This window comes from Theropithecus gelada, chromosome 2 (assembly GCF_003255815.1).
Source record: "Theropithecus gelada isolate Dixy chromosome 2, Tgel_1.0, whole genome shotgun sequence".
Taxonomy (NCBI): domain Eukaryota; kingdom Metazoa; phylum Chordata; class Mammalia; order Primates; family Cercopithecidae; genus Theropithecus; species Theropithecus gelada.
The window spans coordinates 108,825,458-108,897,546 of NC_037669.1; the positions used below are offsets into that span (position 1 = coordinate 108,825,458).

The 72,089-nt window shown below is 40.9% G+C and overlaps 1 protein-coding gene and 1 long non-coding RNA gene across 2 annotated transcripts; both read right to left on the reverse strand.

The window, feature by feature from the left end:
* Positions 1 to 8,675: 8,675 nt before the first annotated feature.
* On the reverse strand, positions 8,676 to 49,502 carry LOC112618917. Its single transcript, XR_003118140.1, has 3 exons — positions 48,863 to 49,502; positions 33,442 to 33,549; positions 8,676 to 9,131 (listed from the first exon to the last, which is right to left on the reverse strand). It is a non-coding gene; the product is annotated as an uncharacterized LOC112618917 (long non-coding RNA).
* SOX2 (SRY-box 2) lies at positions 34,298 to 36,812 on the reverse strand. Its single transcript, XM_025376562.1, has 2 exons — positions 36,478 to 36,812; positions 34,298 to 36,408 (listed from the first exon to the last, which is right to left on the reverse strand). The coding sequence occupies exon 2, from the start codon at positions 36,376 to 36,378 to the stop codon at positions 35,419 to 35,421; it is 960 nt and encodes a 319-aa protein (XP_025232347.1). The 5' UTR covers positions 36,379 to 36,408; positions 36,478 to 36,812; the 3' UTR covers positions 34,298 to 35,418.
* Positions 49,503 to 72,089: the final 22,587 nt, after the last annotated feature.

Below are 72,089 nucleotides of genomic sequence, written 5' to 3' on the forward strand. Positions count from 1 at the left end.
AATTCATAATATTCATCTTTCTACCTGAAATCTAGAAGGATACACACTTCTGGGAAGGGCACTTTTACTTTTTATTCTATATATCATTTTCACTTCTGTTTGTATACACTTTTGTATTGTTTGAAGTGCTATAGTCAAGTTTAAAGTTATGGTACTGCAGCTATCTGATACACAGCTGTAGTCATTATAAAGAAAAAGCTTTAGAAACAAGTGGTCTTTAAGTGGGTACTGAAGGCAATGTCAATAACTTATTTTGGGTAGAGTTTTAAATATGCATATTGTTGTATCTTTGAAGGCAGGAGGTGTGACACCTTTGACACCTTTTTCTTTTAATTGCAACACCTAGTTCTTTCAATAGAACCCACCCCATATGAGCGCTCAAAAGTTTTGTTTACCAACTGAAAGAAGCCTATAAGTAAAAGACTTCTGTTAGGGCAGAGCTATAGTCTGAGGATACATAGCAGAGCAAAGTTAAATTGAAATTGAATATACGATTCCAAACAACTAGCCAGTGCTTTTCCCAACTTGATTAACCAGCCACAGATACAAACAAGTGTTTCTAGGTGGGCACAGTGGCTTACACCTGTAATCCCAGCATTTTGGGAGGCTGAGGTGGGAGGATTTCTTGAGCCTGGGAGTTCAAGACCAGCCTAGGTGACAGAGTGAGACTCCATCTCTATTAACAAAAAAAAAAAAAAAAAAAAGCAGCTATGCATGGTGGCACATGCCTGTGGTCTCAGCTACTCAGGAGGCTAATGTGGGAGGATCTTTTGAGCCCTGGAGTATGAGGCTGCAGTGAGCTGTGATTGCACCACTACACTTCAGCTTGGGTGACAGAGTGAGACCTCATCTCAGAAAAATAATATAAAATAAAAATGAGCATTTCTTTTACTCTCCCAAACCTTTGGGTTTATCCCCATTATTTGCCTCAAATTTTATTTTAATTTGATGTTCAATATATTTCAACCTATTTCCCCTATAAAATATTACTTGTGTTTGAATTTCCAAGCTTTAGGCCTAGGATTTAGTTTCCACTTGATTTAATATTTCACATTAAGAAGAGTGACATTTATAACAATTATCCTTTTTCTGGGCTCTTGTACTTTACATCACCAGAAACTTTTGTGTTAGTTTACTATTTTGGTTATTACAGGATGACTCTGATGTTGCTAGAATGTATTTAGTGTCTTTATTTCCTGCTTCTCTCCTTCTTTGCCTTTTACTATCATTTTATCAAAGATTCTGAGGTTCTTCGTATAATTGGCTGATACTTCCTGATTGCAAGATATCTCTGTGGGCTTTAAACATATTTAAATGTATTTCTAAACTTTTCATTCACTTGCATAAGTATTAATGTAGGGCTTCTGAAGGAATGGCAGAGTTAAAAATTGTTTTTTCTTCCCTTAGACTGAAAATTTATTTCCATATCCTTGGCCTGTAAGGGGGGAAGTGGCGAAGCACATGTTTAAGATGCAGTGCTTATTTGTAACTCTTTAAGGGGGCTCTGGCAGCATATGGCATATAAGAAGTGACTCATGCAATATCTTTGAAAAAGAGTGATTGCTTTTTCATAAGAGTCTTCATTTTAATATGTTTAAAATGTTAAACATATTGCAAATGTTATTTCACAAATAAGAGAATATACATCCAAAGGAAGAAATGGAGGCACACAGAGGCAGCCAGATCTAGGAACAAAATACTAGATTTCTAAAACTTGCTTCTCTTCACTGAATTTTAACTCTTTAAATGTTTTTATCACTAGTAAAATGTTTTCATGGCACTTATGATGATAGTATTTCCTTAGTGAATAAAGCTATAGGATAACCTATTAAAGTAGATAATATTCAGACTCATTTTATATTGCCCTAGAAACTTTATTTAAAATCCATTAAATAATTTTCTGGGAAATATTCTGCATAATCTCACCTTTCTGCCTTTCTCTTCCATCTGGAATCAGGTGCCATAACTGTCTATCGCAGCCCTGCCTATTCTTCAAACCCCACGTTCTCCAACTCTCTTTAGGCCTCTCCACATTTTTACAACTGCTTGTTCGCACCTTTAGCATAGCTCATTCTGAAGAGAAACTTGTATACATGCCAATTTATCTTTCTTGGAGAGCTGGGACCAAATCTGGAGATTTTTTTTTCTGTTTTGTTTTGATTTTAAAATTCCAATCCATACTTCCTCCCAGAACCTAGCATATCATTCCATGATGGCAGGGAGTTGGTTTTATTCATCTGTGAACAACTTAGAGAAATGCATCATGCCTATTATAGAGGGCTGTCAATTATGCTTATTCTATGAATGGCAGACACCTGACAATACTCACCAGAAACAGAACAGCTCTAGCTTTTGCTGGTAAATTAAGTCCCATAACCACAAATTGTATTTGTCAGCACTCAGACATACTATAGTCACAATACCAAAAGACAGAGGAAAATCTAGTATAATAAAAACCAATATCCAAGTAGTTGGCCAAATGTTTTACTATGCATTGTGATCTTTTTTTTGTTTTTTCTTCTTCTTATTTTATTTATTTTTTTTTTTGAGATGGAATTTCCCTCTTGTTGCCCAGGTTGGAGTGCAATGGTGTGATCTTAACTCACTGCAACCTCCGCCTCCCGGGTACAAGTATTCTCCTGCCTCAGCCTCCCGAGTAGCTGGGATTACAGGCATGTACCATCACACCTGGCTAATTTTGTATTTTTAGTAGAGACGGAGTTTCTCTGTGTTGGTCAGGCTGGTCTTGAACTCCTGACCTCAGGTGATCCGCCTGCCTCAGTCTCCCAAAGTGCTGGGATTACAGGTTGAGCCACCACGCCCAGCCCTGCATTATGATTTTCTAAATAGACATGCATACATACTTTTCCTTTTAGAAGAATACAGAACATTTTTATGCCTTATTGACTTGCTTAAAAACTTTATTAGGAAGAATTCTTACCATTCTAAACAAATCTTATTTTGCCAAAATTTATTCATCTGTCCAGATTGATAACAGCCTTGCGGGGGTTGCGGGGACAAAGAGAAAGAATGAACATACATTAAATATTTGATACCACAGTATATTGGACAGGGGTGGAAAAAAAGTGAGAAATCTCTGATTTTTATTCAAAATTTTCAATGCTAGCTAGTATTGGGCTTTTATGTACTTATATACAAATTACGTGTAGCAATTTGACAAAATTTCTTGTCAGACTTCTAAAAATGCTCTTTTTCTTTGCAACACGAGAAGCTAACATAACTAACCAATAGTTTAGATGACTTGGAAAGACTACAAAGATAGCAAGAGGGAAACTGCCAGAATCTGTAACATTTTAAAAGTTGATCACTCAGTATTGGATTTTCATTGTCACAAAAGTCTTGATACTATACTTGGGGGTTTTCTGACTTGATGCAAGTTTAAACTGAAGTGTTTCATTGTTCAGCACCTCAGTTTGGCAAAATATATTGTATCAGATAACCCCTTAACTCAAGCTGCCCTATATTTTAAAAGAAAAAACACCTAAAAACTGATGAGTAACACAGGAAAGAAGGGAAGAAAAGAGAGGAGAAAGAATAAAAAGGAAGGATAGGGAAGAGGGACAAGAAAGAAAGAAGGAAAAAGAGAAGGGGAAGAGAGAGAAGGAAGGGAAGGAAGGACAGAAGGAAGGAAGGAGGAAGGGAAGAAAACCTGTTTTGAACAGCTGTTAAAGACACACATGAACAAAATGAATGAGATTGGTAATATAAGAAATTATAAAATTTCAAAGAATATCTAAACAAACATAGCTATCAGTATAAGATACCTTATTTTTGCATTTCCTAATTTGCACATAAGTAGAGGAGACACTAGAAGTTTGTATTTGGTGACTTGAACATTAACCTGCACATTAAAATGAACAATCTTCAGTCTAATGTTATGTTTTTGTAGAAAAACTTCAGTACAAAAAAAGGTTATAATATGTCATTATTGATACCAGAACCGTTGCTTTTCTTTTTCTGTACAGTTTTTCATTTTGTCTAATGCTAACAAGTTTAACTAGATTTTTCTGGCTGCCAGAATAATTCAAGGGCAAAAGCATTAATTTAAGTATATATAAAATGACTAATTTTATTTTATATAATTTAAGAAATAAAAAATAAGAATTTCCATATTAACATCCACACTGCCCGCATTACATGTTTAAAGCGATATAATTAGAAACCTAAGAAGAATAAAATAATGTCATCTATTTGTAATTCTTGATTTCTGTAATGTTTAGATAGGTTACATTAATATCAAGTTAACTAATCCTTTTACTATTATTCCGAGAGTATTTTGCAAACCTTTTTTTTTAACACAAAAAGTAAAAGCCTAAGAGAACAAAAGTAGGTCTATATAACTTTGCTTATCCAGACTTGCTAAGATGTTAAAAGATTTAAAAAGTTTTTTAAAATTGAAGGGAAACCTAAAACTCAAGAGCTTTATCAATGGCATATTCTCAAATAATTTCTTAATATGCAGAACCTGCTTCTAAAGTCTTATGCTATATTTTATTTTGAAATATAGAATCATGTTTTTGTATACATGGTTTAAATTCCAGGTAGTTATTTAATTTATATAGAGCTTCCCATGTTTAACTTTTGGAAATTAAAACTGTCAGTGCTGAAAGAACATTTAAGCATATATATAGAAAGAAAAACAATAACTGGTAGAATTCACTTTTAAGTAAATAGAATTATTTTCAGTCATGTCTTTTAAGTTTTTAATTTGCAAGATATAAAATCTTTGCTCTCTAATACAAAATCTTGATCTTCAGGGATATAGAACACAAAAGCAATTCAAAAGCCTATTGCTACAGGTCAATCACTTGAAACAGAAGCTACAAAATCTGAGTTGGTATCTCAGTTCTTCCATTTATTAGCTCAATCACAGTGTGCAATCACAGGTAAAATGGGATTGATGAGTTTTGTTTATCTTATAACAGTATTCTAAGGATTAAACAAAATTATGATTTAAAAAGTGCTTTGTAAGCTACAGGGCATTAAGCAAATGAAAAATTTTTAAATAAGAATTTTATCTAAGTGAGAAGCTATGATTTATGCAAGATATTCTTATCATTGACTTTTGTATCTAAGCCTAGTACCACTTTGGAATCATCGATTTAACCAACAGTAAGTAGAGAGTCTTTCTGGTCACCTCTCTGACAGATTAACAACCTGGAAAAAAAATGATCTACAGTTTGAGCTGTATTAGGGGGACAGTGTAATCACTAGGACAATTCTTAATACAAAGAGAGTGGAAATGTGATTCTGAAGAGGGGAAATATCAAAGGTACTCTTTATCAAGAGTGAAACTTTGAAATCCATCTATTTAAGATTAATCACTATTCTTTTAGTTAAGCTGTTGTCATCTCTAACTTCCCCTGAGTAGAAAATAATCTACACTTCCAACTAAGTTATTCATGGTCCAATTTGTTCTCAGAATACTATAATAGGCTTTGTGAAGATAAGTTTTATAATAGGGATTTAACATAGTGAGAAGCTAAGACACAGAGGCCTTCAAACACAAAGAGTATATATATATATAAACTGCTCTGTCCTTTCCCCCTCTTCTTCTACTCTCCCCATTCCCTCTCCCAAAAGGATATTCACCCCTACTTAAAAATCTAATTTTTACAAAGGATTCAGATGAAATGGCATCTCAACAACTTCACAGTACAATTGGTTTAGCCACTGCAGTGTTGCTTTTGAAGCCATTTTCAACAGAGCTGGGAAAAGGGGAGAACTCTGAGTAAAGCACTGGAAGAAGAAACACTGTGAATGGTTTTAAGAAAGAAAAACATTCATAATCTTTCCTCTTGGCAGTTCTGTCTTCTTGATGGCCACATTTACATACTGAGTTCATAATAGGCTAGAACTCTCAAAGAGAACTCTACTTTCCTAGAGAAAATAAAACATTCAGGGTGGCATCCTGGGGGGGGGGGGGAAGGAAAAGGAAATAATCACTGATGATTTATACATATCATATTTATTTTCCAAGTTTCTGATATCTTAAACTGTTGAAAATACATAAAGTTATTCAGAGACACTATTTTTTTGTTTTATTCCTCTTTAGCTCTATGAGATGTAACTCTCTATATTTATAATTTTTCTCTCATTTTTATCCAAATGAGTGTATTGGCTTATTGCTTTACAAAGTAGAAATGTACCTTGAGTGCAACAAGTTTATCTTTATTCCACACTGTTGAGTTTTTTAAAGGTTCTTTATTTTTCCATTTTAAACACTTCAAAACACACATGCAAAATTTTAGTATTTAAAATATTAGAAACTCCTTACCTGTTAATGTGTTTTAATAACTAGTTTGCCTTTTCTGAACATATTACATTCCTGCTGTACCTATTTTGTAGCAAGTATGCCTATCTTATTTGCATATTTGTAACAAAGTATGCAAAGAGATAAAGATATGTGACCTATTTATATTCAAAACTGACTAGAAAACTCTACAAGTCACAGGAATTCTGTAACAGATATGTATTTAAAACTTTTTCTAACAAAGATTTTTAAAAATTGTTTTTTAATGTGCTTTTAATGATTCCTAGCACTCACACCTCCTTACTTGCTTTCCAAACTGTTTATACTGTCCCCAATAACACTCAGTGGAAAGCTGTCATTCCTGGCTAAATCCTTACTTAGGGTGGATGCTATGCCTCCGTGAGACAGGGTCAGGGGGTCAAAATCGATTTTGGAGGCCACCTGGAGAGTCCAGGCCATGAACTGACTCGAAAAATTTATATCAGAGCCAGAATGGTCCACCTCCCAGGGTCAGATCTGGCCTGACACTCCAACCGCAGGCTGGGGCATGCTAGACCGAGCTCAGAGAGAGGCCAGGGTTGTTGACCCTGCCAGCTGACCTCTTCAAACTTCAGGAGAATTTTTTTGGCAGTTACCACGGTGACTGGGTACTCTAAAAGCTTATCCTTCTTACTGAATGGAGGGAAAAAAATTAGGAAAAAAATATGTTAAAACCTACCTTGCAGAGATGCCTATCATGGTTAAAGTAAAAAAAAAAAAAAAAAAAAAAAAAAAAAAGATGGGGAGGGGGGAAGGGAAGGGAGGTTATGGCCCTAAATTGTCTATGCCTTTGGTATTAATCACTACTGCTTTCCAAAAAAGAAAAAAAAAATTAGAATTTACAAGTCTTTCAAACTGCAAAACTTGACATTTGGAGCAGATACTACTTTTTTTTGTTTCTTTTTTCTTCTCTTTTTTGGTCAATAGCTGGCAACAATGTGAACAATGCATTAAAGTACTCTTTAAAACAATGCAATTTACTTGGAAATTCGAATATCTCCACTTTTCTTTGAGAATAATCAACTTTGAAATAAGATTCATCATAAATGTTAGTCTATTAGAGAAAAGATGCTGTAAATAATCATTTTGCCTCAAATCATGCTCAATATTTTTTTTTTTCCTGAAAGAAAAGTGCCCAATTTTGCTTGACTTGAAATAATTAAATTAGGAGAAAAGCAAGAGTCTATTAGTATATATTTTATCTTTTACCAAATGACTTAATAAAAATAATGTATACATTAAAAACAACAAACGAAAATACTCTATGTATAATAAGAGAACACCAGGAAGAAAAAAATACCACGTGTACTTTATTTTAGAGTAATGAACAGTAAAGCTAAAAAAGCCATAGAATATTCTTCTATGTTAATACCAAATGTTGTCTTGTCCTAAAGTCTCACAACAATAGAAATACTTGCAGATAAAAATTTTAATTCCCCATGGGGTAAATTTATGCACATTATAAAACTATTAGTTGATTTTTGTTGATAGGTTGTAATACAAAATGCTTTCAAATGGCTCCTATATGTGGCTTGAAATTAGATGAGAATCATAATAATTTAGAAGTATGATATACTTGAGTCATAATAATACTTGCTTTTAAAAATATCTGAGTACTACACAATGACTTTTTGTAAAATGAAATCATTGACTTTTATTGTTATTGCTCTATACCTCTTACTTCATTTTCTCATCTACTACTTACATGATCCAGGTCCTAGAAGTCTTGAAAGGACCTCCTCTACCGTTTGGGTGCTGGCTCTGTGTGTGTCTCTGGGTGTGTGTATGTATAAATAATAAAGCATGGGTGAGGGGAGGGTGGATTTGCATTTTAGAAAGGAGTGGCTATATGAAAAAACAATGTCTTTGATTCAAATATCATTTTTCATATAATATAGTAATTGACACTTCAAAAGTGAATATTAAAATTTCAGAGGAATGTTTTAACCTAATCTTAAATGTTCATTTTGCTATGACCTATTTTGACTGTTTTGTAATAATCATTAAGTTCCTACAATGGAATGAACATAAAACTAAGTATTTATTAATTAATCTTAATTTGTTTTTTTTTTTTTTTTGAGATGGAGTCTTGCTCTGTCACCCAGGCTGGAGTGCAGTGGCCAGATCTCAGCTCACTGCAAGCTCCGCCTCCCGGGTTTACGCCATTCTCCTGCCTCAGCCTCCCGAGTAGCTGGGACTACAGGCGCCCGCCACCTCGCCCGGCTAGTTTTTTGTGTTTTTTAGTAGAGACGGGGTTTCACCGTGTTAGCCAGGATGGTCTCGATCTCCTGACCTCGTGATCCGCCCGTCTCGGCCTCCCAAAGTGCTGGGATTACAGGCTTGAGCCACCGCGCCCGGCCACTAATTAATCTTAATTTTTAAAAGCAATATGTAATTCAGGAATCATTTCCTTTCTCCTCTTGTGCTCCAAACAGCCACTGAAAGGCAAGGTCAGAGACATAGTTTGAGATGATCTTGCCATGCGATCCAATTACACTTTGCTAAAACACAGTTCTTTCAATTAGATAGTGTGGTTCTTGACATTTTGAAGTGGACAACCAGGTTGGTGAGTCACTTAAACTGTGGTGCCAGCTCACTGTCTATGATGAACTCGAACTGTCCTTCCCAGCTGGGAACTCTTGGCAAGCTTCCTTAAAGACCCAGTGGCTGGCAAAGCATGAAGAACTATCACACAGAGAATGAGGTCCTCCTTGGGTTTTGAAAACCGATGATAGAAGTCTTAGAATGATGCAAGCCAGGTCACAATCTCCTAAACCACGAGCCTTATCTTGAATGAAACATTATTTCTAAGTTGGATCTGAAAAGGAAAAAAAGTTAAAAGTATAAGGCAATGGTTCATTTGTACAAAAGAAAACAATGTCAAGTCTCTTAGCTTGGTTTCCTCCAGTCCAGTTCAGAATCTCTCCCAGAGAAGAACAAAAATCATTTTTTCAGTCTTTTGCATACATTTTTACTAAAAGGACTATGAAATAAGTAAGTATTTTATTCAGAAATTTATGGATCTGGCTCTTCTCTTAGGTTGAAAATTCACAAATATGTTACAAAAGTAGAGAATGTGGGGGCTGAAGAATCTAAGAGATTGTCTAGTCTTATGTTTTTACTTTACATATGCAAAATCTGAAGGCCAGAAGCATGAACTGCCTTACACACAAAATACTAGTTAGATGCCTGAACTAGAACCTAGATCCTGGCTGGCATTTCTAACCTAGTATCTTCTCTACTATAATATGTAGTCTTTTCACTAGGGTAGAGAATATTAAAAGCCCATACTAGTAGACATATTCAAAGCCTTTAAGACAGAGTCATTCTGGGGCAAGGATATAAAATGATTGCAAATGATTCAAATTTCACTTCCAGGAAACAACTTTAGGTACCACATAAGCAGAAATGTGCTATTGGAAACTTCAAATTTCTCAGGAACTTATGTCTTATGGTAACAAGGGCGTGTTGTTAATATTATTTCTCCAGCTAATTGTTTTTATTGATCCGTTGTGGTTAATAAGCACTGACTAGTTTCTGTAGGTATGGAGTCCCCATTCTACCAGGTTTGTAATTAAGTAACAAGAAGTGGGGCTTTGGTGTTGGTCTGTCTCTGCCACCAGTATTATGAAAAAGTCTATCCAAATAACCATGAACTACGTAAGATAGGAGGGCTGCCAGTCCAGGAAGGCTTGATCTAGTTTTTCTTTAACGTTACTCTAATTTACTTCAGGTTTAACTTATATCTATTAGGATCAATGGATCTTAAAAATGAAGTTAAAAAAAAAAGACGGTATAAAAATGTGCAATTAATTGCTGATACCCCAAACTGTGACTTGTCTACTGCATTCAGTTGTAATGGTACTTTTTTTTTTCTTTTTTTTTTTTTTTAGTCACTGTCTAGCTCTGTTGCCCAGGCTGGAGTGTAGTGGTGTGATTTTGGCTCGCTGCAGCCTCTGCTTCCTGGGTTCAAGCAGTTCTCCTCACTCAGCCTCCCAAGTAGCTAGGATTACAGGTGCATGCCACCATGCCCAACTAATTTTTGTATTTGTAGTAGAGACGAGGTTTCTCCATGTTGGTCAGGCTGGTCTTAAACTCTTGTCCTCAGGTGATCCACCTGCCTTGGCCTCCCAAAGTGTTGGGATTACAGGCGTGATCCACCACACCCGGCCTTGTAATAGTACTCTCTATTAGTGTATTTCTAGTGCTGTCTCAAAGTTCCCTTTCTAACTTCTCATGGCATTTCGAAAAAATCGTGATTTAATTCTGAAAATTTACTGGGGGACTCCAAAAGAGAAAAGGGTAAGGAATGAGAATTTGAGAAGAGAAGGAAAAGTACTAGGTATGCTGAGGGGCCAATCAGTGGCTCTCTAGGGAAGGAGGGGGGTGTTTAACAAGATAGTTATACGTGATTCAGAGGTGAAGGCAAGAGTAGTCAGGTAGTCCTTAACTCCCATCTAGAATTTCAAAGAAATGCCGTTTCCTTTCCATAGATTCAAGAGGGTATTTATTAGTTAAGGGAGGCATATTTTGGTACTAATCACATGTTAAATTTAGGGAGCAGGGAATAAGAAACTCCTCTGAGGGTGAGTCTGAATAGCATTTGCTGGGCAACCTTCACTCAAAATGTGCAGATGAGGCACAGCTACCTAGGCTGTACATTCACATGTATTTTTCCATTTCTCAAAATATTTTAGTTGTCTTGCCTTGGCCCAATAGAAGACTTCCCCACCCAAAGGAAAAAGAGGTGTTAAGGAAAGCTTCTTGGTAGAAGGGAACTTTCAGATATACAAATCTTTTTTTCTTTTTCTTTTTGTTTAGACCGAGTCTCACTCTGTAGCCCAGGCTAGAGTGCAGTGGTGCGATCTCGGCCCACTGCAACTCCGCCTCCCGGGTTCAAGCGATTCTCCTGCCTCAGCCTCCTGAGTAGCTCGGACTACAGGCATGCACCACCACACCCAGCTGATTTTTGTATTTTTAGTAGAGATGGGGTTTCACCATGTTGGCCAGGCTGGTCTCGAACTCCTGACCTCAAGTGATCCACCTGCCTTGGCCTCCCAGAGTGCTGGGATTACAGGCGTGAGCCACTGAGCCCGGCCTATTTTTCTTTTTAGAATCAAGGTTTGAGAAGTCGGTGAGCTGAGCAGAAAAGAAAATGAGGAATTATGAGATTAAAGTATGAGAACTTTCCCCTAGGTTTGTACTTGAGCTCCACCCCAGGACCAGGAAGGCTGTACTTCAGGAGCAATGCTAATTAAGGGAAGAGCTCTGGTCTTATCCACTTCTTGGCCCACCTTAAAACTTTCCCAGAGCTGTTCCTGCAGTGTTCCATTCTAGACACTCTCCACAGGACTATTGTGAGAAGGGCACAGCCTCCGGCAACCTGACCAGCATCTACTTGCTGCCAAAGCACTGCCACTGGAAAGGAGGCCCACCCTTTTGGCATCCTTCATAGGCCCCTTAGGAAATTGTTAAAGACAGAAACTTTGAAATTGAATTTTAATGATTGTCAGGAAATAAGGGTGAGGTACGGCAGCTGCTCCGGAGCAGCTGTCACAGCTGCCCTATCCAAGGGACAGGCCTGCTTTTTGGCCACCATCTTCCCCTACCCCCGATGAGAGGAAGGGAAGAGGTTGGACCAAAAGGTAAAGGTTTCAACTTTGAGGGCGCTGATTCAGGACCCATATCCACAAACAGAAAACTAAAAAGCAAACAAACAAAACAAAGCAAAAGACTTACAACTTCAGAGTCTCAGTTCCAGGCTGCCCAAGTGAACTGTAGGTCCAAGACATTAACTTTTGTAAAGGATAAGGGGGTGGCTGGGCAGAATATGGAGGACCCCCTACTTCTTATACATAATTGCTCACCAGGGAAAGCACAGCCACAAAGAGGGCTGTGAAGGGCCCCAGGGAGAACGGGAGAGCTTGTAGAAAGAACCAGTTTCTCTTCTGGATCCAAATGGTCTGTGCTTTGGGGTGACTGCAGTTGGATTAATGCTCTGTTTCCTTCTGTCTGCCTGGGCTGTGTCTAAATGAAAAGCAGACCATAGCATAATGCTGTCCCATCACCACTTTTCTAATCCCAAAACTCAAGTGCCTGAGAGTGAAACTTCACAAAAAAGTTATTACCAGCAACAAATTCAGGCTGACAAATTGTCAATAATCACACCTTCGACATGCTGGATGACTTTCAGGCAATAAATAAGCAGGTGCAAGAAGAGCTGCTGGCTGGGTGGGCAAGGTGCAGGCCACAGCCTAGGCTGCAGGTTTCCCAATGTGTCCCCCCACAACAAGGGAATGCCTTCAGGGTGAGGACTGCAGGGCGCCTGCTTGCTTGCTCTAGCTCTTGCTCCCTTTCTTCCTGTCACTCACATAAACTGCACAGAGGAGCTTCTCTCTTCCCTCTCCTCCCGTTAACTCTTCTGGGTTTGTGTTTCTATGGTCTCAAGCACCCTTGATTTACATTGATTTACATTACCCAGGTTTACATACCCTTGATTTACATTACCCAGGTTTGCTTTTGATTGAAATCCTGGGCTCCTGGAATGTATTAGACATCTAGTTACTTCCATATACCTGTACATTTTCTGTGACAGATAAATAATTAACAATATAAAAAATAACATTTTTACCTGTGAATGCATTTGAAAAATGAATGCATATTATATCAGTTAAGAACTTAAGACACATCTGAAAGACATCTTTCAAGGTGTTTGCAGGTTAGTGCTTCTATAATCACCCACATCTGTCTGTCCTCCAGCACACACACAGTCACAAGAGTGCTTTTTGATTTGTCTTTCCTGTTTTAGACTCACTCCGTGCTTTAAATTTAGGAGCAATTTTAAACACATACATGGATCCAAATATGCATTTATTATATAAGATATGATTTCTTGCCTAGTTTACAAATCCAGTTACCCGATCGTAACACTTCAAATTAAATTATTAGTCACAGCCCTCCTAGGAGGTTGATTTAACTACAGAAGTTTGGGTTCAAAATTTAATTCACACTTCCATTTTCTCTAACTTGAATTTTGATTTCGGCATTTAAATACAACACAGCACTTGAATTAAGGGTCTTCTTGTTACACTGGAGGCTTTTCAAATTTCTCTAAACTCTATAGATGAACTGCATTGTCACATAATCGATAGGAAAATCTCAGCTGTCACAGATCCTAAGCAACCCTCTGCTACAGAAATAACACGATCTGGCATTTCTGAGTTTGAAAATGTGCTGTTTGGATGACATGAGACCAGAACTACCCAGACGGCTTTAAATATTGTGGTCTCTAAGAACTGCTGAGGACTGACCTGCTGAGAATGACTGAAATATTTCCAATAGGCTTTTCTCCTGGTTAGAGACCAAGTGTTGCCTTTTTTTCCTTCCATAAATAAGTAATGCAAGAGCCAGCGTATTGGTATCTGAGATTCAAAGCTGTTTCTAGGCTCAACTAAGTTTGCTGCCATACAGTTTATATCAGAATTTCAAATTAAGTGTTTCCTTCCCCAAACCAATAAGCAATTCAGGCTTGGATTTTAGAGTCTAAATCTGAAACTAAACACCTGTCCTTTGAAGCCTTAGATCATTTCTATCAACATGAGCAGGGTTTCTGCAGTAGATAAATCCTTCAGCTCAAAAGAAACTGAATGGCATCTCATCATAAATAACATGAAACCATAAAACTATAGCAAACCATTTATCTGCCTCAATGCCACTGTTTCTTGCTGAACTCTCAGTATTGTCTCTACAATCTGCCACACACAAATGTCGCTATATCACATGAGAGCATGAGGAAGATGTATCCATATCTGTATCCTCTCCACTTTTATCTATAATACACTACTCTGCTACTCTTAAACTAATGACTTGTTTCACCGAGGGTATTTTTTAAGGTGTTACTGGGTGGCCCTACCCTAAAATCTACCCCACTTAGTGGATTAGATTATGTAATAAATACCTTAATTTATTTCAGAAGAACCCTGCTAAAAATGCTTATGACCTTGTCATACTATGAATCATGTACACACCAAATGTAAAAATATTCTCTGATTTATCAATTTGCTCTGTCAGAGAGTTTATGTGTTAAATATTACAGTTAGTTACACTTTGCCTGCATGGGCCCATTTATACAAAGAAATGCCTAGAGGGGAATCAGACGATAGCAACCTAAGTGACACAGATTCAGTTTATAACTTCAAAGTATGGATAGGTAAAACTTTTTTTTTTTTTTTTTTTTTTGAGACGGAGTTTCGCTTTTTCGCCCAGGCTACAGTACAGTGGTGTGATCTTGGCTCACCGCAACCTCTGCCTTCTGCTTTCAAGTGATTCTCCTGCCTCAGCCTTCCGAGTCGCTGGGATTACAGGCGCCCACCAACACACTCGGCTAATTTTTGTATTTTTCAGTAGAGACGGGGTTTCACCACATTGGCCAGGCTGGTCTTGAACTCCTGACCTCATGATCCACCCGCTTTGGCCTCCCAAAGTGCTGGGATTACAAGCTTGAGCCACTGCGCTCGGCCTGTGTAAAACTTTTCTAAAACTAAAGCTGTTGGAGGCTGCATCTCCTAAATCCACCATCAGTAGGATCTTTGGGCTGAATCAAGAAATACCACCTCTAGTTCAACCGTCATCAGGGAACCCCTGCATCAGGCCAGGTATTTTGCTTTTATTCAATTCTAGAAGAAAATGGGACAACTTGGACTAATATAAAAAGCCAACATTTCAAATTGGCTTCATTTCTCAAGATCTTAGAAGCTCCCAACACACTGAGGCTATTTTTTGGCAACCTTGTTCTAGCTCCAAACTCTCCTGTTTACACACGAGAGTTTATCCATTATCATAGTCCACAGGCTTCTCCATAACTGTAAGTTGACATTTGGAAATTATGTCATGCCAAAGAGCCCCAAACCTATCCAGGAACCAAGTTATTTATTTCTAAAGCAGCTGTCATTTGTGGAGGTGGAAGAGAGGAGGTAAGAACTAGGCACATAATATCCAGGCTGGGAGTGGCTGACCTCTGATTATCCATTAAGGAGAGATGACTGATGAAAACACGTTTACTTCTTGGATGCTTGATCAGTGTGTGAATTTGCCTCATTTACAATTAAGGGAAATGATTAAACCTCAGCCCAGTCTTACACACTGCAGAGTTGTATTTAATTTTTGTAAATGTGCTGTATTAAGCTAGCTTGTCCTCGATTTCCAAGATATAAATCACATAAGGTCAATACTGCAAGTTCGATGATTTGCCTGCGTTCTTAATCACGTAGCACAGAGACATGAAGCACTGAATATAAGGGATGTACTGATAACCCCAGCATATATGGCTCTAATATTTTAGGTTCAGGCTGGGCGTGGTGGCTCACGCCTGTAATCCCAGCACTTTGGGAGGCTAAGGTGGGCAGATCACGAGGTCAGCAGTTCGAGACCAGCCTAGCCACCATAGTGAAACCCCGTCTCTACTAAAAATACAAAAACATTGGGCCAAGGCGTGCTGGTTTACGCCTGTAATCTCAGCATTTTGGGAGGCCGTGGCAGGTGAATTACATGAGGTCAGGAGTTCAAGACCAGCCTGGCCAACATGGTAAAACCCCTGTCTCTACTAAAAATACAAAAATTAGCTGGGCGTGGTGGCACACACCTGTAATCCCAGCTACTCAGGAGGCTGAGGCAGCAGAATTGCTTGAGCCCCGGAAATGGAGGTTGCAATGAGCCGAGATCATGCCACTGTACTCTAGCCTGGCTGGCAGAATGAGACTCTGCCTCAAAAAAATAAAAATAAAAATACAAAATACAAAAAAAATTAGCTGAGCATGGTGGTAGGAGCCTGTAATCTCAGCTACTCAGGAGGCTAAGGCAGGCGAATCGCTTGAACTCGGGAGTTGGAGGTTGTGGTGAGCCAAGATCATGCCACTGTGCTCCAGCTTGGGCAACAGAGTGAGACTCCACCTCAAAAAAAAAAAAAAAAAAAAAGTTTATTTATTTACATACTTCATACTTGCACACACTTTCTCTGTCCTCTACCCCCAACAGGAAATATTGCTTTCTCTGACCCTCTGCAATCTAACCTTAACACTACAGAAACCATGAGCTGGAGATGACTGCTTTCTTGTGGTACTATTTATGAAACATTCTCTCTTTTTCTTTCCCTAGGAATCTATCCCAAAGGATTGAGCAATGTGCTATGCTGCTACTCCACTAGATCTCAGCGAAAAGGTGGGGGTTGCAAGACCATCTTAACCCTTGCAATGGTCTGGCCAGCAGCATCTGCTTTGTTATCTAGTTCCCTGAGCTCATTCTCAGCTTAATTTTAGAAACGTATCTAGGTCTACATTTATCTCTTTAAATGGCCTCCAGCATTTGTCAGTACTGTGCCACTGGCCAGGTGTGGTGGCTCACACCTGTAACCCCAGCATTTTGGGAGGCCGAGGCGGGCAAATCACCTGAGGTCAAGAGTTCAAGACCAGCCTGGCCAACATGGTAAAACCTTGTCCCTACTAAAAATACACAAAAATTAGCTGGGCATGCTGGCAGGTGCCTGTAATCCGAGCTACTTGGGAGGATGAGGCAGGAGAATCACTTGTACCCAGGAGGCAGAGGTTGCAGTGAGCCGAGACCATACCATTGTACTCCAGTCCAGGCAACAAGAGCAAAACTCCATCTCAAAAAAAAAAAAAAAAGTACTGTGCACCAATCCTGGCACATGTGTCTCTTCTGTGTAACGTCTGTCATTACACAAAGCATTATAAAAACGTAATTTCCAACCTTGCAATATACCCTTACTACAGAAATCATTACATTAGCATAACAAGCACAAAGTTCCAAGGTAGTAATTTGGTTATAGGTCTAAAATCCTTCCAGTTCCATCAGATCTCTATGGATGTATGGTGTTACCCTTCTGCAACTACAGTCTGTGTCAGTGGATCTCTTGCATGAAGGAAGTTCTGCTGGGTGAACAGTAACAGTTTGTACTCAGGGACTCAAAGTCTGAGTTGGAACATTTCTTAAAGAATCAAGATACTTCATCTTTTTTTTTTTCCTTCCTCTATCTCTTCTTGACCACCAAGGAAACATGTCTTGAAAGGTATTTTTCCACAGGAGTTTCATTAGACAAGTGCAGATATCAGGACTTATCTCATAGGCAATACAAGCACCTTTTGGTCTTTCGGCTGGGGGATGGATTTTGGGAAATTTGACTTCTATCTATGCTGCCGTTTGTGGAGGTGCAGATTAGCTGCAACTCTGCTGAGGAAGGATTGGTGGTGGTGGTAGGGGTCAGTAAGGTTGAGTTGTATTCAAATGTTAATTTACACCTGAAAAGACAAAATGTAGTCACCCACTTGGGGGTGACTTGAGTTTCTGTTGAATACCAGCCATGAGTGCTTCCTTGTGAAAGATGAAAGTTGAAATTGAGGGGGCAAGTAGTCTAAAAGTTATGGGAACAGGAAGAGAAGGAGCAGGGACAGTCCTGATGAGTAAAACAAAATGTATTTAGCCATCAGTTGTAAATCTATTTTCAACTTTTCCTTCTTAGTAAAGTTTTAAGATATAACGGAAGATGGTAATTTCCACTTTACTAAGTATTTGGAGATTGTCTATGGAATCCAAAAGTATTGGTGTGAAATAAGAATGAAGAATTAGCCTCACTTTTCTACCATTTGGATGGGTTTTCTTGTTTCACATAGTCTGTTTAACAACTGCTATCCACCTTGCTTAATGGAATCCCTAAGTACCCCGGGAGTAACTAAGGAAAAAAAAAAAAACCTTCTACATTCCAACACTGCCTTTAACCTCAAACGATAGTAAAGGGTTCATTCAGACCCCAGGACCACACTGAGGCATTAATTAGGCTGATGAAATCCATCGAAATGTATGGATTCAGCATAATCAAGTTTCTACCACAGACTATCGTTAAGGAATACGTGAGCAGCTGGGAGAATAGAAAGTACTGTTAGAGTTAAGTCATGCATGTAATTGAGTATATTTAACATAACCATTTTAATGATCAGTGATTAAAAGTGCATCTTACTTAAACGGTATATCCTCTGCAATTTGTTCATATCAACTCGATAATGTTCTCAAGAGGAAAATGTAGGGATACAAATTTCTAAACAAGATCTTGTTTGAGTTTGGGGGAAAAAAGCAGGAAAGTGAACTAGAAACAAAAATGTGGCTTTTGCATGCAGACAGCTACATGAGTGTGATATAAATTAATCACTGTTGTGGACACCTTCTGTGCTCAGTTCATACAAAGTATTAGGAATATATAATAAGTGATTTTGTTATTCCTCAAAAAGAATATATTTTTCCTTAAAGATGCTTTCTCTGTTTGACCTTTTTTTTTTTTTTTTTAAGGGGGCAGGGGTATGCTACTCAAATCCTGTTGATTTTAAGAGCTTCCCTTAAGATCCTGGGAAGTTCATATTTCCAATTCTTCTTCCAACCTGTTGGGTTGGCTTATCTTAGTGGAACTTGCCTCTGTGAAGATAACAGTAGGAAGAAGAGCAGGCACCACACGGAGAAAGATGCACCCACATATGATGGACCAAGAGCGTGAACAGTTCAGAAACCCGTAAAGGGGAAATTTGCTATTCAAATCAGCGAGGGGCCTGAACCAAAAGCCCACGCGTTTAGAGGCAGACTCTGCTCTCCTCTATTCACTCGGACCTGGACAGTTAAATGGAGTCATTGTGGAGCCATGCACAAGCCAACCCCACTCCTTTTGTTGCATTTTTTCAACTTTTGTGCTCAAAACACGCAAATCACCGATTACTTTGCCCAGGAAAGAATTGAAGGAGAGAGGTGGATCTAGATCTACAACTAGAAGTGTGTAAATCATACGACACCTACACATCTATGCAGGCACTACTAAAAGTGAGGGTTTAGAAGGGATGCCCAACTCCCAAAAGTTGCTTCACAGGGCTCTTTTTATCTCCCTTCACCCCTGCCCCCACTCCTATAGAAAAACAAATCTATTCTCCCGCTCAAAATAGGGTTGAAGAGTGGCACATCTTGAATGTCTGGGAGTTGCACCGAAACTTTTACAAACCTGCGAGAGAAAGGAAGCCACAAGCACATAAAAGTATGTTGGCACATACTATTCTGCTTGCTACAAACAAAACAAAAATGTTTTAAGGGAAAATTCATTTGATGCCTTTCTTTTCACCCAAAAGCATATCTTCTTTGGTTTGGAGGGACAGCTCTTGGGAAATCGGGTCTCTCAAGGAGCACTCCCACCCCCAACGTATAGTCTATAAATATAGTGGAAGAGCCATGCCAGGGGCAGTAAGTGCAAGAGAATCTGGAGTCTTGAAAGCATCTTTTTCTTCTGGCTATGGTGGCACTTAAATGATAATGCAGGCAATGGAGCTGGGAGATTTATATCTTTTGGAAAGTAGGGCGAGCCAGATGGTAATAGCGTCATTAACACACAAACTTGGGATGTGCAAGTGAAGCTTGAAATTGGGAAAGAGATCAGGAGAACAAAGGGGGCTGCTGTTGAAAGGCTACCCTCTTCTGCCGGCCAAAGCTAAGAGCCCCTTGGTACTGGGGTCTGCTCCTGCCCAGAACTGGATAATAAACGACAGCTTTCCCCCTTCCCTGTTGTGACTTAGAAAGCACCAAGAAAACTTTTGCAATAGGCAAATTCGGCACTTATTTATGGGTAACCCTTTGTAGTCTGAAGTGGCAGGAATGGGCCTTTAATCCAACTGCACTTCCACCCCCACCCCCTACCCCAGTTTGATAAGCCCTGGCAATTGTTGACATTTATTTTATAAAATCAAAGTGCCGCTTGTTGTATGTTTCAGACAAAAGTTCATTTCCCTCCCCTTACGTAAATACTCTAAGTAAATATTAAAGGCTGAACAGCACTACATTTTCATTTTGGTGACGGGGGTTGGTGTGAAGGTGTTGAAGGGGGTTAAACTCTAGTTTTACTTTGTAAAGCTTTAACCTTTAACTCCCACTGAATAGGTATAATTCAGAGAGAACAGAGAAGGCATTAAGACAAGATTAACAATGGCATTACTAATAATAATGCATGTTTTTAATAAACACCCATGCACACCTCTATAAACAGACGAGGTGTGAAACTAAAGAAAACGAAATTAATAACATTGTTCTCCTTTTAATAAACACAATGTATGTATGTAGGTACATACAAACACATCCATACATATATACACATATGTATATGGTTTCTAGGAAGACAGTAAAGGTAACTAACGGTCATTAAGTATTGACTGGCTTGAGTGATGCCTGTTAGCGACTAAAAGTTGACGAGGTCTAAACTAAAATCGAACGTTTTTCTTTTTATTCTTTAAAAAAAAAATACTAGAGCTCTTTAAAAGCCTGGAGGACTTACCCTCAGGGATTATTCAGAGAAAAACTGAGACTGGCCGTTCGTCACAGGCAATTGTAAAGGGTTTCAAAGAGCCGATCAAACGATCGCCAGAGTAATCTACATTCAAGTCCGGATGATGGTGTTACGGCACACACCTGCGGGGTGTTTGCTGTCCGTGCCCCTCGCCGAGCTACAAATCATCATTAAAGCGAGCTGCTTAAGCTTCTTCCCAGCTTCTAGACAAGAGTTACTTGGGACAGTTCACTTTGATATTGCTACAGCTCGCAATTGACAAGCAAGCTATTTTAGAGCCCAAGCCAGAGCCCACATCCTAATGCACTTCGCGAAGTAAGCAGGATGGTGGGGGCAGGGAGCGGTGAGCAATTGTAAAGGTCTGTCTCTTTCGCCAATTTCCAGAGCAGAATCACCGCAAAAATGTGTAGGAAACCAGGTTAAATCAGCTGAAACCCGCCTTGAGTTTCTAGTGAGGGCCCTCCCAAAACTTCTTTACTACAACTTTTAACCGACCCGTACTGTGGACATAATCTCACCACCTCAGTTTCCCTCCTTCCCTCTCTTAAGTACCCACTCGGGTCAGCACCTTCCCTCGAGTTCGAGATTACATATTTCTTCATCAGGTCTGGTATCTAGTTTGAAACTTTCACTTTTGGTTCGTTCGTTTGCGATTATTTTCTCCCTTTTTGTGCGGACTGTGCCCTCACTGCTCTCACTGCCCTCACCTTGAGGGGGAAAATAATCCGGAGTTGGGTAAAAAAGAAAGGGACTTGAGGGTCTCTGACAGCTGGAGGCGGGGAAAGGCGGGGGTCGATGTGGGTTTCTGTCTGCGTCTGCCTGAGTGCCCGCAAGTCCTCGGCAATCCGCGTGCGACCCACTGGCGGGGGCGGGGTGGGGGAATTAACCGGCTACCGGTGATGCCAAGATCAACACTCGGAGCGAATGTATCAATAGACCAATTTTCTGCTCTTACCGCGAGCTTTTTCGTTTCAATCCAGAGTGGAGGTGTCTGCGCTGCGCAAGACGCAACAGCACAGTGGCGTCAGGAAGAAAAAAAAAAAAAAGAGGGCGCTAGATGCGGGAGGCGCAAGTATGGAAATTAACTCATTAGGAAGGGGTGTGGTTACAGCGAAGCCCCCTCCTCCATCCCGTCCTTTCTCCCTTGCTGCCACCGTCCCGGCTTGCTAAATATGAGATTACAAACAAACAAATAAAGCAGAAGCTGACTACGCAGTCCCAGATCAAACACGCTCCAGATAATTCGCTTCACTCAGCGCTGCGGCCAGATTTGCAGCTCAGCGCTGGCCCCTGACGCCCGCCGGTGGTTTCAGCGCCCCCTCCAAGCCAGCCCCTGCTTCCGCAGCTCTGAAAGGCAGGGCCCGCGGCGGCTTTTCGAAGGCACAGCACGTGGCCCTGACGCCCCGTTTGGTACACGTTTTAAAACATCAGACAAACGCTTCCACCAATATGGCAACCGTCTGAGGGCTTCTGCCGATCTCAGAGGTCCTCTCTTAAATGCTGCCTGAAGAGGATGAGGGTGGTGGTGGTCTCTTTGGGAAAAAAACAACAAACAAAACAAACTAGAAAGTAATGTCCCAGAGGCCCTGGCCAAGAGCCTTTTCCTGGGGCGCCGCACGCCGTGAGAGGTATCAGTGGTGGAGGGCTCCGAGAATACGGAGGCTGGGGCCTGGAGAGGGTCTGAGCGTTAAAGCCCCGAGTTGTGATATTATTAACCAAAGACCAGGTTACCAAGATTGAGGGCAAGGAGGTTGGAGAACCTAGGGTGCATAATTATGTGCCAAAATAAAATGTTTCAGTTGGGAGAAAGGGGCTAAAAGAACACGCAAAACCTCTCAACGCCGCCCCCCAACCCCCGCCCCAACTGCCCTGCCCCTAGGTCCTCAAAGCCTGCCTCTGTGTAGGCTGAGGGAAAAAATGGCACTTTCATGGTTTTCCTTCCTGCGTGGCTCGTCTCCCTGTCTCTGCTCCCTGCCTGGCGCTCCCCCAGCTGCGGGCCCCTTGGAGGAAGGCTGCCCAGTCCCCTCGTCTCCCGCTGCCTGCAGGCCACCGAGTCTCAAAGCACGCATTGTCCAGCGGGGGCGGGGAGGCCAGCAGACCCATGGAGAAGAATAACACTGCGCCCAACTCCTGTTAGGGAAAGTTTCCCAAATCCACTCCTTGTGGCAACATACTACTTTAAAAGATGGGGGTGGGGGGGTGGGGGGATACGTTTTGAAAATCTGCTGCTTTCTCCAATTCTTCACTCTCTCCCCGTCACTTTTTAGGTCCTGGGAAAGAGAGAGAGTGGACTGGGAAGAAACTGGAAGGTGGCATGGAGGGCCGAAACTGTGAACCTGACTCTAGAGCAGTCAATGCGATGGTTTTTAAATGCAGGTGGGAAGAGAGAAGGGGGGATGTCTTCTCCCAGGTCTGGTTGGGAGACAGCTGCATGGCCCGGTGCGCTGGGGGTGGCAGGAAGACTGGGCCACGAGGGCGCGTGTGCAGGCAAAGCATTTTGCACCTCCTGTTTATCTTAGAAACGTGGCGGAGGGGGGTGGGTGGGGAGCGATTGTTCTGCTTCCCGACAGGCAGAAGAAGTTGAATAAAATGGAGAGGCGGGCACACGCAAAAACAAAAACTGCTGCAGGCTCAGAGTCTTTCTCCTTGACCCGAATTCCAAATGGTGGGGGCTCTTCATTTGCAAAGGACTCCGATGTCTGCAGACCCCAGAGACAGCGGTCCTCCAGTGACGGCAAAAGCCGCGATAGAGACCGTTAGAATTGGGGCTTTTGGGGCAAATGTAATTAATCTTTCATTCGAGCAGCGGGGACCCATTCCTTCTAAGCGTTGTCGTCTGCATTGTAGTTCTCTGAGTTTCGTGTGCTCTTCCAGGCGTTTGCAAAATAATGGCTCAGGTCCCTTGCAAAACTCTGCCTGAAACAAGTATATTCCAAGACAGTGCGATAGCGAATCCGTTTTAAAAATCAAATCAAAACAAAGTAAACGCCCCCCCCCCCCCAAAAAAAAGTCCCAGGCCCGTGCTCTTGGTGTCCAATCACCAAAATGAGGGAAGGGGAGAATAAGTGGTTGTGGTTATTTGGGAGTCGCGCTAATTTGGTGTGTGGACTTAATGCCTTAACGCTAAATCGGCAATATAAAGGGCTGAAGAGCAAGCCCGATAAAAGCTCTAATTACTACTGGAAACTTTAGGTGGTTGCTAGGATCTGCGGACCACCACCACCACCACCACCACAAAAAAAAAAAAAAAAAAAAAAAAAAAAAAAAAAAAAAAAAAAAAAAAGGCCCTCCAATGGAGTGTTTGGACTGCGTATATGGGGGTTGGGGGTAGAGCTTGTAGAGGCTAATAGTACCCACATCTGCTGGAACTTCCATATCTAAGCTGTTCATTTACGGGAGCCAACTTATGAAATCTCCACAATTAGATCTTCATTGTTCTTCCTCCACAACACTGTCTAGAAAGAAAAGGTCTTCTCGGTCGGGGCCAATCCAACGAAGCGTTTGACGTTATTAAATAATAAAGCGATTGTGATTTACATTGTTGTTCAGAAAAAAAGGCCAATTATCCACTGTTATGTTGCCATAAAGATCATATTAACTCGAATTAGTAATCAAACAATATGCGAGCGTTTAAAAAAGTACAGCCGAACTGGGTGACAGCTACCGCGACGTCTTCACTTTCACCAGCATACCCGCGCCGGCAGCGGGAGCGAAAAAGGCAGACGCCGCAGACCCGAAAGGAGGGAGAGAGAAGCAAAGTGGTGATTAACGGTCTCCAGTGTTAATTATTCTCAATTAATCCCAAACAGTGCAAACCTTCCCTAGTTCCCTGCAAGTTCCCTGGTTCCGATGCTCTTGAGAATCCTGCCTGTCTGGGAGGGGTTTATAAGAACTCCGGAAGAGGCAATTTCCACGCAAGTGTACCTGTGAGCAAAGGGGGTAGGGGTGCAAGTGTGTGTACTCATGTTGTGTGTAGTGTGTGAGTGTGAGGTTCACTACCTTTCTCAGAGCCTGGGGTGCAACCCGAAGTAGATGCCGTGGTGGGCAAGGCCCGCAGCATCTTCACGACCCTAGTGAATCTTGCGTCTTCTCTACTCAAATCACCCTCTCTCGTCCTCTGTTATTAGGTTTATAATTCGTTGCCCACTTAAATTTGTGCAGCCAACCAAGGAAATCTAAATAGGTTTGAGTCGTCCCATGGGTACAGAATGGAGGCTTTAATAAGAAAGATTAATTGTGGGTGTGTACCGGCCGGAAGACGCGTTAGCTATCAAGTGGCGGCTGGCTGTGGGTCGAGGGGCGGGGAGACGCCTCTCCTAGGCCTAGACGTTAGTAGGCGCCGTAGGCATACTCTAATGCGGGCCACCTGGCGACTCGTAGTCACAAGCAAGCAAAGGGCTCCACAGCACTCTTACCATCTTTTCCTGTGTTATTTGAGATTTTAAATAACTTGTCCTTTACTTACCCTGCACATCAAATCTTCTCGCCCTGCGCCCCGCACCGCCAGACCCCGCATTCCTGGTGTCCATGCGGAGGACAGGGGTATTGTTACCGCTGTCCTAGGAGGTCTACCTATTCCTGCCCCCATCTACTGAACAGTATTTAGGTGAATGATTGAAACGTTTTGCTCCTGGGACTAGAATGTTGATATTTTTTGTTGCCGTGATGAAACATGTGTAAGGCTACATGTGTTTTTAAATACACACATGTAAGCAAGTAGGGAGTAATTTTCCCCAGCGAGATGTTTCAGCAAGTCAAGGCACAGGGGAGAATCAGCCAGCGGCAGGGCCACGGGGATGTCTCCAGGGGCAGTCGTGGCACTGAGAGAACTGTCCTGGCCCTTTCCTCGCCCCTCCCTCTTTCAGCTAAAATGTTCAGATCCAGGACTAAGAAGTGGCCAAGTGGGCGGGGGCAGAGAGGAGTAGGGACTGAGTTGGGGATGAAGGAATTGAGTAGAATAGTTTGTCTAGTAGTGTGCCCTCCTTGAGTAATTCCATTTAAAACTTGAGGCATCAAGGCCTGGGCTTCAACAAAATAAAACAAACTCTTGGAAGGTCCAGTCCTTGCAGCAGCAGGACAGCCAAACGGCGGTCGCATCATTGTTCAGAGTTTTAAAACAGTTGCTGCCTTTCCTAACCCTCTTGTTTTTCTCCACACCCCTCTTCCCAGTAAAACCAATTCAAAAGGGGGCAGAACTCCACTCCACAAGCTTAATGTTCATTAATTTGTAGGATTAACCCTCTCATGAAGCATAATAAAATACTAGAGGTGCTCTTACATTTAAATAAATACATAAAATTTGTGCCTTCTCTCCTTTTCTGTTTGATCTCTCTCAGGACATGGGAAACAGTGTCTTGGAACCTAAGAAGTCTTAGAAGAACTTTTAACTCTGAGTTTTCAGATCATCTGGGGTTGCTGTGGGCATTGGCATTGGGAGAGAATGTAGAGACCAGCTTACTTTTAATATCTATAGCTATACATTCTGGTTTGGAACTCACGATTAAAAATCTATTTGTTCCTCCCAGGGCTCCGCGGATTTCGATGTTGGTCATAGGAGCCACAAAATGTTCATTAAAGGAACCTAACCAAGGCTACTGTATGGCCACTTTGTGAACTCAGAACTATGGATGGGGGGAAAAGTATGAAAGTGTGAGTTGATGTCACGCTGGCTGTCAGTGTGTGGTCTATTGTGGAGAATGGTGCTTTTTGACTGAACAGAGGGAGCCCCCCTCCCCCGTTCCCCAGCTCTACTGCACCTGCACTGGATGAGGGAGTCCCTGCCATTCAGCCCATCGCAGATTGTTCAAACAGAAGACATCTCTGACAGCACTCAATTCATTACATTTCTTCCTGCTTTTCAAACCAACACACACACACACACACACACACACACACACACACACAAAATGAGTATTGCCAGCCAGTGACAGCCAAAAAAAAAAAAAAAAAAAAAAATCTTAAAATACTTTATATGCAGCTAATTTGGAAGCTCATACAACTAACCACGAAATAGTTTGTATCCTTAACTTGTAAGGCTTCCTTGGGTGGTGGGTGGTGGAATTACCTGATTTTTCCAATTGAGAATATATCTCCATAGTTTATATGGGGATAGTAAGTTTGTAGAAAGACGCTGCTAGCATGGGGCAGAAAGACATTTTGATGAGAATAAAAGCAGAAATGCGCAAAAGAGAAAAGCCTCTGATTTATCACAGCAGATGAGCCTGTTGATATGCATTCATAATTTATGCTGGGGGAACCAGCTTGCTAATAGAGGTGGGGTACCCAAGAACCAGGAGTGGGCAGTGAGGGAAGTAAGAGTGGGTAGTAAGGGAAGCATTGAGGCTGAAGTGTAAGCTAAACATTTAAATCAATTTCTTAACAAGGCAGTCTTCCCCCCATATGCTCAAGTTTATTTTGCCATCTTGGATTCCAAGATGTTTTTGCACCATTTCACAAAGCTGATGAGACAGTGTTTAGAAAGCTGATGAGAGCGTGTTAGTCTAGTTTAACAGAAGTTGGGGTAAACAAACTCTCAAAGGGAAACTTGATTTTAAGATAGTTTCCTTGGAGGTGGGAGGAAGGAGAAATAGAGAAAGGGAGGAGGACCTTGAGAAGGAGAAGACAGGTTTGCCATTTAGTATTCCAGACTGATTAAACTCTAATGTTATGCAATAACCCAGATTTGAGCTGTTAAGTGTGATAAAATCGACCTGGATGTGAGTTGATACTAAACTGACTGCATGCAAAATATTGGCTAATCATTACTGTGTGAGATCCTAGACCAATATCAGAACATAAGGCCTATTTTCCAGGATCCTTTCCATTAGAAGGGCATTCAATAAATCAAATTGATTTGAGAATTGGAAAGAAAATTTGAGAAGTGCATCTCCCAGAAATCCAGAAATGCCCAGGTGCTTTTCCCTAACAAATAATTTTATTCCATTTACACACATTCCACTGTCCGGCTATCTTTCCTCTTATCTACAATTTAAATCACAGTTTTAAGAAATTCTCTCAGCAATACATGACTCTAAAAAGATTTTTAAAAGCTATACAGATTCTTAGGAATGGAGGGGAAAGAGAAAACAGAACTGGTGCAGCAATGATAAGCTGGAGCAACTGTCCTAACCATGGCTGAATATGAGAGCCAGAAAACTCTTTTAAGTCCGTTTCTTAAATCGCCGCTGAAACTTGTACCGGGTTAAATAAAGCCATGGTGTGCTTTGTAAAGGCATTTGTTGTAATTTGTCGACCGTCTAAAAACAAAAACATACAAACACAACAGAAACAACTCATTCAGATCCCACAACAAATTGTGGCTGACAAACTAAATAACTTATATATATTTGGAAGAAGGGCGCTCCTGTGACGAGAGTTGTGCGCATGACTATATACGTACTGAAGACTATGGCTACTTGTATATGTGGTTATGTTCTGGAGACAGGGCTTGGGGGGCGGCCAGGGGCCTCGGGAGCCTCCCAAACTGGGGCTTGGTAGTGGTGATGGAGCTGGGCTGCACTGGCCTCGCCCTGTAAGCGTTCGGATTGCCCTTTCTGGAACAGTCAAACGAATCATTTCATCCCCGGGGCCCTGAGGCCCTGACGTCACGAGGTGGGGGTGGGGGCGCAGTCCCGCTTCTGGCCTGGCCGCCAGCGATAAGAACCCTCAGGAAGAATTCAGCGCTCCTTATTTAATACAGTAATTATTTTTCTGCCTTCTGCGGGTGGGGGCGGGTCCTGCCCGGAATGCCGGGATCCCTCCCTTCAGGACGATGCACAGGGATGGCAAGTTTGCAAGATAACTTCCTAGGCAAACCTTAAGCCAGAGAGAGCACTGGAGAAGTAAGAAGTGTAGCATGAACAAGGCTAATTTCGCTGTCCAGAGCCAGGAAGGCCAGAAAGGACTGGGGTTTCTGTATTGTTCTCTGTAGTCTAACATGAGAACTGCTTCCCTTCCCTAAGTCTGCTGGGCAGTAAGGAAAGTCATACTAAACAATTAAGCCTATTTTGTCAGGCACTTTGTATTATCTTCTTCGAGGTAACTATATATTATCCCTATCTAACAAACGGGAAAGTGAAGGGTCTGTATCTTTCCATCCCTACCTGCTCTAATCCAGAGGGGCCCAATATTCCAGGGATCCGAGATTGCTCCGGGGGCTTCCCCAGCCCTGCCAGTCCTCGGCCTCTAATCGGGAAGAACCAAGTGAAATCACTAATACTGAAACTTGGCCACAAACAGGGACAAACATCCCCTTGGGTAGACAATCTCTGATGTGGGTGGAAATTGGGGCCTAGACACCATCTCCCGTGTCACGAGGTCAACATGGAGAGGGCTTGGGCTGGGGAGCAGGAGGCAGAGGACTCTGAAGTGGTGAGGGCCCCAGCGCCTCGGGAGACTTTCTATACTTGTCTGACGCGGGTCGGTGACTGAGGGAGAGGGAATGCGGCCGTTTGAGCAAAGCCCGGACAGAGAGAACTCGAGCCCCACACAGCACCTTCTTGGGGAGCCCCATGGGTGCTGTGGCCCGGGCCGCGGTGACGTCAGGTCCACCCGCCAGAGCTTGTCAGCTTGGCCTCAATTTGCCCGCGCGTCGGCTCTTACCACTGGGCACTGCGCGCTCCCCAGGACAGCCGGCGGGAGGCCGGCGCGCTCACAGCCCGGAGCCGTGCCCCGCGCGGAAGCTGGGAGAGCGAGGCAAATGATAGTTCAAAGCGCCGAACTCTATATAAAACAGTGCACCCTTCATTCTGTACGCGCAGGCAGACTAGGGTAATAAAACGAAGGACACCTCCAGCTTTCAAATCACCTGACACTTCTTTGCAAAGGAGAACAAGTATCAAGTTCAAACGCCTAGGTGAAGCAAATATCTTTGCATTCCGAAATGAGAGGACATTCTATTTGCTTTAGGAGAAAAACTGAGCAAAGTGCTCAAGGAATCAGAAATATCACCATTATACCAAAGTATAAAATAAAATCCATCTGAACTCGGAATAGAGAAAGAGAGCTCTCTGCCACAGACAAGAATCTTAGACCTATCTTAATACTCCACCCTTCCAAAGAGAAATCCCCTTAGTCAAAATAAGAAAATCAAGTCCATTATTTTCTAAAGGCCACAGAAGCAAGATAGACAAACTGAAAACAAGAATCATAAAACTGGACAGCACTGTTAGCAGGGAGAGAGGAGGTTACAAGTCTCCCTTGGTGGTAACAGATGTTAGGTTTCCAGAAAAGTTTTAATAGAAAATAACCATGAAAGACACTAAACTAATTATCAGGTTTGGGCAACTTTCCTGTCTTTGGGAAGCTCCTTCCACAGCTTTCCTTACTCTGGAACTCCAGAAGCTATGTCCCTTTGGACTGTATCCATATTTTCACAGTAAAGGTCAGAGTTTCTCCCCCTTCTTCCTTCTTTAAGGGATTCACCTCATAGGTGAAGTCCTTAGGAAATCCACACAGCCCTCTTCAAATTTAGGTCAAAAAAAGAAAGCAAAGCAAAAAAATAAATTAACCCCTATCTCCAACCCTACTTGCTGCCTGAAAAGCCGCCTTAGCTTGGAGAGCAAGAAAATGCAGCAGAAAAAAACAGAGAATGAGATGCAAATTATTTTAAGGCAATAATGTGGGTGTGTGGGGTGGGGGTTGTCCGTTGGGGAATGTGAACTGAAGTCTCTGCTAAAGCTCATAGCAAAGGAAACTCCTTCCACAAAGAAGAATATAAGGATCTATTTGACAAAATTCTCCAAGAGCAAGAAATAAAACCAGGGTGGGGGTGATGAAAAGTTCTCTTAATTATAACAGATAAATAAATAAATAAGCAGTGTCAATCATCAGGCGATCAAACCATAGTCAAACTTCAATCTCAGAGCAGTTAGCTATAAACTGTTAGCAGTTGAAAAGTAAACCTCTTGCACACAAAGGCACTGTTTAATTTTCGTCTTGTAATGGTTCTAAATGAAGACCCCATCACTATGTAGTAAAGCGGTATTTCTTGTCCCCCTGAGGCGCTGAGCAGTTCTTTTTAATGTGAGAAAACTGGCAGCTCAAAACCTGTCAATGGAGCTCCCACAACAAAAGTTCTGAAAAGCTGAATGAATTGGGTTTGTAATTACTGTTCCCACCGCCACCCCCCCCCCAACCCCGCAGCTTATCTCTTATTCATTCAACTTATATTATTGTCAAGGAATCTTACCCTCAAAATCATTCCCTTACCATTTTACCTAGGGCCACGGAGGAACCTATGACACGGCAGAAATGGAACACTGGTCCCCCTACCGCACCTTGCAGTGTTCAGACCAATAGGTGGGGAGAGAAGGAGGGACTACCTTGTACCCCAATTTACTCGAGACTATTAGAACTAATCGTACTCAGCTTATGGAACCTTCCACTTTCAAACTTGCATTTTATTGACAAACAGGAATGTGCATCCTGTCTAAATTCAGGGCCTCCCTGAGTCTCTGAAATCCTGTGACATCTCTACTTAGAAAAGGCAAAGGTTGTAAATGAGCACCCTCCCCTTTTGTCCCATATTGCAGATCCCTAAAAGACCTTGTCATACATGACGTGGATATTAAGATAAATTATTATGTTCTGTTTTTCTTTTCTTTTAAACCAAGAAACAGTCAGTGAAACAGAAAAAGAGACTGTAATTCTGTGCCCCCCACCCCCTACCAGCCCAGGGAAAGGTTTGATGAAGAAGTCAGCTTTAGAATGCCAGGGGTCCATGTGTATTTCAATCCAAGGTGTTGCTGATGGAGAAGATTCTCCTGAGATTTTCCTACTGTAAGAATGTGTCGATTTCTAGAAATAAGTACAGCTATTACCACCAAATCTACTAGCAGTCTAAATAATTAATTGAAGCGTTGCTCTTTGACCCTTGAAAAGTCCAGTAGGGACACATTTATAGTAATAATACCTCCGAATGAGCCCTTGTCAAATATTCATTTAGTGGTTAATGTGAGCCATTTTCCCCTGGGATGGTCTGTAATACCAGCTTCCCAGCATTGGCAAGAAACCTTGCTAATCTACTACAGCTCAGCAAAATATTTTAACGCTCTTTATTTAAAGTATGCGCGGAGGGGGAGCGGGTGGTTTGGGGAGAGAAAAAAATTGCAGAAAGAACAAACTATACTCTCATCCTTCTGCACATTTCTATTCTGTATATATGGTTAACAAAACATTTAAATTCACCCTATTTGACTGGAAATTGAGTGGTTTCGTTGAGCAGAATAATATCCTGAGGAAAAGAACTAAACAACAACTATCTTCAGCACCATGAGATAACCATCTCTGGGCAAGTTTATGGGTTTACTCTCCTTGAAAATCACACTATTATTAAAATATTATATGTTCAATATTAATCTAGCCATGAAATTACATATCTCAGGGAACCATTTAATTTAATCAAATGAATGATGGCACAAGATATGTACCATTTCCCTCAGATGTAGTTATCAAAAGCATTTATATTTGCAAACAAAATATTTTGACTTTCATTTTTCAACTATCTGGTTTGGAGGTAGGAAGGGATAGGAGGGGGAACGGGAGTTCTCTTGTTTTATGCAGACGGTGACAATTATTCAAAGCTAGTTCTATTTCCCAAAATATTGTGCTCTCTTTCCTTTTGCTAAATATTTGAACCTGACCATTTTGCCAGAAAGTTGCTGACCCTGTGGGCTCTTTTTTAAAAAAGAGAGGTGAGAGCAGTACAATTACTGTAAACCTCTATACATATTTCTAATATATTTCTATTTTCAAAATACATACAATCTATATAGTTGACTGCCTCAAATTCCGGGAATATCCTCCCCACTCCCCCAGCATGATCATTTGGATCTTTATTCAAAGTTTCTTTTATTCGTATGTGTGAGCAAGAACTGGCGAATGTGCTCATTACCACGTGAATAATCCGTATATGCATTACAATGGCTGGCCAGGCTGGGGGAAATTCTTTTAGAGTCTCTGCATTAATTAGGGGGGAAAATGCCTTGCTTAGAATTGGGAACTGGAATAATAATTGTCCCTTCCCAGTACAATGTTACCCTAAAAATGAGGATTAAAAAAGTAATAACTAAAAACCAGTACATATCTAAAACAAAGCAATCTAGAAAAAAATAGAAAGTACAGAAAACATGAGATATCCTCAGTTCATCCCAGAACTAACATTAGTAACACCATGAGAAAGAAATACTTTCTTGGAAATGAGAAGATGCAAACCAACGGGATGAGCTAACTTAGTGGCTGCAGCGGGTACTTTACTGAAGGGTGGAAGACGCTGCCGGATTCCAACTTCTCCAAAGTTGTATCAAGTTGACACGACAAGCTCTTGAATTTGTGGGAAGCAAACCCGTGCTCTTAAGAGGGCCCGACTGTTGGTTCCTGGTCCCCGCGGGTGGGGGAAGATGAGCGAATCAAGTAGTAAATAAAGCAGAAAAGTCCCTGACTAGGTAACAGATTATCCGGCTGCCCCAAAGCAAGGGTGGGTGGTGATGCAGAAGCATCGCTAATTCAAAGACCATGGCGATGTCTCAACTTTTCCACTCCCACTGAGGACAACTATAGCCTTTCTTTACCTTTCCTAGGGGGGAAAAAAAAAAAACCACACACACACACACACACACACAACAAATCCAATCTTGTTTCCCCACCCCTTTCCCCTCCCCCACTTCTCTACTACAGTAGTAAAACATTGTTAACAGATCAAAAGCATAATCATCTCCAAATGTGATTAGACCGGACAAAGTAAAATATCTACCTCAGAGTTGATTGTTTTCTTCTTTAATATGGCTGTTGCCTGGCTTCTCTTTTGCTTGTTATCAGCTGCAGAGATTATCCGATTTGGGGCTACAGGCTTGGACCCGCGCTGCCAGTTTAAGAAATGGAATTCAGGCAGAGGGAGAGAGAGGGGAAAAAAGAAAATAAATAATAAAAAAAACTATGTTTATGATAAGCCGGGGAGTTTTGCAAGATGTTCTTTTCTTTCCCTCGCCCCAAACAGGAAAATGTAGAGGAGAAAGTTTATGAAGTCAAGGAACAAAGAAAGCAAACCACTTGTTTCCTCTCAGACAATAGCAGGGCCAGAGTAATCCAAACACCCACCCAGCAGATGAACACTTTGCATGTCTAGTTTGCAATTATTCTGATACAAGAAGCATCATTTTTCTCTATAGCCAGGTTTCAAAGGGCCATTGTGCTGTGAAGAAAATGAAAACAAAACCAGCCAACCTGGTTCTGATTTGGCTCAACACCCTATCTACTAAACTACATGAAAAATTTCAGAATTGAATCCTTTCTGGCAACAAGTGGCATAAATCAGTTTTAAGTAAAAGTCCCCATCATGCTTATTCATGCTGCTTAGAAAAGGAGGGGGCGGATTTACAATATATGTCTCTAGTTTCTATTTTAGAAATGACAGAAATTTCAGTTTTTCCAGTACTTATTAATCATCCAGTCTTTTTTTTTTTTTGCAGTTAACATTAGCACATGATGCTGGACTAGTAATACCAAGGTTTTTGGTATTTTGCTTTCTTGGCTGAGCACAGTATTATAGTTCCCCGAGAAGTTATGTATAATCACAGTGTTATCCAAATAAATGAAAGACTCAAGAATAATTTCAGTGTCCATATTTCAAAAATTTATTTATCTCAAACTGTGCATAATGGAGTAAAAACTTAAGTTGAAAATGTACCTGTTATAAGGATGATATTAGTTCAAATATATACATGGATTCTCGGCAGACTGATTCAAATAATACAGAGCCGAATCTTTTAAAATACAACTACGGAAAATAAAGGGGGAAAAACCTTAAAATATCACAATAAATTTACAGAAATATTACAAACCATAAGAAAATATTTCAAACACAGTAATTTCATGTTCTTTTTTTTATCTGAACAAAATGGAAAGTTGGGATTGAACAAAAGCTATTATAAATTACCAACGATGTCAACCTGCATGGCCATTTTTGCTTTTAACAGTTGAGTTATAAAATTTAGTACAATCTAAAACTTTTGCCCTTTTAAACAAGACCACAGAGATGGTTCACCAGTACTTATTCTAATTTTTTCCTTTTGTACAATTTTTAAACAATTAAAATGTCCAAATCTGAATAATTTTCTTCTTTCCACGTTTGCAACTTTCCTAAATTTCAGCTGCAGAATCAAAATTCAGCAAGAAGCCTCTCCTTGAAAAATATTGGCAAATTCTCAGCTTATAAACAATGGACATTTTGATTGCCATGTTTATCTCGATAAATACTGTACAAAAGTTGCTTGCAAATATTAAAACATTTTTTTCGTCACTTGGAGACTAGCTCTAAATATTATTGGTAAAGACTTTTGCAAACTTCCTGCAAAGCTCCTACCGTACCACTAGAACTTTTAAAAAGTTTTTCGTAGCTTTCTTTCCTCCAGATCTATACAAGGTCCATTCCCCCGCCCTCCCCACCCTCCCCTGGTTTTCTCTGTACAAAAATAGTCCCCCAAAAAGAAGTCCAGGATCTCTCTCATAAAAGTTTTCTTGTCGGCATCGCGGTTTTTGCGTGAGTGTGGATGGGATTGGTGTTCTCTTTTGCAGCTGTCATTTGCTGTGGGTGATGGGATTTTTTTTCCATTTTCTTTTTGAGCGTACCGGGTTTTCTCCATGCTGTTTCTTACTCTCCTCTTTTACAGCCCTCCCATTTCCCTCGTTTTTCTTTGAAAATTTCTCCCCCCTCCAGTTCGCTGTCCTGCCCTCACATGTGCGAGAGGGGCAGTGTGCCGTTAATGGCCGTGCCGGGCACCGGGCCGCTCTGGTAGTGCTGGGACATGTGCAGTCTGCTGGGGGCGGCGGGTTCCGGCACCTCGGCGCCAGGGAGATACATGCTGATCATGTCCCGGAGGTCCCCGGCCTGGCAGGGCGCCCTGGAGTGGGAGGAAGAGGTAACCACAGGGGGGCTGGAGCTGGCCTCGGACTTGACCACCGAACCCATGGAACCAAGAGCCATGCCAGGGGTGCCCTGCTGCGAGTAGGACATGCTGTAGGTGGGCGAGCCGTTCATGTAGGTCTGCGAGCTGGTCATGGAGTTGTACTGCAGTGCGCTCACGTCGTAGCGGTGCATGGGCTGCATCTGCGCTGCGCCGTGCGCGTTGAGGCCCGGGTGCTGAGGGTAGCCCAGCTGGTCCTGCATCATGCTGTAGCTGCCGTTGCTCCAGCCGTTCATATGCGCGTAACTGTCCATGCGCTGGTTCACGCCCGCGCCCAGGCCGGCGCCCACCCCGACCCCGCTCGCCATGCTGTTGCCGCCGGGGGCCAGCAGCCCGCCGGGCAGCGTGTACTTATCCTTCTTCATGAGCGTCTTGGTTTTCCGCCGGGGCCGGTATTTATAATCCGGGTGCTCCTTCATGTGCAGCGCTCGCAGCCGCTTAGCCTCGTCGATGAAGGGCCGCTTCTCCGTCTCCGACAAAAGTTTCCACTCTGCTCCGAGGCGCTTGCTGATCTCCGAGTTGTGCATCTTGGGGTTCTCCTGGGCCATTTTGCGCCGCTGCCCGCGGGACCACACCATGAAGGCATTCATGGGCCGCTTAACGCGGTCCGGACTGTTCTTCTGGTTGCCGCCCGCCGCCGCCGCAGTAGAGTTGCCGCCGCCGCCGCCGCCCCCCGAAGTTTGCTGCGGGCCCGGCGGCTTCAGCTCCGTCTCCATCATGTTGTACATGCGGGCGCTGTGCGCGGGCCCGGCCCGCCGGCGACCGCCGACCCTCGGCCCGGCCGGGACTTTGGGGGGCCCGCGGGCGGGGGGAGAGGAGGAGGGGAGGCGGGCGGGGGTGTCGGGAGCGCAGGGCTCCGCGAGGAAAATAAGGCGAAGAATAATTTGGGGGAAAAAAAGAGAGAGGCAAACTGGAATCAGGATCAAAAAAGAGCTTCCCTCCTCCTCCGGCCGATCCTGCCGCCGCCGATGATTGTTATTATTATTTTTTGGAAAGGCTTAAGCCTGGGGTTCAAACTTCTCTCCCTTTCTTTCTCTCTCCTCTTCTTTCTCTCAGTCCTAGTCTTAAAGAGGCAGCAAACTACTTTCCCCCTTTTGCAAACACTCTCTTCTCTGCCTTGACAACTCCTGATACTTTTTTGAACAAGTTAATAGACAACCATCCATGTGACGGGGGCTGTCAGGGAATAAATGGGTTTCTAGCGACCAATCAGCGCGCGGCGGCTCCTCCACTCGAGCCCAGCCTCGCTGCCGGGTTTTGCATGAAAGGGGGCGGGGCCTCCCGCGCCGCCGGCCGCGCGGGGGAGGCCGGGGGAGGAAGGGGCAGGCGAGGAGGGGGAGGAGGCTCCCAGAGCCAGCCTGCCAGCCACTGAGAAACCTTTGTATCCCCTCTCGCAGCAACAGGTCACACCACACGCCTTTTCGAAGGAAGTGGGTAAACAGCACTAAGACTACGTGGGTTTTTTTTTTTTTTCTTTAAACTTAATATTGATTTACTTTTTGGTGCAGGGTACTGAAATGAGGATGGGACGCGGGAAGCAGCTAAGGTGCGGGGGTGGGGCAGGGCACAGTGGGTGGCTCAGGGCGGCTGTCCAACTCGTATTTCTGGAAACAGCCAGTGCAGGAGTTGGTGTGTCATTGTTCTCCTGCTCATCCACAGCACTCCCCCCAACCAACTCCAGCCCCTCTGGTGCCGCTCCCGTACCGCGCTCTTCCGCTCTCCCCTCTTACCTTACAGGTGCCAACACTCTCTCACTCCCTTCTCACAGTCCCGACTAGCAGTTAGGAGACCCAAACCTCTGTCCTCAAAACCTTCCTTGCTTCCACGTAACGTTGCTCTGTTCTTAAAAATAAATCCTGCTCGGACCATGAGGCCGACTCTAGAGCTGAGAACCGGCAGGCCTTGGTAAGCTGCCATCTCCCTGTCCAACTCAGCTCTTTGGCCCAGGAAACTGCAGCTCTTCCTCTTAGCCCCAGCCACATCTCCCGCTAGACTGTCTTCATTCAACCGTAGCAAAGGGGATGCTCCTACTGTCTCCCCCCACTCCCCATTCCCATCCCATGCCTCCCTGAAAGAAGGGTTTCGGTCGTGCGGGTTTCAAATGGGGGCTGGGGAAAGAGACAGACGGAAGGGCGCTCAAAAGTGCAGGCGATGGGGGAGGGTGATTTCAACTTCCTGGCATCCCACGGCACTGTACGGAGGTGGCTTTTGGGCCGCAGTCACAAACTCCCTCCCACGCAGAGTTCCCAGGACTCGAGCAGAACCAGCCCTGGCATTTCCCCCGTCGATTTCCACTGTGGTGGCTGCAAAGCCCAGGCCGCGCAAGGCTGGGGCTGCGCCGCAAAGGGGCTCAAGTCTTGGGAGGCGGGGTCGATGCTCTCCAGGCACAGGTGCAGGCAGCGCACACTGGGAGAAGGCGGCCGGGACTGGGGAAGGGGGAGCCCAGCAATGCCCGGGTTAGAGGAGGATGAGATGGAGGCGGGGGTAGGGACTCAGGAATCTTGCCCGCCCAGGACCCAAGAGGGTAATTTTAGCCGCTCTCCCATTGTCCCGACGTAAAGATTTCAATAGGTAGGCGCTCAATGCGGAGGGCAATGGCAGCACGTCCGTTACAAATAGGTAGTTTTGTTTCTCTTGTTGTCGCTACACGGAGTCAAACAAAGCCTTGTCTAAGTTTCCTTCCACTCTCTTGTTGGGATCTTTGTGGGTAAAATGCACTTGACTACAAAGGGTGGGGTGGGGGGGAATAGAGAAAAAAAAAAAACAAAACAGAAAAACCTGATGCCGTTTCTTTTTTATAAAGGGCTTAAACCATCAGGGTTACTTATTTTCTTTCTTCTGTAACACTCTCTCCGCCCCCTCCTCCCCTGGTCTACCCTTACTCACCCTAAGGAAATGTACTGAATAGTATCTACCAGCCACGTTCCATTTATTATCTTTACAAAACGGTGCATTGTTTTGTTCCTTACTAACCTTCTTCCGTAATCACTCCCCCGACCCCCAACTTCTCCAATCTCTGCCCTTCCTAGCCTGTTACTGTCAAACTCACACTAAATATACCCGCTGGAAACTCAGAAAAGTTGTAAAAAAAAGAATTATGCAGACTTTCCTTAAGTTATTTCCAATCAACCTTCCTGCCCCCCGAAGTTTCTCCTTTTTCTCTCTTAAGTTATGACTTGCTTCAGTTCCTGGGTATCCGGAAAGGGTGAGACTGGGTTTCTCAAAATGCATACATATTCGGCGCTCTTCAAAATAAAGCACTGTTTTCTGTTTAATCTAGGTGTAATATTAAGGTAAACACGGACCTGGAGATTAGGAAAGAGAAAAGGTTGAGAAGATCTGGAGAAGAGAAGGCGGCCACCGGCTTTTCAGCGCGGCTGGTTTCAGGGATGTGGCTGGTGCGCCCCCTGCTGGTAGATTCGCTTTTCCAAGACTATTGCTTTTACCTTTAAAAGAAGGTGTTTGAAAATAATTAAAGTAAAAAAATAAAAATAAAAATAAAAAGGGGGATGGAAGATCAGACTAATTATACATAATCTAAACAAAAGAAAAGTTAACATATCGTATAAGCTGCGGAACCAAATCATAAGAATCAGATTTAATTTGCCTAACTTAGAAATATACATACAACCTCGAGATAAGTGGGAGGTTAGACCATGGGGAAAAATAGGTACAAATTATGAGATTCAACGTGTGAATGAATTATGATTGTCCAGACGCCACGAAGGGCAGACCAAGCATTCATTTTATGATTGTGTATGCATCGGTCTGCTTAATAGCATTATTCCAAAAACTTTAAAAAGCTTGTGGGTAATTGTTTGAAGAAACAACCAGGGAGTTGGTGTGGATAAGGGTGGTGTATATTTGTTAAAATAAATACTAATAACAGATGGTTATAGACACACATCTTTTCAATCTTGCTGCCTTGTCTCTCAAGGCACAATTTTTTTCCTTGGGAGGATATATAACAGCTTTTACATATTCTCAGATGCATGCATTTGTGCATGAACTCTATAATAATGTATTTAAAAGGTTAAAGGGGTTGGCTAGGTCTTTTATTAATTGCTTTTATCACATAAATAAGCTATGGAAATACATTACAATTGTGTTATCATTGGTTGCATTTATTTACAGCTTTATTTTAATTAAGCCTGCTGTACTTATCGAGACAATAAACTAACTGTGGCTGGCGATTATGCATAATAATGTGCTATGAAAATAAGATTAAAGAAGATGGTGATAGGAGAAACATTTTCTCATTAGATTTTTTAGAACATATGCATTTAAAAAAATCAGATCACTGCCCACTCTATTTCACTCCAGCACCATCACTGATCCCTAAATATAATAACTATAACAATTCCAATAGATGACAGAAGCAACACTGTTTTAGGTTTGTAATAGACAGCTACAGTACTAACAACAATATACCATTGACTACTAGACAATCAGAAAAGACTTGGAACAGGATGCTTCATCCTCTGAGAATCTAAAATGTTGCTATTGGCACAATCTATGAAAATTGAAAGTGCTTAATCTAAAGGGAGTATAATACTTCCCTTCCATGGGCAACAAAAAGCTACATACTTTTAGTTAGGAACAAGAATGCATAACTACTGGAATATTCTGATTTTATTTTGTTCTATTATAGGCCCTAGCCAAAAGGCCTTAACTGCTAAGTGTAACTCAATTTTATTTAAAAATCTTTCACATTGTTTTTTCTCTCCTAAAGTCTCCCCAGCACTCCTCAAGTATTATATCTGAAACCAACTGACAATTTTGTGGAGATAGGGGACTGTAGACTTATTTTTTTCTTCTTAGTGTCAAATAGAGGTTTAACTTGCAGTAATTAGGTGAGAACTAGCCAAGCATCTTACTATTATGATGCTTGTTAAAAAACGCTTCTTTTCTGCATCTGCATTTGAGTGTGTTCCCCTCCTCTCTTAATCTTCTTATGGAAATGAAGGCAAACGGCAGGGAACCTGCAGAGTCTTGGAGAATGTCCTTGTTAACTGGAATTTCTCAGCATTGCTAATTAGCAGAGTTTGACGACCACCAGTATTGGGGGAAAGCTCTGTTTAACCACTCACAAACCATTCTGAGGAAGAGCAGACTAATTTTATTTTGTAATTAAAATCTGAAAAGAGCCCTATTTGACAGTTAGGGCTATGAGAGTTTTATCTCCCCGTGAAATAATTACTGCCTTGATAACTCAATTTTCTGAAAAATGTCAACTGTGGGCTCCAAAAGTTTTAATTTCATTACGTAAGGAAAAAAAGTGAGAAAAATAGAAGAAAATGTACAGAAAGGTTTTCTAATTCTAGAACTGGTTAAATATACTAGCAGCCAGATGTGGCCAAATGAAGGGGTTTTTTTTTCTTCCTTTTTTTGTCATGTTTCCTCCGAATCCTAACCTTCTAACAATCTCCTCTAAAAGTGACCATAGCAGCAATCATACTGCAGTGAGAGAGATCATACCAGTAGTCTGGTAAGTGAGAGGAAAATAAAACTAAAACGCTAAGCACAGCAATTGGAGAAAAGTTTCTAATTTTAAAGGCCAAAAATAAAGGAAAATTTAAATGTTTAGGACAATGCTGGTACAATTTGGTGAGATGATATTTGTATTTATCCTGTAATACAAGAAAACTGAGAATTGCAGAGCAAGGAGACTGGCATAAGCCAATTTTTAAAACATTTCCTTCTCCTCTGTAAGTCACAAAAGATCTCAGTCACTTCAAATTGGAGCATGCTACATGACTTCCAGAATGACCAAAGTCTGATTCTTCATTTCAGAAACAAACACATATAAATGAAGGTAAATAAGGGCATTAGAGGATTTTTTCCCTTAAAAGAGCATTGCATACTTTCCAAAAATAATCAACAAGAAATAAGCTGGAAAAGGTTAGGATATAGAAAGTAAGAGCAAAAATTCAAAACTGAATTGTACCGTTGTCAAACTTCATTTCCTTTAGACTGTGAAGGATCCCTCATAGGAATTCCTAGAGGGGATAGACACCTTAATTTTTATAACACAATTTTCAAAATGATAGAAACTCTTTCATCTACATTTCCCCGATTTTTTTCCTATGTCAAACTTGTCAGATTTTGGAAGTGTGAAGGATTAGTGATAGTAACTATAATGAATGTTTCTAGATGATAAAAAGAATAAACATATATCTCCATCCCTTTCTATTTACTAAGATAGAGATATGCATATGGCTGCATGGTACACTGGCAATTTCAAATTGCTTAATCATATTTTTTTCTTCTTGTCTGTCCCTTCAGCACCTTGCCTTTAATTTCCAGAAGTGGTATTACACTTAACAAATGAACAAGGGATAACAATTGCTGTTTCAGTCCAGACCCAATTTCACCAAATAATTTCACTCAAGAGCTGTAAGTACCCTTGAAACCTAAGGAATGCAGAACAGCTTTGCATTCAGCTCCCTTTTTACTCATTCTCTTTCATCTAATTCTCATTGATGAAATAAATACATTTTGAAAAGAATGCAATAGTTATAAAACTAAACATATTTCTCCTTACTTTATAGCAACAAAAGTAGTATATAATCTTTCAAGCTGTATATAATAATCATCATGTTACAGTATTATATATGAACATCCTTATATTCTAGCTCAAATATTTTCTGGAGAAATTAATTCACATTTCACAATTTCATTTCCATTTCTGAATTATCAAGCAATTTTAACATAAGTTAAGATTCTATCCCTGCACTACAGCTGTTGTCCAGGAGAAAATGTAGTGTGACCATTAAATGATTTAATTATTTTAAATATAAATTCCCTTTTAAAAACATAAACTGAAAACCTAAAGAGCTGCCACCAGTGGTTTTCAGTTGCATTAAATCTATGACTTTTATTTTTAAAATTGGGAGAAGAAAATTTTTTAAAAGGCAAAATGATCAGTAGGAACTCTAGGTAGCCCAAAAAGCCACTGGACCTTTTATACCTGTAAATCATTGCTTGAGTCTAAATACATATCTCTCTGATTGACCACACTATCTCATGCAATTAATCATACCAAAGGAAAAGGTCTTCCTTAGAATCCCACTTTTCCAGTGGCTAGGGTTATTACCCTCATTTTAGAGAAAAACCAATTGTTTTAAATTCTCCAACTGTGATTACTTCGTTTAGTTGTGACCACAACTTTTGTGGGAAAAACAAACCTACACTTTCCTTAAGCTTTCTCTACCCAGTATTAAATGACACTCCAGTGCAGGCTGGGCTACCCTTTCACTGCAAGGACAATTTACCAAGCAGGGAAAACCTCTTTCCCTTAGCCTGGCCCCTGCCACACCACATAAATGGAATTTAGTCTTCTTTCTTCTGGAATCTTATGGACCTTACTGCTACTGTGTTACCCACAACTTCCCTTTCCAGAAGTACAGTTGGACTCAATACAAACCACAAAAGTGATAAAATCTCAGAGGGCTGATGTGTTTGGCACCCAAAAAAGCAAGTTAGGGAAAGAAATTAGATCTACGTAACATGTGAGGGACAGACAGGAATACTATCAGAGGAAAAGGAAGAAAGTTTTCACCTGTGGCATGAAAAGAAGTTAAAGCAAACCACTGGAAAAAAGTCATCCTACAATCACCATCATCCCTAAATGAAACTATTACCACTTTTTTCAAAGATTTGCAGCTGCGGCTGGCCCTGGAAAGTGCTCTAAATCAAAGTGTACACCCATCCTGGGCGGGCTGGCATCCTCAAGGCCTCCCATTGACATCTGGAACCCTCTCCCAAAAGCTATTCTGGCCTCAAAAGAATGCCTGAGAAGTCGGCCTTCCCAGGGGCCCACTTCTGCTTGCCCCCAGCGCCCCTCTTCCAGTCCCGGCTCAGATGGAGTTGGGCTTCCAAACCCATCCCAATGGAATTCTCAGATCGCTGGCCTGATAATCTTTAAAGGCTCCTTCGGAGCTGGGGCTCTGACTTTTATCTTCCCTCCCACCCTTCTTCCCTTTTTGCTGGCTCTCCCCACTCCTTTTTCGTCTCGCCCCACCCCCCCCTCCTTAATTTGAAGATCATTGACACGATAGGCTGTAATGAGTCCTTCAGAAACTGTTATGATCTACAGTGACAATCTCTGCACCTAATTCACAGATTATTGACAAGCACCGTGGGCTCAATGGTGTCAAGTTGTACTTGTGGTTTCAACACCCTGCAGCAACCCACGTAGCTGCTGGGCCCTGGATTAGGACCCACAGTCTGGCAGTGCTTATCTGCCCGTCTGAGTGATAGAGAGATGAGTATCAGTCTATACCTCAACTGCTTCAAGCCCGCCTGGGCTTTCTCCCTGGCGCCTTTGTCTGACAGGGTTGGCGCAACGAAACTGAAAGATCTCCAGACTTTAAAAACAGAGTGAAAGAGCAAATTTAATAAATGAGAGCTCATCCTTGAATCTTAGTCTTTATTAATGGAGTCATGTCCCCTACATCCAAATAACTATCAAACTCCAAACCACAGGTACTGTTTTTCAGAGTTCGGGTTCTTTCCTGGGTTCATCATGAAAGATGTGAGGGATGAAGGGGAAAAGGGACTGAGGAGTTGGCAGGGACTCAGTGGGCCTAAGCTAAGTGGGCCCATCCGTCTGGATAGTCCTCAGAATCCAGCAAGATTGGTTACTTACAAAGCAGGGCGCCCAGCCAACCCGCGCGGGCTCAGGCCTGGACGCTGGGACAGGAGACCAAAATTGCCCGCCCCGCCCCTAAAGGGCGCTTTGCCGCCGCGGAGAAACGCGGCCCGTTGCCAGCCGCTGCGGTTTTCCCTGCTACTAAGGAATCAGTCACTCGCTGCCCCTTCCTCAGCCCTCAGAGATGGAGGGGCTGCCTTCCTGCTGGCGGCCTTGGGGCATGGGATTCGCGCAGGTGCTGGGTCCCCCTGGGAAATAACACTGAAATAACACTGCGTCGGGAGAGCTGGGTGGCATTCCCAGGCCTGGGCCACCCACTTGTTTAGCTCTCTTTCCTCAACCAGGGGTTATGCTTTCGCCATGGGCCCCAGAAAAGTTGGGCACTCGCTCCTGGCACGCCCACCCGCCCGCAGCCAGGTGCGGCTTCTCCCTCCTGCCTTCATCCTACAGCCTGCTACCCCACAGGCTGGGACCCCTGGGTGCGGAACGGGGTGGAAATCTCCAGGACTCTGCTATTGCACGTTCGACATCACTTCCGAATAGCAGGCATATACTCCCTTTCTGGCTTCGCCTCCAACATTTTGCTGGCTTTGGCCTCCCTACCTCACACGGGAACCACTGCGCAGCCTTCGGACCTCGGCTGTCAGCGCACCGTTTCTTACTTTACCCGGTTGGCGCGGGTTCACAAAACTAGCACCGACTAAATTATTTCTGTAATTGGGACAAGCCCTTTGGTAGTGCAAAAGGTGGGGGTGCTGTGGCTGGAATCCCGCTTGCCTGTCATTTCGATAGAATTCGGGGTAGAGATTTTATCAAAAGGCTTGATTCTTCTCCTGCCATTGCATCTGAACCTACTTACTAAAAACCCTAAGCCGAGATCTAATTCTGCAACCAGATGGAGAAGTCATCTCTCATCGCACTGAACAGCAATTCCCCTTGAAATGTTATCTCGAATTCGCTAATTTTGAGCAGTGGGAGTAATAAACATAAAGGTATTATAAACCTTGCATAGCCATAGTATTCAATATTTTAAAAAGCCATTCTTTTTTATGAAAAATTAAGCCGATTTCCATCGATAAGCAAACTATAAAAAAGCGATCTCTAAACTTCTTAAGAGTAAAAGTTAAAATCAATAACTGTAACCCTGAAGACGTAAATATTAAAACATCTTGTTCACTCAGCACAGTAATTATTTCTATTTGATTTTAAACAATTAAGCAAACCCACATTTCCCTATTGTTTTAAATTCAGAGGATGTGCCATTTTTACAGTTTCTCTTTCTGAAATAATTCAAAGGCTACTTTTGCTCTCACTTGCTGACCAAAAAAATAAGAAGAAGAAGAAAAAAAAAAAGAGGCAAAGCTCTTTATTATGTAGACAGGTAGTTTTTGGAAGTGTAAAAATACTCCCCCTTCTCTAGGATAATTTGGATTCCTGGTCAACGAAATGCTGAATTTCAAAGAAACCTTCCTTACCATTGGCACACCTTCCCTGAAATCCTACGGCTAAAAGAAAAAAGATACCAGGCACCTGTTTCTTAGCCAGTATGTGTTTCTTAGCCAGTATCTTCGAAGGAAAAAGTTTGACTAGGATTGGTTTGGGGGATGGGAAACACTCAAAAGAAGAGATTGGTCTTTTAATTATACTCTGGAAATAAATACATAAAAGCAAGTTATTTCGTTTACTTGAAGACTCAGTTACAATATTTGCAGGACCTCCGAGGGCATTCAAGACGCTGCTGACAACGTCAAAACAGTAATCAGCAGCATCTTCGGTTTAATTTTTTGAAATGTGGACAAAACGGAGGAAGTATACTTTGCTCGATTCTCCACGGCTACAGAAAAAATGTTTTGTTTTTCATCATTTTTCTTTACCTGTTTTACCATCGCAGAACCTTTCAAAGAGTTACAAAACCAAACCGGGTGGGGGATGGCTGGGATGTGAGGAGGAGGAATAGGACAGTCTTTATTTTTTATTGAATTAAAATTGTAGTATCGCCTCTTTACTTTTTTTGTTGAGTTAATATTATATTATCTTTCAAGGATATAAAAATTTGTTTCCGCATCCCGTTTCTTTTTTGGAGGGCAATAAAGAGTTTTCTCTAACCCCAGAGCAGGATTCTAGCGATTTCCGGGACTGGCGCTGCGCAGCTCCTACTGTGTCCAACAGGGGGCGCTGGGCACGAACCTGCGCAGCGGCTCAGCGCCGCTTCACATCTGAGTCGGGTTCCAGCCCCGGAAGGCGAGAGCCGCTCGCGGGGTCGAGTACAGTGCTTTAGTCTTCGTGGATAAAAAGAGATTAAAGGCTAAATTCTTTTTTGGGTATATGTGTGTGTGTGTGTGTGTGTCGGTGTGTGCGTGTGTGTATGTGTGTGTGTGTGTGCGCGCCCGCGCGTGGGGGGCTGGTTATCAATTTTAACCAACTACGAAAATGTACAGCTTTTTATCCTTTGATGTTCTCATAAAGAAACTCCTATCGGATGAGAAATTACACGGTTTCTGAGCCAACACTGCAGCTATAGTGTGGGGGCAATTATTTAATTAAAAATATATTTTTCCATCTGTTCACATGATCTTTTTAGACGTACTTAAAAAGCTGACACTGATCCCTTTGGCCTGTTAACCTTGCCCCAAGTTTCAAATACTTTTAACTATATCGAAGTCCTTTCTATTAATTTGAAGGAGAAATAAAGGAGACCTAAATATTTAAATCACCCCTAAATAGTTACTCCTCTGCACTCCCCCGCCCCACCCTTTCTTTAAACAGGGGCTTTTATGTGAGTGACACATTTCACACTTCCGATTCTGCAAAGCCAGGTATAAATGACAAGGAGCGGCTCTAAATAATAATAATAATAAAATCGAATTTGGTACTACATAACACCCAAGTACCGTATAAGAAAAAAATCTAAATAAAATTGTAATCCACCCACCCACCCCCAACTAAAAAAAAGAAAAACAAAAAAAAAAAACTCCTTCACCTGTATTTAAATAGCGTATCTTTAATTACAGCAGTTGGGGATGCATGAGGCTGAAATGAAATTAGCAGTCATTACCAGTCCTTTAACTCTGTGGTGCTTTTGATCAGCACTAAATTAGCTTTCCAGTCCTAACAAAGACTCTACAGCAAGCAGTGGGCTGTAAATAAGACAGCGCGACCTGCCCTCAACACCTTTTCTCTTGTCAATCATAGCTCTATCATTCAGCCCAAGATTAACCTTTATCTACCAAATTATAAAAAAAAAAAAAAAAAAAAAGAAGAGGAAGGAAAGAATGAAGAAAAAGAAAAAAGAAAAAGAAGGCGGGAAGGAAAGCCCCCTGACCACCACATGTCGCAATAACAGAGGTTCCCAAGAGCCCCCCTAAAATTGTATTATAATGAGCCCGTGTCAGAATCTGCAATTTCCAAATCATCCCTTCCTACTCCACCCCCCTACACCTCTCGAGTATATTAGAAGAGTCAGAATGCTGTTCAGGTAGGAATCGAATCCTACCCCCTCTCCCCGCCCGCAATGGCTAATTGGGCGTGGACCACCCTCCATAAGTCAATTTGCCATTAGCCTTTCCTCCCTTATTAGTCTAACAAGATTTCGGGAGAGGAGGGGATGTTTGAGGAGGAAACACTGGTGAGTTTAAGACATATATATAAGTTCCTAGGCTGAAAACAATCAATTTACTCCACTAATACTCTCTACTTTCTAAGTCTGCGGAGGAAAAAAACCAACAGCAATAACAAAAACCCAGCTGCTTTTCCCAGTACTGCATTACGAAAGTAAAACATTGGTTCAAGTTGCCATTAGAGGGCGCCAAAGAGCAAGCCCCATCACCCCTCGCACGACTTCCCGCAGAAACCCTCCCACCTTCCAGCTTCGCCATGCTCTGTAATTCCTTCTCTCAGGTAATATTTCCTGCTTATCCTGCCCCCTTGCATTTCTATCTCCCTCTATGTCAATCTCTTATAAAAAACGAGGTAACGCCATGTCCCCTTCCTCTTGTTTTGCAACCTCCCCCTACCCCTAACCACCACCAAAATAGTTAAGACGCCGATTGAAGTAGTAGCAACCCCTTAATGATAGGTACCTTTTGAATCAAATCACTCTTTCCATTTAGTAACATTGGTCTGGAAAAGGTTCTTTGTAGGGGTGAAATGCTAGAGTTTAACATTTTTAAGATGGAAGCCTGAATTTTTCATTAATGGGTTTCTTTCTGGGGGCTCACAGATCTATTTCTTCAGTTTCATAGAAAAAGAAACACACCCTTGCAAGACAACTGATTAAGTTCAGTATCAAAACCGTCCAAAATAGAATAAAATAATGTCATTTCATCTCTGCATTTGTTAAAGAATTCTAAATTAGAATTTAATTCCAAAAGTTAACGCTTTCAGACTTAAATCTACCAGTGTTAAATGACTTCCACACAGGGTGTATTTCCAGATCTTTTAAAGGTCAAAAGAAAAAAAAAAAAAGAAAGAAAGAAAAACAGAATGAGTGGGGAAGAAAGTGAGGTGGGGGGAGGAGTGAGCTAGCAGTGAATGTCAAAGTTGGGTTGCGAGCTACTTACATGTCCATGCCAGATCAGGGTGTTGTCTTGTAGCAGTTTGATTGGCAGGTAAAAAAGCGAAAGAACGTGAGGGTTCCCTGAGCCTCTTGTCAGCCCAAGCTTGATCACTTCTCACCGGACAGAACCAGTTGAAGGAGCTTGCAGTTCCCCTCTCGTCCTTCATCCAAGGCACCGTGAATCCATTTCGGCTTTTCTTCCCCCCAGTCTTTCCATCAGCCTCCTGCCTTCACCCGCATCGCCTTACACCAGCTTCCAAGACCTAGCCTAGCTTTGCCACTGCAATCCCCTGCAACAAGAAAAATCGTTTATGGCTTAAAACCCCAAATGGCTGATTTTTTAAAAGAGAGAGAGAGAGAGAGAGGGAGAGGGAGAGAGAGAAGAGAGAGAGGGTGAGGGGGAGAGAGGGGGAGCGAGAAGAATGCACCCAGAGAACAACAAAAAAGTCAGTTATCCTAACACTGCTCTATCCCCCCACCGTACAGAAGAAGAATAAAAAAAAAAGCTTTATGTTTTTTTCAGTGGGTATTCAAAGATAATTTGATGCCATTGTTTCTGCTACAGATGGTTCTTTTAAATACAATAACACGGCTCTTTGTGCAGGCTACCCACAATAAAAATCGAAAGCGTTCCCCTGAATAACCATTTTGTTCTCTCTTGTATGGGGCCAACAAAAGATGCCGTGAGGTAATGGGTTCTGTTTATTGAAGCCATAGAATAGGGGTTTGATAAAGATTTTTTTAAAGCAGAAGACCTTGCAAGGTCGGGCTGATCTCTTCATATTTTTTTTATTAAAATATTTGTCCAATAGATTATTCCTTGGTGCAGCTGCAGGTTTCCTCCTCAATTCTTAATCAGCCCAAACATCTGTCTCTTTGAGGAGGCTTTTAAAAATCTACAATTGTATCACTGGTGCAGTAACCTTATCAAACCCTGAGTTTTTAGGCTCAGTACAGGCAAAGGCAATGAAGTTTCAATTCTATTTGGTCCTGATGGGGTGAGGCGGAGGGTTGGGGGAGAGGAGATAAGCAACCCCAGATAGAGTGACTGAAAAAAAAAATGAGGCTTTCCTCTCCCCCACTCTCTGGTTGGCCGTGCACAACTGTGTGAGCCAGACACACAGATCACTGAGGGCTTCTTTCATCACAAGGTGTTTCTCTCCATCTCTGCAAGACCACACCGGTATGCACATGCTGGACAGGGGCTAGCCATGTTTTCTTAACATATTCACCCTTTCCTCCAGTAAGGTCTCCAATCCTGGAAAACCTAGGATGGGAGCCCAGTGGGAGGAGTGGAACAAGCTAAAGGTTAGTCTTTAGCACCCAGAAGGTCCTACTCTTGGCTCTTTTTGATTCATCATTAGCTAGCTTTGACACACTAATTGCAGCCATGTGAGGGACTAGTGGCCACAGCCTTCCTATTACAGCACCCTATCCCCTCAGGCTTGCTCTTACAGCCACCTGGCTTCCTCCCTCTCAGTTCCACAGACAGCTTCCACTTCCTCTCACAAGGGAAGCCCTGCCACCTAGACCCCCCTGAGGTCTGCATCAACTCTGAGAGAGCCTGAACACTTGGCAGTGATGGCGCTGTGGGAGACAGCGTTAGTTACTGACTAGGTTTGTCTACCTTTCTGTAGGAATTACTGCCAGGGCTTTCTGGGCCTCCAATAGCCCAGAATGACAGTAATCCACTTTCATGACTCCTGCTCTATGTTGTCACTTGTGGCAAGACAATAGTGTGGAAAAAATGGCTTTAATCTTAAAAACATGTTTTCACTGGATTCTCTACCTCTGTCCTCCACCCAGTTCATTTCTCCCTTTCTTCTCATAAACCATTTTAAAGATAAATACTCAAATGAATCCCTCGATATAACTGATCTCAACTTCCACTTTCCCTTTTGGAAACAATTATGTTATTGGTTTACAATTGGTCTGGAGTCATCTAATAAGGAATTTTCATGGACTATCATTTAAACACCAACTAAAGCCTTTCTATGAAGCTTGAAAAACAAAGACATCAGAACAGAAAATTAAGGAATTTTTCACATGGTTGTTTCTCAAAAATTCATTTTGTATCTAACGATAAAGAGTCCAATATCAGTTAGAAAAGAATGAAAGTCAAGACAATACTAAAAAAGTTATGCACCTACAAATACTCTCTGGATCAAGAAAAATGTGTCTGTAAAAGTGTGAGTGCATTGGGGGTAGAAGGAAAGTGAAGAGAGTAAATCAAGAGTGACTTTCAACAGAACAGGCTAAGGTGTGTGAATTTGTTACTTATGGTATTGTAGGAGAGGGTAGGGGCATTATACAAAATTAAATCAATACTAGAAACTTCTTCCAACTAAAAGTGGAATGAGGAAGGGTGAATGTAAAATGTTTTAGCCAGTGTTTTCATAAAAAAGGAATCCACTGGAATAACTGAAGATCTCTTCCTGCTTCTTGTGTCATATGTATTTTTTGGATATCAAAACTTACAAAGGATGCTAACTGAAAAAAAGCCTTTTTTTTTTTTTTTTTTTTTTTTTTAACAACAACCTGAAAGAAGAATCTGAACTGCTGTCTTCTTTCCACTGAGGGGTTCTGGGCTGAATCTAAGACTGTAAGATAGGAGTGCATCAGTGAGTAGCCCAAGGTGACTAAAGGTGAGGAAACCTGATATATCTTATTGGGATTGGATCTATTCAATCCCAGCCATAAGAAAGTTGAAAAATCCCTCAGTTGACCTCGCTCTCCTGTGGGAGATCAGGAAGACATAATTTTTTAGGCAAGTCAGCAAAAGTTGTCTCAAAAACTGTAATGCAATGGCATCCCATCTGACATAGGGAAATACTTCAACGTTTAACTAAAAAATATAGAATGTGAAACGCAAGCTGCAGGGCCAAGCTGCCAAACTGTCTTGATAGATGAGGGAATCAGGAACCACTAGTCTACAACTGGAAAACTGCTTTAAAAAAAAAAAATAAACAAACCAAAAAACACAAACAAAAACACTTCCTGTATCCAGAGGGCAGAAACTGAGGTGACTGACCAGTGCCTCTCTGGCTGGAGCAAACACACATCACTGAGGCGATGCTGGGTTGTAGAAATGGCTTTCTCACGAGGTTGGGAAATTTATGGGCATTTATTTACAGGTGGCTCTGAGTTGGAAACTTTACTGTTCAAAAGCGCTCTGGAGCCAAAGTTGAACCCCATATTTTACAAGCAAAAGCCTAGCTGGGGAGATGTGGAGGGTGGGGTTTTCCCCTCACCCTCAGAATGGGACGTCGGTGAATAAATGTCATTCAGCACAAACGACCTAGATTGAGGAAGAAAAAGAGGAAGGGGAAAAGGAGAGGAGGAAAGAAGAAAGAGAGGGAGGGAGGGAGGACAGAAAGGTAAAGGGGGGAATTTACAAAAAGGGAATTAAGCGGGCTAGTGGCAGAGAGGATTAGCAAGAGGGGCACCCGGGACCTGTTTTTAAATCGCGAGTGCTGCTTTTAAGGAAACACGATACGCACGATCAGGGTCTGGATGTCCCAGTGAACCAATGACCATACACATCACGAGTTTCACACAGATGGCATCATGTCATGCTTTAGTTATCCACTACCGTGAAAGCTGTAGCTTCTCTCTCCTTAAACAATCAATCATGCCCTGACTGGCCACTTTCTACCCTCTACACGTGGAAAGAAATCGGACTCAGACGGCTCAAGCCCCGAGCCCTCGGCCTCCCAGTGCGGGCTCTGGGAGGCCGGGGCCGCCTCTCGTGACGCGCGCGCTCCTCGCCCTCCACTGGCCGCCCGACTGTCGCGAAGCGCGGCTCCAGCAGGCGCAGCGGCGCCAGGTCCGAGGGGACGATTGCTTTCCACTTTCTGCGGGAGGTTTAGAAACGCGGGCGCTTTGAAATACATCCAGGTATTATTAGCATGTAACCTGGCCTAACACGATTCAATTATTCACTTAGAGAAAAACACAACGACGCGACACCCCACTTGACGCGCACTTCGAAGAGGCCGGGGGACGCGGCAGGGCCGACGCCCACGCTGAACGCGACCTGTCGCAGGACGTGGCTTAAATTCAAACTCTAGCTTCGAACCTTTAGCTCGAGAACGCGCGCGCGCGCGTGCGAAGAGACCTGGAAACCTCATTTTTCAAAGCCTCTAGAATAAACTTCTAGTCAGCCTGGTCGCCGCTCCGTCCTTTCCTGGGTCTGTGGTAACCCGAGGAGAAACCAGAGCTGAGGCCGAACGTGTCTTGACTGATGGGGCCCGGGCTTCCGGGCGCTCTGGGCCCGGCGGGGTGGGTCGGCCTTGTCCAGTTTCGCTGGAGTGGGGAAGCGGGGGCGCGGGCGGCGGGCTGAGCTGCCCTGTGCCCCCAAAAACTGCGCCACCGCTCGGCCGTGTCCGCCAGCCCTCTTCTGTGCGCGTCCGGCCCCCAGGCCTAGCGCGGCTCTGGCGCGGCCCTGGCTCCGAGGGAGGCTGAGGCCCCTCCTCGGAGCGGTACCGGCCGAGTCAGTCGAAGCCCGGGCTTTCCAGGCCCCCCTTCCCCACGCGCCTTCACGGGCTCATGGGCTGCTCCGAGGCGCAGGCGGGCGGCCGAGATCTTCCTGACTCTAGACTCAAATGCCGAAATGAATTTGGAACCGTCTGTTCCTCCGGGCGCACAGTGTGTCCAGTTGGATTCGTTCCCCGTACCCCGTGGGCCAAACGGCGAGCCCAGGAGAACCTCTCTGGAGGGCCGGATCGTGGTTCCCTGGAGAGCGGGGAGGGTTCGGGGGTGGAAAGTCAGGAACCGAGATTGGGCCAGCAAAGGGGGAGACCCTCTCAGAGGAGAGGGGCTCTCAGGTCAGGAGCCACGGACCTGGAAACCTGAGATGGGGAAGGTTGACAGTGCAGGCTCGCTGGCGGCCTGCCTGCTAAGTGGCCATGTACCCGGCCAGCATGGCCTGCCTTCTCACCCTTCTCACACTTCTGGAGCTCTGAGGCTCCCTCAGGCTGTTTTATGCTCTGGGACTTGACAACAAATAGGGACTAGAGAAGGGTGTAACTAAGTGGAAATTTAGAGGTAGAAGCAAAGCCTATGGAGAGCCTTTAAATCCATTTACATTCTTTTGTTATATACAAATGAAATGAAGTTATACGTACAATCGTGTTTTGTCTTCATGTGCTAAAAGTATTACTTTAAAAACTCTAACCACTTAAAATATGCCACAAATTTTGTGACCCTTTTTTTTTTCAGTTTCTTAATTTAACGATATATCCAGTGTTTCAATAAATGCAAATATCTCTGATCTCTCAACCTCTGAATAACAGGTTACTGGAGAGAGGGGAAGGGACCATGGATATTTGTCTGGTGTTTCTCTGGCATATCCTTACCAGGACCATGCTTTGAAAATCGCTTCTTGCATCAATCTGAGATAAATTAACTCGTTTTTTGGGGTAAAATACGTCCTCCTATCATCTGTTGGACTTCAAGAACAATTGAAACTAAGGCCATTTTCCAAATGTACACCTTATGCATATTGTGATTGCCAGTACGTAGTTGGATCTCCTAGGCTTCTATTCTCTGAACCAAAATTCACACGAGGGAATCCCATGAACACAATTGTAGACTCAGTGCAAAATCTGTACATAAAAGTTGGAAAAGACATCTCACAGTGTAATGGTTATTTATTTATTTTTTTCTAATTCATATGCCCAACAATGGGGAGCTGGTTTGGGTGGCTTACCGATACAGTCTTGAAGAGAGTAAGTATTATGGTGCATTTTGAGAGAAAAGGAGAATGCCATTTTGGGTTTTGGCGGTGGACAGGAATTAATGATCCAAAGAAACTGATTCCAGGAATTTTTGTTCATACCTCCCCCTCCAACTCCTCCTCCTAACACTCTCCCTTCACCCTTGAAGAAAGGGCAACATTTCTATTTGCTTGACAGTGAAAGAGGAAAGGAACCAATCTTTAATGAGTATCTATTATGTACCAGATACTTTCTCTTATTTACTTCTCATAATGATACCGTAAAATTGGAATTATTATACTTCCCCTCACCCCAGCATCCCCTCGTTACAGAATAAAGGATGATCCAGCTAGGTTAAATATCTGTGGTTTCACAGCTGGGAAATAGTAGATCTGGGTTTCAAATCTAGGTCTATAACTTTAAAACCCAGTCTGGTCTTTAGAATCTGGTAGACTGAGTCCCCACAGACTCAAGCAAGCATCACTGGTTGCCGACTGTTGTGGGTACAAGAGAAAAATTTGTTATGAACAAATTTGTTGTGGGCTTGTCTTTTTCTTCTCTCCTTTCTCTGGAAGGAAGACTCTTAATTCTGGCTCCCCTTAGGATCTTTTGGCTACGGAGAGATTGACTAAAAGCGGTAATATAAAAGTCTGTGCCTTTTTCCATACCAAACTTGGGCCTAGAGTTTAAACTCAATTTTCAGATTATAGATCTCAATTGGCATTAGCTCTAAGGCTATCCATAGGCTGGCTTCATCCAGTTAATGATTTCATGAGGACAGATTCACATAGGTCAAACTAAGTATCACTGTTAACACTCTAGCCTCAGAAACCCAAAGGATGGGAGGGAACTATAGTAGTAGCAGAACACATGACTGCTAATTAACCTTATTAACATCTGCAAACCAGTGAACATTTATACTTTTATTTTTTTCAGGAAGGCAATTACAATTTTTTGCCTTTTATTAACTACCTCCCCCCATCGCTGATAGTCACTTATATCAAAACTGCCCTTTAAAAGGTCAGTAGAAATTATTTTAAAACATTCAAATATAAAAAAGTATTGTTATTTTAATAGACACTGTGAATACTTTAATTTGTATCTTGTATTAAATTAAACATATGGTGAACAAGGTATAATAGATTTTCTATAATTTTGCTGCCAATGTGGCAACAGCAGCCAGTTACTCTCACCAGCAGACTTGTCAGTGGTTTGTTTACTAGCTTATTTGAATTAAAATAAAGCTTCGCTTCTGCTGACTGCACATCATTATCTATGAGACCATAATCCTGCTAGCAAATCCTATATCTTCCAGAACTGGCTCTTTTGTTTGGGATTACTGAGAGCTTAGCCTATAACAAAGAGGAATAAGGCATCCCTCTCATCCTCATAATTAAGTGTGGGGACTAATTTAGAAACAAACCCAGAAAGATGTACTATTTGGAGTTATATTTCTATACAGAATAGAGGAGAAACAGGATAGGCCAAACACCTGATTGTTAACAGAATGTTTTAACTATTAAGCAAGTGTACTACAGGAATCCAGCTTGTTAAAATTAAGAGCAACAGCAAATAAGGCATTGATGGCCTTTGCACGGGGCAGTAATTCTGTATGAGGGATCTGAAGGTATGTTTGGGAAGAGGAAGTATTAGGGTGTCAAGCTGGAGATGTGCTGTGTACTTTCTCAATGCCATTTATTGTCTTCTTTCATTTTTCTAACAGGCTGCACAATTAAGAGTTATTGTTATGAGTAGAGCTGTTAAAATGCTGAATCAAAATAGCAAAACACTTTTTTATTCACCAGAACAAATACAACTTTTGAAAATTGTCATTGGAATTGGTTAACATTTTACTTCCAAGGTGCATAAAATTTAGCAGAAAGAAAAGAATAGGTGATTACATGGCCCTTTCCATGGCTCAAAACAAACCTCCATGTATTCTTATAGCCCAATTCTATCTGTATTTAAGGAGATAATTTTACAAATAGGATGTATATAAAAACAGCCTTCACAATCTACCATCCATTTATAAACTGATGTCTGTTTGATAAAGAAGAGAGAAAACACAAGGGTTGATTTATCAATGTCTTCAACATTAATTGTCACAGATGGGAATTCTGAGAACCTCTGTGAAACCAAACCAGACTCTGGTGAATTATAAAGCAGGTCCTTAGACTTTAAAAACATTTAGGCAAAGTGACAGTTCAGAACATCTGTTAGCCTTCTGTCTGAGTATAAACTAGATGTCATGGAGTGCACAGCTGTAGGCATTTTAGGCTTTTTTTTGCCAACATCTGTCACAGCAGTACAATAATATAGGTAATTATCAACACCTTATATAAACTGTTTGCTATTTTAATTTTTAGAAAGAGTAAAATTAGTGTTACAGTCCTTGGCAAAAATAATTGAGATGAATATAATCATCCTTATCTAAAGATGAATAAATGATCCGATCATTCTTTGAAAAGCACACATTTTGAATATTTTCTGCAGCCAATATGGGTATTATATCATTTTTAAAAGCAAAAATTGTAAGTGATCTTGTTTTTGAAAAATAAAAGAAAAATAAAGACAAACCACAGGCCAAAGTAATTTAAGGGAAAAGGAAGAAAGAGGCCAATAATTTGCTATCCAGAGCAACCAAAAGTGATATAATTTGTGGTAAAAAGATAACATTTGTTAATATCACACGTTGTGGCATTGATTTCATCTTTGTAAAAATTAAAAATTCATTTTATAATGTAATCTATAGTAGTGAATTATTTTAAAAATTGCCTTCCTCCTCTATCTTCTCCTGGTCCTAGAATTTTTGCAGAGAAATGGCAAATAAACCTGTAACTCATATCCTGCCACCTTAGTTAATTTGAAAAGCATTAGCTCTCCATATAAGTCTAAGGACCATTTATTCCATTAATACCACCTGGATATGAATCATCTACAGTGTATATCCTAAGGGCATTATTGTCTCATACCTGATTCTCTTGACCTATACCATAGTTGTTTTCAGTCTAAAGGACTCAGAGCAGCAAGACTATATTCCAAAGCACCTGTTCTGGGGAAGATGCCAGTCAATAATGTCTTATTGAAAGACCAGGTCCAGCTAGAGGAAATAAAGGAATTGAGCTGCAGTTGGATTTCATCATCTAAACATGCAATGTAATCTTAACCAATTCATTACACACCCCTTTTGTTTCCACTACAAAAGGGATGTTACCTTTGTCAGAGGTTGTAATTCCAGTATGTTCAAGCAAAGACAAGGGAGAAATTGAAAAAGTGCTATCAATTCTACCCACAGCCAGGAAGAGCCATAGGGTCAGAAGGCCATTGTCACTGCCCCATGTACAGTTCAGACTAAACCATAGATAGCTAAAGTTTTCATTGAGCTAGAAAGGTATAATAAGGGAGAGTCACAGAAAATACTGAGTAAGAATTGGAGCAGGAAATCATTTTTGAATACGTTTGGCTTAACACGTATGAAGTTGAACCAAATGGTTGTCTCTATTTGGGCAATAGTTGTGGATGCTTAAAATTATGCTTTCTTAGAATAATCTTGTGGAGGAGGCAAATTTTCTTAATAGGCGATCACTATGGCAAAAACAATGAATCACAAATTTCAGCATTCATAATCTAAAGGTCTAGAAAGGGTTAAAGGGGAAAGAGAAGGAGGAAGTAAATATAGCTATAAAGGGCAGACAGCTTGGCCCAAAAGGAAGGATTAAGAATGAAGAAAGTGATTAAAAAGAAAAGAAAAGAAAGAAAAAGAAAAAAGAAGATGTGATAGATACTGACAGAAAATAAGGCTATCTGAGAGGGTGGGGAAGGAGCAAGGAGGATATTGATTACCAAATGGAGTATTAGGGACCAATTTAAAATTTAGGGACTGTGAGTGTTAGTGCTTCCTAAAGAGTGTTCCCCTGTAAGAAATGCGTCTTAGAGAAACGTTTTAAACTAATACGTTAGTGGTATGGTTTTGAAGCCTGTTAAAGTGGGTTCACTTGATACTTCTCAATGTTATATTTCTTTGCCAGTGAGGAAAACTCAGTGTATTTTGAGGTCTAGTAAAGGGGAAAAAAGAAAGTAAACCATTTTCCAAACAACTTGGAAAATATCTTATTTCAATAATGAATTTGATTCCTTAAGGACATTACTTTTTTGTCATCTGGTTTTAAATATTTGGAACAAAGTAATGAAATAAGGATATCTGCAAATATTAGATATTTGAGTGAACTTCAAAAATCATTCTTTACTAAAGTTAAGTTTATAAGAAAATATATATTACTTTAGAGTTTACATTGTGAATTTGAAAGCACATTGTCTGTAAATATCTCTCCTTGATTGCTTGGCACTCTTGGATTGATAAGAATAGTACTTTGTTAGGGTCCACTTTATATTTTGAAAATTATTTTCTAGAAGTCAGAGCTAGCAAATCCACCCTCTGAAACACACACAGTTTGCAGTCAGCGTGCTCTCATCTTCTACCCTCTTTTGTGCTATCGCCTCCCCCGTCTTGTGCCCACTTCCCTCATCTTCTTTCATTAAGTGTCTTAATCCAGGCTGATCTTTCCTAGGTAGTATCCTAGGCTTGCCCCATCCTTCAGCTTTTCAAAATCTGAAACAAATGGCTAATAGATGGATTCACCAAAATGTACTGATGACTGATAACAATGTGCTTTTTCTTCAAAGTTACTAGCCTTATGCCATAAGCTTTTGAAGGAGTGGGGTTGCAGATCTTGGTTGGTTTTGTATCCTCTGTATCACTCAACAAAATGCCTTCTCCATAGCAAATACTCATTAACTTGTAAGTGAATATTTGTTGAGTTTTGTTTTTTTCTCCCTAAATCTAGTCATAAATCACTAAGTGAGCGTATTCTTTTATTTTTTTTACTTAAAAATTTTGGTGACTTATATTTTAGGTTCCACTAGCTAGAGATACAGTGGTCAGGTAGAATTGAGCCTTTAAAAGTAATATTATTTTTTTCCCTATTGATGTTTATTATCAGCATAGTAAAGATAAATTTTAAAATGAAGATGTAATCTGTAATACTACAACCTTAACACCATAAATAATTTAATATTTCTATATTCCCTCCTGATCTTTGGCCCACAGATACTTAAAAATTGTATTTATATAATACATTTATTTTTATGTTTATTTAATTTTACTATGTTTTGAAATTGAATTTGTCAGTAAGGGACACAGCATTCCTCTAAATATTACAATTTCCAGTGGTGGAACTTTAGGTCCCCACAAAAAGCCTGAGAAAGACATTTTTGGAATGGGGAGAGCTTTTCAGAATTTTCTGTCAAACTAATACAAGGCCAGTGTCCAAAAATAGCTAATCTTCTATGATTTAAATAACAGGATCTTCAGTTATAGAAGGGGAAATTGGAAGCATGGAATTTCAGGGACTTAAAGTAGTCCTGAGAGAAAGAGAAGATCCAAACTGGGAATTAATAGTTGGTATTAACTCCATCTTAACCGTTGCTAACTGGAAGTATTTATCTGTCCTTCCTGGAGTCCATTTAGAAAAAAAAAAAAAAATCCCAGATCTCCGAGTTTTTCTGTCCTTATTACAAATATATTCCTCATAATAGTTTTGTCAAAAGGGTTTGGATGTGTAGGCCATATTCACCAGCATGGAAAAAAATTAATTTTCCTATTATCAATGCAATCAGCCACTCCTACCATCACCCTTGCAAGCAGCCCAAAGTCCTTCACAGAAGAAACACTGGAATGTTTTGTTAATCGAGGGATCATATTGGACACTTTCAAGTGTTATGGAATTAATATTTTTACCACTATAGAGCCAAAAAGATTTGGAAGAACTGCCACAGTGCAGAGTTTAGCCTTGAATGTCCATTACCATCAAATACAATGATTAGAAGAATACAAAAAAGTAGCTGATTAGAAATATGCACTTGAATGCAGCCCATTTCTCTCCTTTTTCACACCCTATTATGACCTTAATATTCACTGTGGTACTTATATATTTAATAAGTAGTGATTCCCTTTGACATACACACCATACACACACACACACACAACACATTCCTAGACACCCAATTGCAGGAGGCTAATCTGTTATGCAGTGCAGTTTAATCAACCATTTTTTCTTTAAGTGGGATGGCATTTAGAGCATTTTTCTTTCCTAACGTGAAACCAAAATCTTACAAGGCTGCCACCAATACGTAATATTGTCAGTCTAAACATAGAAGGAGATTGCTTCCTTTTGAAAAGCTAGAGTTCATAGGATCACAGAGCAAGATCTTCTGGAATTCTCTGTCTTATAATTCAGCTTATCCCAAAGAGGCCAGGAAATCAGGCCACAGGCCAGGCAGAGAAAACTGTGCTACATAGAAAATGCAGAGCTGATTCCCATCTTGCACCTGCAGAATCTGCTGTCAGCTGTTCAATTCTAAGTTCTGTGGCTTTTCCCGATTCCTGCTTGTTGGCTGTCTAATTTATTAACTCCTTAATATCTGCAGCAAAGACAGCACAGGCAAATATTTATGGGACCGAGAAAAACACACAAAAATGAAAGGGTGATTGAGGAGGCTGACTGAATTTTGTGTTTACTTCAAAGTCTAAGTGGTCATTGCTGAGAACTGTTTCAACAGCTGCACATAGTCCAGAGTAGCATCTCAAAATTCAGCCTTGACTTCCTAGCCCAGGCCATTCATTCCACCTTCACCAGCCAGCTAGCCATTCAGTACATCATCCTTATTTTATGTTGCAGGCAAAAAGCCAACAAAAATATGGTCACCTTTAAAAGGCTTTTAAACAGTGAGCACCTCCCTCCTTTCCCAATTGTTCCTTGCTTTTCGCATTCCTAGTTAATAGGTTTTTAAAGCAGTTTCCCCAACTCTTTTCCTGCCACATACTGTCTTGCCTAGCATCTATGCAGCAAAAGGCTGTTCTTCAAGAGGCTTTTATATCTATTGTACTTCTTTATGCCTTTCAACTGCTAACTCTTCAGGTAGGGGCTAGGTTTCTTGTTTAGCATATTTTGCATGTTCCAAGCCATTTACAGCAACTACTGCAAAAGTGAAGATAAAAATAAAAATAATAAATACAGTCATTTTACATGAAGTTTAGGGGTCATGTCGGCAGTTTTCTATTTGCAAAGGTATCTCGTAAATATCCAACAAGAGGAATACTTTCAGGGAGTGTACCATTTTGAGTTTACATGTAAAGGTTAATATAAGTTTTGTTTTTTGTTTTTTTTTTAATGAGAATTAAATTTCCCTGGTAAGTCTTGGGGCTTTAACTTGTTGAAACATTGATACACTGTCAGGCTATTTGGAAATCCTTCTCCTTTGCCTGATCTTATCAAGAGAAAAAAATAAGAAAAGTTTGCAAATCATGGGACTAGAAAACTTGAATATTGACAGTTGGTAAAAAGCTAAAGGTCTATATTTACATTTTTCTTTTAACAAGTATTTAACAAGTATTTCTGTTAACAAGTATTGTCTGCTGTGTGCCAGGAATTATGCTTAGGCATGAGATGTAAAGATCAATAAGAAATAATTTCTGTCCTAGATGAAGCTCACAGTCAAGTGAGAAGAAAGCAGAGTAAATAAGCTATTAATTAAAAGTATATTTTGAGAAATAATGCTTTGTGGCTTTGTGTGAAATTAAAATGGTTTGTTTAGCTCAGAGATAAGAAATCTAAGGTAGGTAAGTATGCTGTTAAAACTTGAAGTAAACAAGCATTTTCACTCCTGACCACTGAAAATAATAATGACTAGCATTCTCTTTTAAAATACTGTAATTACAATAGGATATTCTTTTTCAGGCCCTGCAATGCTGTATGCTTTATCTTCCACATTGATACCAGTGATCTCATCATGTTGCCAAAATGAATTGAAGTTTTCTAAGCAATGAAGCCATTATAAATTATTCAAATACTTAAGTCTTATAATATGTTCCTTCTTCCTGGCTTTGACCAGTGGGTGATATTTTACAGTAAGTTATAGAAAGCTAGATTAGCGAAGCCATTCAAGGATGAAACTGTTTGTCACAAATTTTTTTTCTCCTCTGTGCTACTGCTATGCCTGGCACAAACTTTACATTTGGATTTTTCTCCTACTGTTTGTTTGTAGTTCTTTCTTCTCTTTAAAGAAGGGATCATACATTTATGCCTTATGATATCCCTCATGCCTAACATAGTGCTTGGCACATAGTATAGGATTATGAATGAATGAACGAATAAATAAACAAACATGTTTAAGCTTTTCTTCATATGGAAGTAGAAAACAGATTACTCAGCCACCTGTATCAGTCTATCTTTAACAACACATCTTTTTTATTTTATACGTAATAATTCATAGATTAGCTTCTAAGATGAGCTGGTTACTCAATATATTCAACTTCTGATAGCCAGAAATACCATATTTATTTTTTATTTTCACTGATTATTTATAAAAATACAATTAAGATAGTTTTGTTAAGATGAATTCGTATGGTGTATTTAAGGAGGAAGTAACTGCAAGAAGTACTTCAGTAAAAGGCCCAATAGACTGATAATTTGCTGTTTTTTTTTGTTTTTGTTTTTGTTTTTTTTTTTTTAGACAGAGTTTCGCTCTGTTGCCCAGGCTGGAGTGCAGTGGCGCGATCTCGGCTCACTGCAACCTCCGCCTCCTGGGTTCACGCCATTCTCCTGCCTCAGTCTCCTGAGTAGCTGGGACCACAGGCGCCTGCCATCACGCTGGGCTAATTCTTTTATATTTTTAGTAGAGATGGAGTTTCACCGTGTCAACCAGGATGGTCTCGATCTCCTGACCTCGTGATCCGCCTGCCTTGGCCTTCCAAAGTGCTGGGATTACAGGTGTGAGCCACCGCGCCTGGCCAAGAATTTTTATTCACAAAAGTCACACTTACTTTGGATTAGAAATTATACAATTATGGGTCATGTGATCAATCTCACACCTTATGTTGAACAGAATATTCTGTACGTAGTTTACAGAATCTAAAACCTTTAAAAAGTCTAAAAATACACAGATGCTACAGAATATAGCTATGCTTGCATCTAAAAAGAAAAAAAATACCTAAGAAACAAAGGAAATGTCTTCCAAATCTTTATTAAAAATAGTTATTTCTGATGATTTTTCATTATTACTTTATTCAATGAATATTTATTGATCACTGATTATGTAAAGGGGGCTTATATAGGTGCTGTGAGGGGAAAAAATGAGTAAGAAATAGTCCCTGCCCTCAGAGAACTTTGAACCTGGTATATAAGATGACAATACAAAAATAATATATTGTAAAGCAGAATATAATTAAAGTCTTATGAAAAACACATTAGGGAGGTAAGATTTGAGTTGGACCTTGAAGAATGTAAATCTGCAGAGATGTGTGGAAGGTTTGATAAGCAGAGAAAACAGTATGACGTGCTAGTTAAGTTTTCTTGACTGGAACCTGGGGGACATACTGGGATGGGGGCTTGCATAGGTTAAGGTCACATAGTAGAGACATTTGGATACAGACCATGAAGTCTAGACTTACATCCAGGGAACACTGGGCAGTTACTTTTTAAATCAGAGAATAGAAATATTGTATTTTGGGGAAAGATCAGGCTGTCAATCTGTTTGATGGCTAGGTGTGAGGGCAGGAAAAACTAGCTCTGGGAAGCTGAGTTGGGAAGGTGTTGTGAAATTCCGGGATGGGAATATTCTATTGGATTTTGGCTGTGGCAATTGAAAGGAGAATATGAATACTGGGTGAATACTGTAGCTATTGGAGTATCCTAAATAGGAGTGATAAAAAGCAACAAACAGGAGTCAAGTACAGCACCAAAATTTTGGGCTGAGAAGAGATCGGTGGTATTGGGAATAGAAAGGGGAAAGTCAGGTGGAAGAACTAATTTAGTGGGAAATATATGAATATGGTTTTGATCCTGTTGTATCTGAATTGCTGTTAGAATGTTCAAGTTGGGGATAGCCTTCAGAGAGTAATGAAAATGGATGAATTTGGGAGATAGGTCAGGGCTGGAGGTAGAGATTTTGGAATCTTTGGCATAGTGATGATAATTTAAGCTATTCCAGAAAATAAAATCTCAAAGAGAGAGTGGGGGCAGGTGAGAGAAGAGAAAAGTTGACAGAACCCAGACACCTACATTTAAGAACATAAGCCCATAAGGGGAGACAGTGAGTCATCAGAAAGATCAAAGGAATACTAAAATTGTGAAGGGTTATAGGGATCAGGAAAGGAGTTTACAAAATGAGGCATGGTCAGTAGCAACCAGAAATTTTCACTTCTTAAAAAAAGTTCTCATGTTAAAAACATTGTCTGTGTTTCTTCCATATATCTTTGGTGTTACATGTCTCACAAATAATGTTCTGTGTTTGAAGGCATGCACACACAAAACTATTAGTAATCATTAAAGTGGAAGAGTGTGTGTGGTGGGGAAGGGGAAGTGTCACATTTCTCTTTATTAGTCAGGTATGTTAGTCAAGGTCTCAGGAGGAAACAGATGGCATATTCAAATTGAGATAATTTTAGGTTTTACTAAAACTTAGTAAAGAAACTAAGTTTACGAACATGTAGGCAAAGTGCAGGGAAACCACAAAAGATAATGTAGTATCCCAGTGCCAGGAATAGCAGAAGTTAACATCCCTAGGTCCAAATAGATGAGCAGAGGAAGCGATATTTGGAACTCAGAGAATGATAGAGGGAGGACCACATGGACCCCACAGATCAGCACAACTATTATATAGCCAAGTGGTAGAGGTCGCTTCCTTGGTCAGGCTTCTGACTCTGGTCAAGGAAACAACAAGCCTGAAGGGACTTCCAGGAAGGGAACTAGGGAAGTGCATATCCTGACCACACTCCCCTGTTTCTTGGATTTCTTGTTGGAGATTGGTCTAACACAATTGGAAGCTAGCTCTCAAGGGAACATGTATATACATATATACATGCCTTCTGAGGCAGAACAGGGAGGGCAAAAGGGTCTGTATTGGTAAATGGAAGATATGTGGCACAAACTGGATTATGTGAATTTAGAAACAAAGTCATAGTAACCAACATGGCTTGGTACTGGCATGAAAACTGACACATGGACCAATGGAACATAATAAAGAACCCAGAACTAAATCTACGCATTTATGGCAAACACATTTTCAACAAAGGCACCAAGGAATGTACACTGTGGAAAGGACAGTCTGCAATAAATGGTACTGGGAAAACTGTATATCCATATGCAAATAAATGAAATGAGACCTCTCTCTCACCATACACAAAAGTCAAATCAAAATGGATGAAATATTTAAATGTAAGACCTGAAACTATAAAACTGTTAGAAGAAATAATTGGGGAAATTCTTCAGGACATTGGTCTGGGCAAAGATATCTTGAGTAAAAACCCCCTGGCTTACAAGACCTAAAAATCACAGGCAACCAAAGCAAAAATTGACAAATGAGATTATATCAAACTGAAAAACTTCTACACAGTAGAGAAAACAATCAACAAAGTATCAAGGCAACCTAAGGAATGGAAGAAAATATTGGCAAACTATTTATCCAACAACGGATTAATAATCAGAATATATAAGAAACTCAAACAACTCAATAGTAAAAACCAAATAATCCAATTAAAAAAATGTGGCTATGGCAGGAGTGGCAGCTATGACAGCTATAACAACAGAGGCAGAGGCGGCTTTGGCAGTGGTAGTGGAAGCAATTTTGGAGGTGGTGGAAGCTACAATGATTTTGGCAATTACAACAATCAGTCTTCAAATTTTGGACCCATGAAGGGAGGAAATTTTGGAGGCAGAAGCTCTGGCCGCTATGGCAGTGGAGGCCAATACTTTGCAAAACCACGAAACCAAGGTGGCTATGGCGGTTCCAGCAGCAGCAGTAGCTATGGCAGTGGCAGAAAATTTTAATTAGGAAGCAAAGCTTAGCAGGAGAGGAGACCCAGGGAAGTAACAGGGAAGCTACAGGTTACAACAGATTTGTGAACTCAGCCAAGCACAGTGGCGGCAGGGCCTAGCTGCTACAAAGAAGACATGTTTTAGACAAATACTCATGTGTATGGGCAAAAAACTCGAGGACTGTATTTGTGACCAGTTGTATAACAGGTTATTTTAGTTTCTGTTCTGCGGAAAGTGTAAAGCATTCCAACAAAGGGTTTTAATGTAGATTTTTTTTTTTTGCACCCATGCTGTTGATTGCTAAATGTAATAGTCTGATCATGACGCTGAATAAATGTCTTTAAAAAAAAAAATGGATAAAAGATCTGAATAGACATTTCTGAAAAGAAGACATACAAATGGCCAATGTATATATGAAAAAATGCTCAGCAACCCTAATGATCAGGGAAATGCAAATCAAAACCACAATGAGATATTATCTCACCCCAGTTAAAATTACTATTAGTAGAAAGAAAATAATAAATGCTGATGACTATGCAGAAAAGGAGAACCCTCATACACTGTTGGTGGAAATGTAAATTAGTATAGCCACTATGGAAAACACTATAGAGGTTCCTCAAAAAACTAAAAAATAAAACCTACCACACGATCTAGCAGTCCCACTGCTGAATATATATTCAAAAGAAATAAATCAACATATCAAAGAGATGTCTGTACTCCCATGTTTATTACAGCTCTATTCACAATAACAAAGATATGGAATCAATCTGAATGCCTATGAACAGATGAATGGATAAAGAAAATGTGGCATATATACACACAATGGAATATTATTTAGCTAATAAAATGATGAAATACTGTCATTTGTAGCAACATGTATGGAGCTGGAGGACATTATGTTAAGTAAAATATGTCTGGCACAGAAAGACAAATATTCCGTGTTCTTATTCGCATGTGGGAGCTAACAAAATTGATCTTGTGGGGGTAGTGAGTAGAATGGTGGTTATCAGAGGTTGGGAAAAGTAGTGGGGAGGGAGGAGGTTACAGAGGGGTTGGTCAACAGGTACAAGAATACAGTTCGATAGAAGGAATAAGATTTAATGTTTGATAGCACAGTAGGGCAATTATAGTTAACAGTAATTTGTTGTATATTTCAAAATAGCTAGAAGAGAAGATTTGGCATGTTTCCAACACAAAGATATAATAAATGTTTGAGGCGATTAATATTCCAATTATCCTGATTTTGTCATTACACATTGTATGCTTGTATCAAAATTTCACATGTACACCATAGAGATATAAAACTATTACACAGCCATAAAAATTAAAAAAATAAAGCAATAAAATAAATAATTATATATTACTTCTCTGATTTTAATTATTTTAATAATTTATTTTATTTTATTTTATTTATTTTTGAGATGGAGTCTTGCTTTGTCACCCAGGTTGGAATGCAGTGGCACAATCTTAACTCACTGCAACATCTGCTTCTTGGGTTCAAGCAATTCTCATGCCTCAGCCTCCCGAGTAGCTGGCATTTCAGGTGCCCGCTACCATGCCTGGCTAATTTTTGTATTTTTAGTAGGGATAGGTTTTCACCTCGTTGGCCAGGCTGGTCTCGAACTCCTGACCTCAGGTGATCTGTCCACTTCAACCTCCCAAAGTGCTGGGATTACAGGCATGAGCCACCACACCTGGCCTCTTCTCTGGTTTTTAAAAGGGGTGTGTGTAGGTGTGTATTTATGTGTATGTAACTTTCTGCATGGTTTATGCATTCACATGATCCTAATTTTGTAAGGTACATCAGTATATAAAATAATAACTGAAGAAAAAGAAGCTATAACCTCCCCACCAAAAAGCCCCTAGCTTACAGAGTTTTCCAGTGGGGTTTTACAAAACTTTCAAGAGCTTGATGATATGTATCTTATTTTATTTTTTTCTCTATTAAAATTGGCAAATAAAAGTATAATTATGTACAACATGTTTTAAAATATATTTACATTGTGGAATAGTTAAATCGTGCCAATTAACATATGTATTACCTCACATACCATTTTTTTGTGAGATAATACCTATTTTGTATTAATTGCTTCAGAAAATGAAAAAAAGAACAAAAGAAAAGCTGCCCAGTTGCCTAGCTAATTTTATAAGGCTATATAATCTTGATTCTCAAACTAAATGAGAAAGCCATAAACCTACTTCACTTATACATGTAAGTGCAATAGTCCTAAATAAAATATTAGCTAACCAAAGTTAACAGTTCATGTAAAGATAACACATATTGATCAAGTAGTATTTATCCCAAGATTGAAAGGATAGGACAACATCAGAAAAATGTATAAATATATTTCACTTTAATACTAGGCCAAAGAAGACATAAGATATGATGATCTCATTAGACACAGAACAAGCATTTTATTTATGATAAAAAGGCAAAATAAAGTATTAATAAAGTACTTATGATAAAATTTACAGAATATTAAGAATATCAAGGAAATTCCTGGACTATTTACAAAAAGACTTATGAGAAAATAAACTGACAAAAATAAATTTAGAAGCATTTCCTTTAAAACAAAGAAGAAAAGAATGTTTACAGTTTCCAATTACATTCCATTTACATGTTTACCATCTCAATGTAGGATTAGAGGCCCTGTCTATCTTGAAAGACAGGATAAAGGCATAAGTCATCTTAGGACTGGATAAGAAGATATAAAAAATCATTATTGGTAGATGACATGTTTACATATGTAGAGAATTCTATTGAATCAACATTCTATGAGTACTAACAAAAGTTCAGCAAGATTGATAGAAGTACACAAAGCACCCAAGAAAGCACTTTAAAAATGAATAGCCAATTTAGTCATAAAATAAAAATAAGATACAGTATTATTATAAGAAATTATAAATCTGGCCAGGAGCAGTGGCTCACACCTGTAATTCCAGCACTTTGAGAGGCTGAGGTGGGTAGATCACTTGAGGTCAGGAGTTTGAGACCAGCCTGGTCACAAGGTGAAACCTCGCCCCTACTAAAAATACAAAAATTAGCTGGGCGTGGTGGCAGGCACCTGTAATGCCCACTACTTGGGAGGCTGAGGCATGAGAATCACTTGAACCCCAGAGGCAGAGGTTGCAGTGAGCTGAGATCATGCCACTGCACTCCAGCCTAGGCAACACAGCAAGACTCCACCAAAAAAAAAAAAAAAAAAAAAAAAAAAAAAATCTATCTATCTATCTATCTATCTATCTATCTATCTATCTATCTCTCCATACTCAAAGCAATCCACAGATTCAATGGCATCTCTATGAAATTCCCAGTGGCAATTTTTACCGAAATGGAAAAAAAATCCCAAAATTTATATGTAACCACAAAGACAATGAATAGCCAAATCAATCTGAGAAAGAATAGGCCTAGAGGCATCACACATCCTGATTTTAAAATATATTGCAAGGCAATGGTAAACAAAACAGTATGGTACTGGCATAAAGACAGGCAAATAGACAAATGGAACATAATAGAGAGCCCAGAAATAAATTCATGCAGATACAGTCAATTGATCTTTGATGAGGGTGCCAAGAATATATAATGGGGAAAAGGATAGTCTCTTCAATAAATGATGCTTGGAGAACTGAATATCCACATGCAAAAGAATGAAATCGGACCCTTATCTTACATCACACACAAAAATCAATTCTGAACAGATTAAGGACAAATCTAAGTCCCCAAACTATAAAACTCCTAGAGGAAATTGTAGGTAAAAAGCTTCATGACATTGGTCTTGGCAATCATTTTATGAATATGACACCAAATGCATAGGTAACCATCACCACAACGAAAACGTAAAGCAAAAACCAACCAAACAAATGGGACTGTATCAAACTAAAAAAGTTTCTGCACAGTAAAGGAAACAATAGAGTTAAAAGGCAACCTGTGGAATGGGAGAATATTTGCAAACCATATATCTGATAAGGGGTTAACCTCCAAAATATGAGGGACTTTCTACAACTCAATGCTAGAAAAAAACTAATAACCCCATTAGAAAATGGGCAAAAGACTTGAATGGACATTTCTCCAAGGACATACAAATAGCAAATGGACATAGAAAAAAAAAATCCTCAACAGCACTAATCATCAGGGAAATACAAATCGAAACCACAATAAGATATTACTTCACACCTCTCAGGATGTCTATTATCAAGAAAACTAGTATTGCCAAGGATGCGGAGAAATTAGAACTCTTACATACTGTTGGGGGAATGCAAAATGGTGCAGCTGCTACAGAAGACCGCATGGAAGTTCCTTAAAATAAAGAACTACCATATAATCTAGCAATCCCACTCTGGGAATTCAACCAAAAGAATTAAAATCAGGATCTCAAAGATATATTAGCATCTCTATGTTCATTGCTGCACTATACATACGAACCAGGATGTGAAAACAGCTGAAATGTCCATCACCAGATTAATGAATAAAGAAAATGTGGTATATACCTAAATGGAATACTATTCAGCCATAAAAAAAGAAACTCTACAATATGTAACAACATTGAGGACATTATTCAAGTGAAATAAACCAATCACAGAAAGGCAAATACCATAGTATTCCATTTATAACAGGAATCTAAAATAGTTAAATTTATACATCAAAAGTGGAATGGTGGTTGCCAAGGGCTAGAGGAGGGGTAAATTGGAGTTACTAATCAATGGATATCATGTTTCAGTCAAGCAAAATGACTAAGCTCTAGAGATCTACTGTAAAACACTATCTATAGTCAATAATAATGTATTGTACACTTAAAATTTTGTTAAGAGGGTAGGTCTCATGTTAAATGCTCTTACTCACCCCCCAATAATAATTGTAATTACATTTCAGGACAAATCAAGTAGGACTATTTGTTGTTCCTTTATATTTCTTTCTTTATCTATTCAACAAACATGAAGTGCCTCCCACAGGCTTACTACCAGAAGTTTACCCAAGCTGACATTGCATTCTTTCCGTGGCTTCTACTAAGAGACATCTTTTCTTCCTTATACAAAGCATAGGTGTTTAAAAGATAAAAATAAAAGTAAACTGCAGGGCTGGGCGCGGTGGCTCACACATGTAATCCCAGCACTTTAGAAGGCGGAGGAGGGCGGATCACGAGGTCAGGAGACAGAGACAGAGACCATCCTGGCTAACACGGTGAAACCCCGTCTCTACTAAAAATACAAAAAATTAGCCGGGTGTGGTGGCGGGTGCCTGTAGTCCCAGCTACTTAGGAGACTGAGGCCGGAGAACGGTGTGAACCCGGGAGGCGGAGGTTGCAGTGAGCCGAGATGGCGCCACTGCACTCCAGCCTGGGCAACAGAGAGAGAGTCTGTCTCAAAAACAAAACAAAACAAAACAAAAAAAAACAGTTAACTGCAATGCCGGAACAAGTTTTGCTGATGCTCCTCCTCCCTTGCATTAGTGATTTAATAATAACAGCTATATTTTTCCATTTCTTTCTTAAGTGTCTTACTAAGTGTCTTCCTTATTGTATAATTCCTATTAGGTAGTATGTTATGCATTTTTTGGGGAAAAACCATTGCTGAGAGTGAAATCGGCGTCCCCAGATTTGCTATCTACTAAACCTCTTTTAAATAAAAATGTGCGTTAAAATTA

What these genes read in the sequence shown, in the direction of transcription:
- SOX2 (XM_025376562.1), bottom strand. Translation starts at nt 36,378, where the DNA reads ATGTACAACATGATGGAGACGGAGCTGAAGCCGCCGGGCCCGCAGCAA.